The 71,593-nt window shown below is 51.3% G+C and overlaps 2 long non-coding RNA genes across 2 annotated transcripts; one reads left to right on the plus strand and one right to left on the minus strand.

Moving 5' to 3' along the window:
- The first annotated feature begins 13,785 nt into the window (after nucleotides 1-13,785).
- Nucleotides 13,786-40,206, plus strand: LOC126929470 (uncharacterized). The gene is made up of 4 exons (XR_007717186.1): nucleotides 13,786-13,823; nucleotides 16,952-17,048; nucleotides 24,295-24,398; nucleotides 39,694-40,206. It is a non-coding gene; the product is annotated as an uncharacterized LOC126929470 (long non-coding RNA).
- Nucleotides 14,485-20,009, minus strand: LOC126929469 (uncharacterized). The gene is made up of 4 exons (XR_007717185.1): nucleotides 19,565-20,009; nucleotides 18,576-18,646; nucleotides 15,655-15,770; nucleotides 14,485-14,950 (listed from the first exon to the last, which is right to left on the minus strand). It is a non-coding gene; the product is annotated as an uncharacterized LOC126929469 (long non-coding RNA).
- Nucleotides 40,207-71,593: the final 31,387 nt, after the last annotated feature.

Below are 71,593 nucleotides of genomic sequence, written 5' to 3' on the forward strand. Positions count from 1 at the left end.
AACTCTGTGTCCTCCACAAACACCCTGTCTGCTGTGGCTTACACCCTGAAACTCTGTGTCTTCCACAAACGCTCTGTCCGCTGTGACTTACACCCTGAAACTCTGTGTCTCCCACAAACACGCTGTCCGCTGTGGCTTACACCCTGAAACTCATCATCTGTGTCTCCCACAAACGCGCTGTCCGCTGTGGCTTACACCCTGAAACTCTGTGTCCTCCACAAACACGCTGTCCGTTGTGGCTTACACCCTGAAACTCGTCATCTGTGTCTCCCACAAACGTGCTGTCTGCTGTGGCTTACACCCTGAAACTCTGTGTCTTCCACAAACGCACTGTCCGCTGTGGCTTACACCCTGAAACTCATCATCTGTGTCTTCCACAAATATGCTGTCCGCTGTGTCTCATACCCTGAAACTCTATGTCTTCCACAAACACGCTGTCCGCTGTGGCTTACACCCTGAAACTCGTCATCTGTGTCTTCCACAAATATGCTGTCCGCTGTGGCTTACACCCTGAAACTGTGTCTTCCACAAACGTGCTGTCCGCTGTGGCTTACACCCTGAAACTCTGTGTCCTCCACAAACGCTCTGTCCACTGTGGCTTACACCCTGAAACTCTGTGTCTTCCACAAACGAACTGTCCACTGTGACTTACACCCTCAAACTCTTTGTCTGGCATAAAAGCTGGCCACAAGGAGTCCACAAAGGGCCCAGCAAACATCACGGATATTTCTCTGATTACAATCCTAACGCAGTCTACGGTCCTTCCAGAGTCCTCCAGGTCACTGCCTCTGCTGGAGCGGAGCTGCAGTGGACCAGCTCTTGTGGGAAACTGGCTTCTTTCCAGCGCCCTTCAGTGTCTTCTCTACTCAGGAAACCAGTGCCGTTTCTCTTCTGGTTCGTTTACATTCAGCCCTTTAGAAAGGATCTGAGGTTGCTCAGTCATTGGCTCCTGGGTTGGGTTTGGAGAAAGCGCCCCGGCCTTGGTTTCACTGCCCCTCTTGTGAGCTTTCCACCCAGCGGTCACTGCTGACTCAGTTCTCAGAGCCCAGATGGAAAAGGCACCCACGGTGGAAACATTATCAGCAGGGTAGGTGCAGTTCAGAGAAGAACAATTCCATTAAATGTACTCATCGTGTTTTGTTTGTTCGAGACGGAGTCTCACTCTGTTGCCAGGCTGGAGTGCAATGGCCTGATCTCAGCTCACTGCAGCCTCCACCTCCCAGGTTCAAGCGATTCTCCTGCCCCAGTCTCCTGAGTAGCTGGAATTACAGGCGCACACCACCACACCCAGCTGATTTTTGTATTTTTGGTAGAGACAAGGTTTCATCACGCTGACCAGGATGGCCTCGATCTCTTGACCTCGTGATCCACCTGCCTTGGCCTCCCAAAGTGCTGGGATGACAGGTGTGAGCCACCGTGCCCGGCCCTCATTGGTTTTTAAATCAAGTTCTGATCTCAGAAAGGTTAAATTGCTTTTAAAAATAGAATCTTCTCATCAAGGATATTTGGAAATGAGAGTAGCTTCCGTTTATCCCATAATTCCCATGTGTGGGACCCTGGGTGGAACGTTGTATTCACCAGCCCAGAGGTCCTTGGAGGTGAACCTTTTATCTCCCACGTGGCCCCGGAAGTCCCATTCCTCTCCCCTCCCGAGTTCTGAACCAATAGGAAACAAGACAAAGAGTGGGACTGAAATACCACCTTTCTTCAGGCAGTGAAGGGGTTGACTACGGCTTATGGAAGAACCTGGGACCTTCCTCACACACGTCACCAGAATTAGACATGCTCACCACCGTCTCCACCGCCCACAGCTCCCTCAGTTCTGACCATGGTTTCAGTGACTCTGCTACTGGCGGGCACAGGAGATTCTGCTCCCAGAAGCTCAGGAAAGGGTAAGGATCCTTGAATCCACTCTTTGCTCGCTCTGTATCCAAAGCTGACAGGCGTTCCTTTCTCTCTTTCCATTCTTAGGGTGTCAATCTCTGGAGTCCCTGCAACCCAGCAGAGCATCTGCAATGGGATTAAATGACAGCATCAGTGTGAATGCATAAATCCCTCAAATAAGAAAATGCTAACTGTGTACCAGGGTCCACGTTAATAAGCCCACTCCCATTATCAAAGTTTTTTTTTTTTTTTTTTTTTTTTTTTTGATGGAGTCTTGCTCTGTCGCTCAAGCTGGAGTGCAGTGGTACGATCTCAGCTCAGTGCAACCTCTACCTCCTGGGTTCAAGCGATTCTCCTGCCTCAATCTCCTGAGTAGCTGGGATTACAGGTGTGCACCACCACACCTGGCTAATTTTTGTATTTTTAGTAAAGACAGAGTTTCACCATGTTGGCCAGGCTGGTCTCGAACTCCTGACCTCAAGTGATCCACCTACCTTGGCCTCCCAAAGTGCTGGGATTACAAGCGTGAGTTACAGTGCCCGGCCCCATTATCAAAGTCTTGGGGAGAAACTAAAACCTTTTCAAGTTACGCTCTCAATACCACAAGAAAAATGTCCAAGGATAAATTTTATTATTAGTTATATATGTGCTAATTAAAACCCTCTCTGAGTCCTCATTCTCTGCAGGTTTCCCTAGGAGGCCCCAGGTCTGGGTGGGGGGATTCCCCGGCAGCAGCAGCTGGGGCTATCCCCTGGGGATGGAAGTGGGTCCCTCAGGACCTCAGAGGCTGGGTTTGTGCCATTCTTTAGAGCTTTGTCTCATTTTCCAAGGTGTTCTGATCTTGGCCAGGGAAGAGGGATGTCAGTTCTGGAATCAGAGACTCCAGCACTGGGACCTTATGCCAACTTTACAGATGTGGAGACAGTCTTGACGAGCTTTGCAGCATGGTGTCTGACTAAAGCCAGGCTCGAACTCCTGCCTTCCTGACTCCAAGGTCTGGTTCTTCCAGTCCTGCAGCAGCTCATGGATGGGGTGCATAGGGTCAGAGGGGCCCACATCGCCACTCAAGGGAGCCAGAGGCATGTTCAAGTCCAGGCTCTAACAGAAACCATCTTGAACCCCTGCACAGATGTACATAAGCAGGAGTCCTCGGTAACTTCCCCTACGTGCAGGATTGTGACATTGATGACTTTTTACCCAAAGAAGGACTTATTCCAATATCACTCATTTGACCAATGTGGCATTTCCCTGTTTTCCACTCACTGCCCTCGGCCAGTTCCTGAGAAATATGGAATGGAAAGAAACGGCCGTCCTCAGATGGCTCGCAGGACGCTGGCCGGCTCCCAGGATGGCCACTCTGCTTCCTGTACAAGGGAGCCCACCACCCTGTAAGCACGCATTTTTTGTTAAGGTTTTTGATATTCATGCCTTCTGTTTCTTATGCCAACTTAGAAAATCCCATCTTCAAAATCTTTCAAACATACCTGGCCGCAGGCATTTCCAGTGGCCTGAACGAGAGTGAGCCCAGGCGAGAAGCACCGGTCGTGGGCCAGGTGGGGTGAAGACCGGGAGGAGACACCCACAGAGGATGATGTTGATGAAAGATTTGACTCGAAGATGACACATTGGCCCCAAACACAGGGGCTGCGAGCCATCCGGGGCTTACTTCTTTGAGATACAAGAAGGGGAAGCAGGCTCAGAGCTCCACGTTTAAACCCCAGCTTCAGTCCATTGCAAGGGTTTCATATGCCCAACAAATGCCCTTTTTTGGTAATGAAAAAATTCTCCTTTAAAACAGGAGGTGAGGATTCAGAAATCATTTAACACTCAATCCAATTCAACTCAACAAGGAGGAAGTGAATGTCCCCTGGCAGCTGCAATCATCATCCCTGGTGCAGAAAGGAGCCTTTCCCCTGGTCCCCTGAAAGGCACCAAGTGGCCTCCTGCTGTGGAGACTTCAGAAGAGCGGCGTCTGCTCGTGGGACCTGTGTTGATCTCTCCTATTTATAGGTGGTGGTTGTTGTTGTTGTTTTTGGTTTGAGACAGAGTCTTGCTCTGTCGCCCAGGCTGGAGTGCAGTGGTGTGACCTCGGCTCACTGCAACCTCCACCTCCCGGGTTCAAGCGATTCTTCTGCCTCAGCCTACTGAGTAGCTGGGATTATAGGCACCCGCCGCCATACCTGGCTAATTTTTGTATTTTTAGAAAAGATGGGGTTTCACCATGTTGGCCAGGCTGGTCTCGAACTCCTGACCTCATGATCCACCTGCTTCAGCCTCCCAAAGTGCTGGGGTTACAGGCATGAGCCATAGCACCCGGCCTATAGGTTTCTGTTTTAAAACTTCCAAAGAGCTTCTCTGTGATCTAAAGAAATGTTGAAAGTCTCTGTGTAAAGACTGCATGTGCCAGGGCAGAGTAAGAAGAGCAAGGCTCGTGGGAAGAGAGGAATACAGACGGCTTCAGGAACAGCTGGATCCAGACACAAAGCCACCCTCAGCCTTGGTTTCCAGCAGCACCGTGCTTCCTTCACTGCACAGGACAGCATCCTCCACCGCCACAGCAAGGTGGGCTGACAGTTCGTGCATGTGCACCTTCAGTTTTGGCTGCTGGAGCAGCAACACTGACCACCAAGGCTAAACCACCTTGGAAGAAAAACTCGTCGTCCAAGATTGAGTGAAAGGCTGATCCTAGGGCCATGATGCCGTGGCCAGGGGCAGTAGCCTCCTGCTCCAGATTGTTTAGGGGGTCACTCACCCAATCCCAGGGCTGTGATGCTGTGGTCAGGGGCAGGAGCGTCCTGCTTCAGAGCACTGAGGGGCACTCACCCGATCCTAGGGCCACGATGCTGTGGTCAGGGCAGGAGCATCCTGCTCCGGAGTATTTAGGAGGGGCGCTCACCCGGCTTCTGCAGAGTGTGAGCTGTGGAGGAACCGCCCACAGCAGCCCCCTGGAGGCTGCCCCCCGGAGCACCACGCTGACCACCCTGTGTTTCTAACCTGCTGGGTCCTTGGGTTCCCCAGGAACAAGTATGCAAGAATAGGGAGCTAAGAAAGTGTATTTTATTTTATTGAGGGTCAAAAAAGTAAAGCAGTCTAGAGTCATTTTGCATGAGAGGATGGCCGTGCGCCCTCTGTGAGCTCCGCCCGCAGGGTCCAGGCTCCCAGCGTGACAGCAGACAGCACCAGGGCGCCCCAGCCCAGCACATGCAGCTGGATGACACTTCATGTCTGCAGCGTATGAAGGCCAGGAAGTGTCCAGTGTCACATTCAAAATGAAGGAAGTTTTATGCAAAGTATCGCTATGGTTATGTCAAGGCGAGAGGTGTCTTAGTTTGAGTTGCAATCACTAATTACCATAGACTGGGGGCTTAAACACTGGGCATTTATTTCTGACAGGTGTGGTGTCTGGGAAGCCCAGGATCGTCACGGTGCTGACTCAGTGTCTGCTGAGGGCCCCCTTCCTGGCTTGGAGATGGTGCCTTCTCGTTGTGTCCTCAGGGGCAGAAGGGAATCATTTATCTTGTGTCTCTTATTCCAAGGGCATTAATCCTATTCGTGAGGGTTCATGACCTCATTACCTTCCAAAGGCCCCATCCACAAACAGTGTGACATTGCGATTAGGGCTTCAACAGAAGGATCTGGGGATTCACAATCATTCAGTCCATAATAGATGGAGAGAAAGGAACAGAGGGAGGGAGGGTGGGGTGGAGGGGGCAGAAGAAGGGAGGAAGGAAGAGGGAGGAAGAGAGAGAGAGAGGAAGGAAGAGAGGGAGGGTGGGAAGGAGAGAGAGAAGGGAGGGATGGAGGGAGCGAGATGAATTTCCCATGAGTGATGCAGATGCCATCCCTGGTCCTTGTTGCGGAGGCTCCTGTAGAGGGGTCACCCCGGGTGCTAAGGAGACCGGAACCCCGTGTCCCTATGCTCAGTACAGGGGCGGGGGCACCGCTGGCCTGCAGTTGGGAGGTCCTCCTCAACCCCAGCTTCCAGGAGACAGGGCCGGGGCACTCTCATTCACCATTGTGTCCAGAGTGTCCAGATGTCTGCTGGGAACATGATGGTGCTTACTCAACATGGAGGAAACAGAGAAGGAATTTCAGAGAAGCAGGAGGCTCCTCTCCTGTCCCTGGCCCTGTCTCACTTCACGTGTCCCACGCCTTTTCTGAAAGCCATCAGCACACCCAGCTTCAGTCCTTCAACCTTTTCCAAATGTGTCACAGGGTCTCCAGGAATGACCTTCAAGCTTTCTTTTAACAAGCGTTAATTTTGTCTTATTTTTGAATTGGCTCAGCTTGAGAATGGGTGAGAATGGAGTCTTTCATTGGCCCTCCATGAAACCTCAACAGAGAAACCTTGGAAACAGGAAGGAGATTGTTGGAGTTAACATGTTGTGTGGTTTTTGCATAGCAGAGGGAGTTAACGTTACTAGGTATGTTTAGATTTTGATAGGTTTAGTGTAGATATTATGAAATTTAAGTGTAATTGCTGAAAGAATAGAAATGATATATACTACCTAAACCAGTAAAAAGCTCAAGAGAGAGACGTGTTAGAAGTATAGGTAGTACAAAGCCCTAAGTAAGGTTGCATAACTAAATTTAATACATTGTTAATTAAAAGAAATGCAAGTAAAGAAATGTATTAAAGAAAATATAGGAAATCTACCTCCCCAGGTGTCTACATATATGTGCAACATGCATGGTTGACAAGAGACATATCAAAAAGAACAAGACATGGAAAGAATGAAGATATAGAAAGTATAAGAAAAACACTAGCCCAAGCAAGGCTGGAATCACCCAGTCGTATCAGACAAATAGATATTAAATCAAACCACATTATCAAGAATAAAGAGAGCCACTACATCATGAGAAAAGAAATTATTTATCAGGGTCATAGCATAATTGTGAAACTTACTATATTAACATAATTTCAAATGGACGCAATGGATAAAATCTCAAGGAGAAAAACATGAATACAAAATCACGATGAGAGTGTTCGACACAACTCTCAATCCTAAAGGGCTACACAGACCCAAAATTAGTAGAGAAGGATTCTTGTCAAGATAATTAATAAGTTTTCTATAATAGCTGCTTCAAATTTGTGAACCTAAGAATCAAGCATTCATGAGACATTTAGAAAAATCACAACAATTACTAAAAAATAAGTATTTATGGACTACATTCTCTGAACTCCACATATCGAAATTAGAAATAATTAGAAAAACAGCCTCACAAATATGGAACTATAAAAACCTATTTCTGAAGGAATCGTAAATCAAGGAAGATTACGATCAAACTTTGAAAATATTTGAAACACAATGACCACATAAATGCTGCATATTGAGACTTCTGGGGTGAGTGCAGAGAATGCTTTGCCTAGGAAGGGTCAGCAAACTTTCTCTGTGGAGGGCAGGCAGTAGCGTGCCTGAGGCCTATTGCAAAGCAGGTGACTCTGGTTAATAATAATGTGTTGTATATTTCAAAAGAGCTAAAAGAATCAATGGATATATTAATTGGCTTGAATTAATCATTCCACGTTGTGCACATACATCCAAATACCGCATGGCATTTCACAAGTGCAGACAGTGATCATTTCTCATTTAAAATATTATTACTAAATTTTTTTGTATTTTTTTTTTTGAGACGGAGTCTCGCTCTGTCGCCCAGGCTGGAGTGCAGTGGCTGGATCTCAGCTCACTGCAAGCTCCGCCTCCCGGGTTTACACCATTCTTCTGCCTCAGCCTCCCGAGTAGCTGGGACTACAGGCGCCCACCATCACGCCCGGCTAGTTTTTTGTATTTTTTAGTAGAGACAGGGTTTCACCGTGTTAGCCAGGATGGTCTCGATCTCCTGACCTCGTGATCCGCCTCTCTTGGCCTCCCAAAGTGCTGGGATTACAGGCTTGAGCCACCTCGCCCGGCCCTAATATTTTTTACAAATAAAAATAAAAATAAATTTGGCTTTGTGGGATACTCTCCATTGCATCTCCTCATCTCTGCTGGGTTGGTCAGAAAGCAACCGTGGCAGTATGAAAATGAACACGTGTGGCTCTGTTCCCATAAGCTATGGTTAGCAGAAATGCCTCATTTAGATGAAAATATGTCACCTTTAACATATGTAGGAAGTAAGAAAAATTTTAAAATAAAACTTGACTTAAAACATCAGAGAACGACAAAATAAACCCAAATAAACTAATAAATAGAAAATCTGTAATTATGTCCTTAAATTCGTAAAAACAGACACAAAGAAATAACAGAGAGGACCACTGTCTTAGTCTATTTTTCATTGCTGTAATGAAATACCACTGGCTGGGTAATTTATAAAGAAATGAGATTTATTTGGTTCATACTTCTGGAGACTGCAAAGTCCAGGACAATGGTGCTGGCATCTGGCAAAGGTCATCCCATGGGAGAAGGATGGAGGGCAAGAGCCAGGGCCTGAGTCAGAGCAGAAGAGGCCAGGATCACTTTAGAAAGCCCACTCTTGAGGCAACTAACCCACTCCCTCAATAATGACATTAATCTGTTTATGAGGGTGGAGGCCTGATAGGGTTTGGCTGTGTCCCCACCCAAATCTCATCTTGAATTGTAGTTCCCGTAATCCCCACGTGTCATGAGAGGGACCCAGTGGGAGGTAATGGAATCATGGGGGCGGTTTTCTCCATGCTGTTCTTCTGACAGTGAGTTCTCACAAGAGCTGATGGTTTTATTAAGCACTTCCCCATTCACGTGCCTCTCATTCTCTCTCTCCTGCTGCCATGTAAAGAATAACGTGTTTGCTTTCACGACTGCCATGAGTGTAAGTTTCTTGAGGCCTCCCCAACAATGAGAGACTGTGAGTCACTTAAACCTCTTTCCTTTATAAACGACCCAGTCTTAGCGATGTGTTCATCAGCCGTGTGAGAACAGAATAATACAAGGCTCTTAATCTAATAACCTACTAAACACCTACCTCTTAATACTGTTGCAGTGACCATTAAATTCCAACATGTGTTTTGGAAGAAAAACACTGAAACCACAGCAATCATGAGGACTAAAAGCTGTTACTTTATCAAGAAAAAAAAAAGACACTGTTCTAGCCAGACTGATTAAAGAGAGGGAGAGAGGAAAGTGACAAATAAGCATTATTAAAAGAGAAAACAAATCCGTAAGTGCAAATAAAATAGAAGTTTTAAAATAAGATAATACTATGAACAATTTTAACTCAATGACTTCATAACTTTGAATCAGAGACAACAATTCAAAATATAATTTACCAAAGCTACTGCAATAGAAATAGACTAAGTACATAAATTTATAACCATGAACAAATGTAAAATGTATTTTAGGTCAGGCTTAGTGGCTCGCACCTGTAATTCCAGCACTTTGGGAGGCTGAGATAGGCAGATCAATTGAGGCCAGAAGTTCAAGACCAGTCCGGGCAACACAGCAAGACCTCATCTCTACAATAATAGTAATAATAATAATAAATAAAATTTTTTAATGTGAAAGGTATTTTAAAATCAACTGGCATTTCTGTCCACAGCCATTAAAAACTTGTTTCCTCTCCAGTAACAGATAATTTCCATTTTACATCAAATTTTCAAGAAATTAGAAAAAGATAGATAGAAATATTTTTGACTCTTTTCATGAGACCACTATATTATCTTAACATCAATATTATAGGGGAAAGAAAAAAGTTCAATTGAGTTATGAACATAACTTCAAAAATCATAAATTTATGAAGCATAAACAGACCATATCTAGAAATGTATAAAAAGTACTACGATATTCAACAAAGGTTTAATCTCAGAAATGCAAACATTTAATGTTATGTTAGAAAATATTGGTATATACCTTCCCACTTCAATAATAACACAAGCTGATATTCACACAGCACTTCCCCTGTGCCAGGCAGCTCTCTAAGTGCTTTGAGGGCACTTAGATGAACCCATCCACACCCTTAACTGCTGCACTGGGCTGCCTCTTGTTCTAAGAGATGAAATGAGTACAGCTCACCTCAGTCGATGCAGGAAAGCCTTTAATTAAATGTGACCTCCTTGAGTGATAAATAGAAAAGATTCTTGGGCCGAGGTAGGCAGATCACTTGAAGTCACGAGTTCAAGACCAGCCTGGCCAACGTGGTGAAACCCTGTCTCTACTAGAAATACAAAAAGAAAATTAGCCAGGCGTCGTGGTATATGCCTGTAATCCTAGCTACTCAGGAGACTGAGGCACGAGAATGGCTTGAACCCGGGAGGCGGAGGTTGTGGTGAGCTGAGATCAGCCTGGGTGACAGAGTAAGACTCTGTCAAAAGAAGGAAGGAAGGAAGGAAGGAAGGAAGGAAGGAAGGAAGGAAGGAAGGAAGGAAGGAAGGAAGGAAGGAAGGAAGGGAGGGAGGGAGGGAAGGAAGGGAGGGAGGGAAGGAAGGGAAGGAGAGAGAGAGAAAGAAAGCAAGAAAGAAAGAAAAAGAGAAAGAAAGAAAGAAAGGGGAAGGGAAGAAAAAGAAAAGAGAAAAGATACATGGTCGGCTTAATTTAGAAGGAACTTCCTTTACTTCACAGTGAGTGAATATCCAAATTCATGTGAAATGTTACAAATTTTTTAATTGAATAAAACAAAAGATATTAACACAAATCATTTTCGGTCAAAATAGTACTAGAAGAACCAGCCAGCACAACACCACAAGTAAAATCAACAAGTGTAAAAGATTAGGAAGGGGCCGGGCGCGGTGGCTCAAGCCTGTAATCCCAGCACTTTGGGAGGCCGAGACGGGCGGATCACGAGGTCAGGAGATCGAGACCATGCTGGTTAACACGGTGAAACCCCGTCTCTACTAAAAAATACAAAAAATTAGCCGGGTGAGGTGGCGGCGCCTGTAGTCCCAGCTACTCGGGAGGCTGAGGCAGGAGAATGGCGTGAACCCGGGAGGCGGAGCTTGCAGTGAGCTGAGATCCGGCCACTGCACTCCAGCCTGGGTGACAGCGCGAGACTCCGTCTCAAAAAAAAAAAAAAAAAAGATTAGGAAGGAATTTAAAGGCATCTTAGTTCTCTGCCCAGAGAGTTCAAAAAAATCTATGGAAAAATAATAAAAACTCGAACGTGATGATTATTCATTTATTTATTAACCTACCTCTTGCTGTGTCTCTCCACTAGGGTGTCGGCACCATGAATTTTCTTCTGTTTCCTTCATAGTGTTTCTCTACCACATTTAATCGTCCCTACCACATGGTAGCACTCAATGAGTATCTGCTGAATCAATAAATTCATTCACATTGAATGAAGAAACTTCCTGTGTTAGGATCCCTCAAACAAGAGTGCAGGGTATAGATCAATAAACAAAAATCAACGGCCTCTCTATACATAAGCCAGGACAAAGAGAAAACGTATTTTTTTTTTAATGTATCATTTACCACAGAAAATATCCACATTACTTAAATATATATCCAACTAAAAGATCATAGAAGTTGGCAAAAATATTAGAAAATAAACCTAAATAAATGCTTCATTGTTTGAAAGAATCAATATAGAAAATACTGCACTTATTCCCCCAAGTCAATGTGTAAGTAAAACCGTAATTAAAATAAACAGTAAGCGTTTTTGCAAATTTTGTGAAGCAGATGCTAGGGGTAACGGGTGCATAGAGTATGATGAAGGCACACAGCAGACAGTCGGGTCTATTAATAAGTTAATCCAATTGACAGGCAATGATGAACAAAGGAGGGGAGGGGAGAGTAAGGGTGTGGAGGGCAGCAAAAATGCAAAATACGATTTAAAGCAAATATCCAGAATACCAGCATGGGTTTATTTTATTTTGTTCCAGACAACTGGAACAAAAGACAGAACACTCAAAGTCACCTACATGGAGATGGAAACTTGTCCCTAGCAGAAGTAGCTTTGCTGTCCCAGTGAGGGGAAGGTGGGTGACTACATTTGTATGTGTAAACCAACGCGGTTACTATGGAAGGTACTCTTCTCATGCGCACACACTGGGAATAAACAATGTCAAGATGCTGCTGTGTTTGTTTTATGCTTCCATTTCACACCATACACAAATATAGACTTCTGGTAGATTAAAGCTGTAAACAGGTAAGGAAACATAATTACAATTTTAGAAAATATCTAGGAGAATATTTGCACGCCACTGCAGTAAGGAATAGTTTCTTCGACAAGGCACAGTAAGCACTAACCACAAAGAAAATATTGGATGGATTTGCATACAACAAAATTTAAAACTGAGTGGCAAAAGACAACAACATTGACACAGGGAAAATACAAACTCCAGACTGGAAGAAGGTATTTGCAATGCCTAAAACCACCCTTGAGGATAAAAAAGAACTATTTATAAAGGCTGGGGGAGGGGGAAGGCCCAGGAGCAAGGCTTCAGCCGTAATTAGAACATTCTAAAAAAGTTAAATGGGGTTGCTGCAGAAGACATTATTTCCTTCCTTTTTATGGCTGAATAGTATTCCGTGGTGTTTCTACACCACATTTTCTTATCCACTCGCTGGTTGATGGGCACTCAGGTTGGTTCCCTCTCTTTGCAATAGTCAATTGTGCTTACATGGGCTTATTCTTGTGGGTGCCTATAGGCCTTATTCAAATGTTTTCTGAATTTTATGTATGTTTAAATATTTCATAATTAATATCTTTAAAGATCGGCATTTAATAACGTGCATTTAATAACACTGACCTAGCAACTCCATGTCCCATTTCCTGCCCTAGGACACAAGAGCATTTATGGTTCTGCTAAAATGTCACCGTGAGAGCTGTCTCTCACCACGAAGGCTAGAACACCCCAGCCACTCCTTCCACGGCCAGGGTTTTCTCCACCTCTCTTATCGCTGCTGGAGATGGCAGCATTGGTATATTTATTTGTTGGTTTATTATGAGTTCCCCCTCCACAATCAAATACAAGCCTCCCAAGTAGCAGGGCCGGGTGGGTAGTGACTGTAGGTTGAGGGATGGCTGAAGGGTGGGCAGCCACAGCTTAACGAATGCCTACTCACCCAGGAAAGAAGGCAGCAGGTCCACGTGCACCACACCCTGGGATCTTCAAGACAGGTGTGGACTGAAGCGAGTCATGACCAACACGTAACAGGGATGTAAACAGGGCTATGTGTTTCTGTGGATGCACAGAAAACGGCCGGGAAAAAGGAGGCTGCACCCCCAGCTGCTTTTAATCAGAAGGAACGGAGACTGTAAAACAGGAAAATTCAGCTTCATTGTCGTCTGAACTTTTTTTTTTTTTTTTTTGATGCGGAGCCCCCAGGCTGGAGTGCAGTGGTGCGATCTCGGCTCATCACTGCAACCTCCGCCTCCCGGGTTCACGCGATTCTCCTGCCTCAGCCTCCCGCCGGGACCGGTATAGACACAAATATGCTAACATTGTGTCTGAAAACACTTCCTTGGATATAAGCTCTCACTGTTTCTCTCCTGATTATAAACCATGTCACAGCCCCCCAGCAGTTCTGAAGGCCCTGAGCCCAGGCGGGAACTCAGACTGAATCGCGACGTCATTCAGGCACTAAAAACACGCCCGGGCCCAGAGCGCTGCCCGCCTGAGGCTTCCGGTCTGCGAAACAATTTTATTTAAATTCTATGCAAAATAGCACCCTCTGCCCTTCTTCCCAGCGTCCTGCTTGCTGGGAGGCTCACTGGAGGCGCAGCAGGGAGCAGCCTGGCTTTTCCTACGGGCTCATCGAAAGCCTCGCTGGGAGAATTTCCCAAGATATTTTGCTGTTTGCTCAAACACACATTTTATATTTTAAATGCAGGCATTTGAGAGGGAAATCTGTAGCGTCTGAAGCATGGGTCTGTGGCTTTCAGCGGAGCACCCTGAAGGCCCTTCCCAAGATGGCCGGGGCTTCCGCCTGCTGCCCTCCTTCCCGTGGTGCTGAGCGCGGGCGGGGCGCGGCAGCGTCTCTCTGAGGGCGTGGGTTTGGGGGTCCCGCAGGCTGTGGTCCCGGGTGAGGGATGCGAGCAGCAGCTCTAGAGGGGAACTGGGGGAGCGTGGCTCGGTGAGGTCGTGCTCGGAACACCCTCATCCCCGAACTTGTGTGATACAGCGTCGCACAAGAAGAATTCAAAACCGCGAGAAGAGGAGGACGCGGCCAGGCTGCACCCAGCCCCGGCGCCGCTGTCGGGAGGGAGAGGCAGGCCGGGCTGAGCGGGGCCGCGGGGACGCGCGCTCCCGGGCTTCTCCGGAGTCGGCCGGGGCCAGGCCCAGGACTGAGGCCGGACCGCGCGTCCCGCCCCTCACACCCCTGGAAACACCCTCAGGGTTAGTAACACAAGCTCTGGGCCCCCCCGAGCCGGGGTTGAGTTTCTTTTTTCTTTTTTTTTGAGACGGAGTCTGGCTCTGTCGCCCAGGCTGGAGTGCAGTGGCGCGATCTCAGCTCACTGCAAGCTCCGCCCCCCGGGTTCCCGCCATTCTCCTGCCTCAGCCTCCCGAGGAGCTGGGACTACAGGCGCCGCCACCGTGCCCGGCTAATTTTTTGTATTTTTAGTAGAGACGGGGTTTCACTGTGGTCTCGATCTCCTGACCTTGTGATCCGCCCGCCTCGGCCTCCCAAAGTGCTGGGATTACAGGCGTGAGCCACCGCACCCGGCATGGGTTGAGTTTCATGAAAAGCAGCTGGTTGCATCCTGGAGCCAGGAAAAGAGGCGCACAGGGGCCGGCGGGCCAGGGCCACGGAGGAGCAAGACCCCTGGGGAGAGGCCCGGGTCTAGGCCGGGGCCAGGGGAGCGTGGTGGAGACCTCAAAAATGGCAGCACACGGAAACAGGCGAAACAATTAAACGTAGCGCTTGTGGTAGTTTAAACCACACAGGGGCAAACGCTGTGACTCTGCCCGGATTCAGAGTGGGGGTCTGTGGCTCTCCCCGCAGGCTGCAGGGACCGGGCTCTGGGGAACCAACGGAAGGTAACAGAACGAGGCTGCTTTTCCTCCAGGCTGTTCGGTGCCGACACTTGTTCGCTGACTCCTGACTTAGAGTCCCGCGTGGCCAGAGAACTCTGGGTGCTTCGGGGCCACCATGGTGAGAGGAGAGGCCGCCCCACCAACGGAAGAAGCGATGGAGACGGTCTTTACGACCTAAGAACAGAAAGAGTTTCTTATACGCAATCTGAAAAGTAAATATTTATTTATTTATTTATCCATCGAGATAGAATCCTGCTCTGTCGCCCAGGCTGGAGTGCAATGGCATGATCTCGGCTCGTTGCAACCTCCGCCTCCCGGGTTCAAGCGATTCCCCTGCCTCAGTCTCCTGAGTAGCTGGGATTATAGGCGCCCGCCACCACCACCAGCTAATTTTGTATTTTTAATAGAGACGGGGTTTCACCATGTTGACCAGGCTGGTCTTGAACCCCTGACCTCAGGTGATCCACCTGCCTCGGTCTCCCAAAGTGCTGGGATTACGGGGGTGAGCCACCGTGCCGGGCCAAAAATCATTTTTTAAATGACCACATGAAAAGTAAATGTCCTGTATCACAGAGCATTTTCTGAGGAAAATGAAAGCCACAGACCCAGAAGACATTTGTGACACATATGAAAAACAAAAACTCATTTTCGAAACATACACAGCATTGCTATGAATCATTTAAAAAAATGATTTCATCTCCTCTACAGAAGCCTGAGTGAAGGACAAGGACAGATCATTATAAACCAGGGAGCTTGAAGAGCTAGTTAACAAGCACAGAAAATAGGTTCCCCCACACTGTTAATCAAGAAAATTAAAACTGTAATGAGATGCCACATCGTATCCATGGGATTACTAAAAGTAGAAAGTTCCACAATACCCCTTGTTGACGGAGCAGGGGAGCAGCAGAAGCCTGCAGGAGATGAGACTGTAAACGTGCAAGGACATACTGGAGAACAGTTGACAGTATCTCACTCAGGTGTATCAAGCCAAGTGCTGAAAGAAGAATTGGTTGTCATAAAGAAAACAGAAACCCAGCCTGGATGTAGCTTATCCCTCCAAGGGAAAGTTACAAAGAAGTTAAAATGAATGGGCTGCATCTCTGTGTAACAATTTGGATCAATATCAAAGACACATTTGTTAAAGCAAGGTGTACAATGAAACGTGCAACATGAAACCATTTGTCTGTTTATTAAAACACAGAAAACCTAACTCCACCTGGCTTATGACCACACACGTGTTAGAATTTGAAAAAAAGGAAAGGGAAGGAGGCTGGCTACACATGCACTTTTGGAAAATTTCAGCCTCTGAAGGTCTGGGGCACCAGGCAGAGACCACGGCAGCCTTCAGGGATATGAGGCCAGTCCTTCAACTACATTTGCAAGGTTTTGTTTCTTAGGAAAATATTTAAAGCAAATATTTCAAAAATGACTAACTCTGAGTGGTAGGGAGTCGCCGTTTTATAGATGATTCACTTTTTCCTGGGCTTGGAATGTTTCATTTTTTAAAAGGCAAATGAGATGCTGCCTTTCCAACAGATAAAGGCTTAGCTGGTATCTCTGTCACTGCCCAGCAGTGCCTGAGGATGCGGGGGCAGCTGCCCAGCACAGAGGCCGGGCGGGTCTGGTCCGCGAGCTCGGGTTCTCATCCTCTGCACATGCATCTGCTCCTGTGCGTCTCTGTGCACACGCTTGTATCTGGATACAGAGTCCTGCGCCCCGTGTAGATGCACAGATATGTGCATCTGGGTAGATGTGCTGGTTCACTGTGTGAGCATGCACAGACACTTGTTCACAGTGTGCTCCCTGTCTCTGTCGCTGAGATGTTTCCTAGCTGTGCACAGAATTCACTCTCCTACTGGAGGGCTCTGACTGAAAGCCCTGATGGGGCAGGCCTTCTCTTGACGCTTGGTTAACGTATACCTGTTCCATCTGTGTGCCCACATCTGCTCTCCTCCCTCCCTCCTTCATAGCACTTACCCCTCTGATAGGTTTGCTGGTGTCCCCACCCAAATCTCATCTTGAATTGTAGTTCCCATAATCCCTACGTATTGTTCGAGGGATCCCATGGGAGGTAATTGAATCATGGGGGTGGTTGCCCAGATGCTGTGGTTCTCGTGATAGTGAGTTCTCTTGAGATCTGATGGTTTTATAAGGGGCTTTTCCTCCTTTTTCTAGGCACTTCTCCTTGCTGCTGCCACATGAAGAAGGATGTGTTTGCTTCCCCTTCTGCCATGATTTTAAGTTTCCTGAGACCTTCCAGCCATGCTGAACTGTGAGTCAATCAAACCTTTTTCCTCTATAAATTACCCAGTCTCTGGTACGTCTTTATTAGCAGTGTGAGAATGGACTAATACGTTCTCCTAATGTAGTATATATGTGTTGGCTCATTTGTCACTGCCTGTCCATCTCCAGTCTCTAGAATACGAGATCTCTAAGAATAGAGACACTGTCTATATCAGCTGTTCATGGCTCAGTCCCAGTGCCTGGAACAGCATGAGGCATCTGGCATGTGCTTGACAAACATTTGCAGGGAATATATGTGCATGAACCTGCATGTGCGGAAACAGGTGCATAGGAACATGGATTGTGGACGTGCCTGTATGTGCGTGCATATGTATACCACTATGTGTACATAGCTTATTGTGTATTTGCAGTGAGGTTTTCAAACCTCTGTCTTGTTTCCAGGATTTCCTGAAGACACTATCACAGTCAAGTGGTCTGCCTGGTACTGAGCCATCAGACCACCCAGCATGTCCTCACCCACATGGACAGGTGACAGGGGGCTCTGAGTATGCCTCAGTGCACCTTACGCGCCTGTGAAGGTTGGGAGCCTGAGTGCAGCTCCTGTGGCACTGCCCACAGGCAGGGAGATGCCTCCTCAGTGCTCCTGACCCTCGGTGGAGGAGTGGCCAGCGTGTCTGCTGGCAGTGCGTCCACACAGATGTCCTGCGCCCAAAGGGCAAGTGGGAAACAAAGGAAAATGTCTGTCTGAAGGAAAAGGCAAAGCAATTTGGATTTCTGCGAGAAAATGAGACTGCATGTGGCACTGTAAATCCCCTTGCTGTTGAATTTCTCGCGCCCCCCAAATACACCCTTCATATTGACATGTCTGGAACCTTAAACTGAACCAAGTTGAAAAGTGAGATTAATTAGGGCTGAGTTAACAGTTAACACATACAATGAAATATTGAATGAGGCTTACTGAGCAAACAAGAATATACAGAAGTGGAGGAGACAAAGAGGATATTAAAAATGCAGAGAGTGATGAGGCAGATAGCTGCGACAAATAATGAAAAACAGTAAAGGAGATAAGGCAGATACTGGAGGAGCAAAGAGTCTCTGAAATAGATGTCGGTATCGAAAGATGCTAAACACGCTTCTAAAGAGGCTTTCTAGCCGACACAGGGAGCTCACTGATGGATGAAGTAGAAACATTTTTAAATGGAATCAAACAGGGCAAAGCGGGAGAAGAAAAAGAAGCAGGTAAACCAGTAAATTAACTTTCCTTGCGTGTGCCGTATACTATTTGTGAGCGAGCAGTGAATGCTGTGGATCCCTGGAGGGGCTGGGGGCTGCGGTGGGAGGGTTTCGCTGCAATGAAGCAGAGGTGGTGCCTTTGGACCTCTTCTCCTGAACCTTCAGGGAGAGACGCAGAATATTCAAAATGTGAAGATGCAACGATTCAAATGAGTGTGCAGGTTTTCAGGGTGGTTGCTAAACCCAAAAAGACCGACAGCTTCGGGCGAAAGACTGCACAAAGACCAGCTTTAAATTTTTACTGAAGCAATGGGAAATTTACCTCGTAAGCCTTGAAAACTTCCCAAAGGGGTTCCTGTTCGTTCCTGTGGATCCTAATGGGCCAGCGTAGACCTGTTAGTCAAAAGAGGATTTACCTACATTGCACACTCGTTCGGACTGGCAGGGAAGTCAATGCCACTTCCAGATGTTTTCAGGGCATGAACCCTGTCCGTTCCCACGCCCTCCAATGGCTGTTACACAGGGATGCCCACTTCTGGACAGAAGTGATTCATGCAAAATGAGAACCATGACCACAGAAGGTTTTGTGCATTTGGTTATTTCAATATTTAAGTGTATGCATGAATGCTCAGGGTAAAAACGCTTGGAGTTTAACTCAATTAAAAATTTATACATTATTCATCTTCTATGGACTGTCCACCATGTAACCCAGAGAGCTGAGGGGGTAGAAATACATTCATTCATTCACTGTCTCCTTAAATATTTACTGAGCACTTGTTGCACGTCGAATAACTCCTTGTTGTAGGTTCCTCATGGTGGCTCTGCAGGAAGGATGCAGAGTGTCCTGAGGGGCTACTGGGAAAGTCCACTTGGGGTTGAGGGATCTGGGAGAGCTCCCTGGAGGAGGAGGTGTTGGACTACAGCGATGGGAACATGGAGGAGCTGGAGCGAGACGTGGGTGCCAGTCAGCACAAGAAAGACCCGCACAGAGAAAGTCAGGCTGGGGTGAGAGGGAGCCCCCTGAGCTGTGAGCTCAGCCTGAGACCATGGGAAGCCACCGAGGAGCTGGGGAGCCAGGCTGAGTCTGACCCCACTGATGCAGATTCCTCTGTGGGCTTGGGGAAGGCCAGAGACAGAGCCGCAGGTGGGGGCTTTGGTGAAGGGAGCGAGAGTGTGAGCCAGTGCCATGTAGAGAGGACAGATGCAGGGATGCCAGCCAGGGTGCCCTTGGCCAAGAAAGAAAGGTCCAGCAGGCGCAGTATCAGAGCAGGGTCCCAGAGGAAGGCAACAGGGATAGTTCTGGTTTCTTACCTCGGCCACTAGGAAGATGGTGATGCTCTGAGGGTGACGAGGCCACAGGGTGGGAGGGAGGAGGAGGAGCCTCCCCCTGCAAGCTCTGTTAGGGGGGCACACATCAGTGGCTCCCCACCACCCTCTGGACGAAGCCCAGAGCACAGAGCACTTGAGGCTACTGGGTGTCCCTGGTCCCCGCTCCGCCAAACAGCTCTCCTGTCGCCGGCCTAATCTCCATGGCCGGGCATTCTGAACCCACGCATCCAGCTCCCAAGTGGTTCACAGGCTCCCAGCCCAGGCCACGTGCGTGTGCTGCCTCCCTGTGGGAGAGGCTCCTGTCCTAGACCCATGCACCTGCTCCCAGCTCAGCCCTCAGCTTAAAGGCCCCTTCCAGGGTCAGGGTCCCAACTGGGAACCCCCATTCTGGGCTCTGCAAATGCCTCCCAGCACTTACTCCCCACAATGCTCTGTCCGAGGGTCTTGGCCTCTGGCTTGTGAGCTCACAGAGGGCCGCGCCCTTGCACTCACCTTCCCGTTCACCTGCAGGGCCAGGCCTTGTGCCGGCATAGAGGTGAATGGGCACACGCTTCCCATCTGCTGGGGAGATTCTCGCTCTGCTGGCTCTGCCTCACCCCTGGGGGCTCTGCCAGCTCCTCAGAACCCTGAGTCTGGGGCATGACGTGGCCTCAGGTCTGGGCCAGATGACGTAGTGCAGGCTCTAGGCCCCGGGACAGACGTGGCACTTCCTGCATCAACTCTGTTGCTGGCCTCACCAGGGCTTCCCTCCCCAAGCCTCAGGGGCTGCGGGGTACCCACCCGCTCCACAGAACACGTGCGCGGGCCTCCAGGAGATGGTTAATAGAACGGATAGGTTTTAGGGAAGTTTGTTTTTATAGCTCTTACATTTATTTATATTTATCAAATATGTACCCATCACTAAAATCTCTTCCGAGCATTTTCAAAAATTAAAGAGTTGCATCTAAAAATACTGACCTTGATGTTCAGCGTGTGTGGGTAACTCCCCAGGCCCAGAGACATCAAGATCAGATGTGACAGCAGCCATGGCTGCTCAGGGGGCCGGGGATGCGGGAAAGGGGTGGCTCTCAAATAGTCTTGACAAGCAGCTGAATATGGTTGTGTCAGATTTGGAAAGTGCAGCCTGAGAATTTGAAATCCGTTCATTCCCCACCCCCCAACCATTTTTTCATGTATTCATTCATTCAGCACACCCTGAATGAGCACTCTTTTATTTGATACCTATCCAGGGGCACTGCACAGGCTCATGACCGTCATACGCCCAGTCTGGCCCCATGGTGTGCCTGAGCAGAGGACTGTTAGCAGGTGGGTCCTTCCATCCTCCATGATAAATGCTGAGAAAAGAAAGATCAAGGGCTTCAGAGCCCGTGGGAGGGATACAGACGGGGGCTGGGCAGCTGCTAAGAAAACTGCCTGGGCCACAGGGTGGCCGTGACCATGAGGAGGGGGGAAGGACCCAGAGGAGCGGGGGAATCCTTGCTGTGGAAGGCACCACATGAGCTGCGTGAAGTCAGAGTCAAAAGCAAACCCGTCTCCTCCTGACAGCGGGACCCAGGAGGCAGGACAACCTGCCAGAGAGGCTGAAGGAGGTTCTCTCGCGCTGGATCCTCGACAAGAAAAAGGAAGAGGGTCTCCCCTGCTTCCCTCGCCCACAACAGCTGATCTTCCAGAGGTCGGCCGTTTCGTTCCTTGTCTTCAGAATCTGGTGGAGTTGGAGGCAGACACCTGAGGTCAGGAAGGGAAGGTGAGACCCGACCCAGGAAAGCTGAGTCCTCCTGAACCCTCAGGGCTGGGGTGAGGGGCCAGTGCCCGACCCAGACACCAACACAGCCCTGCAGTGAGAGGCGATCTCAGCAGATGGACGGGCACTGCCCGGATGATGAACTGGTCAGCACTGCAGTGGCCCTCTTGGCCTAATTTGCCCACCTGAAGAGCTGCCAGGTCTCCAGTGACCCTAGTATCATGGCCAGGAGAGGAGCAGGGTGACCTGAGGGTGCAGAGAAGGTTCTGCTGTGATCAAGTCCCCCTGCCAGGTCAGAGGCTCAGAGGTTTGGGAGGGGAGGGATTTCCTGTTAAAGCAGCAGGATCCCTGTGGGCCCAGAGGGAAACACAGACATGGCGGGCGTCCCATGGAGTGGGAGTGAACAGGAGCAGGAAGGAGGTGGGTGCAGCCCCCACACAGGCCTCAGGTCACACTGGACGTTTCCTCAGCAAGTGTCACCTGGGTGGTGACGAATGGGGGAGGAGAACAAGTGGAGTGCAGAGAGTAGCAGTGTGAAGCTGCACCGCCTGGTCCCCACTCGAGGTAAACAGGGTTTGCTCTGCTGGAGGAGCCCACCCTGGCTGCAGACACGGGGCAACCATGTGAGAAAGGTCGGACCCAGGCCCACTCGCCTTCCACATGCGTCTTAGGGATGGGGATGCCTGCGCCAGCAGCAGCCTTGCTGCCCCTTCGTCCCCCAGTGCACCTGCCAGGGCAAAGCCAACAGGGAGTGCCAAGGACCTGAAGGGGGAGGCGGGCTTGACTCTGAGGCAGGGCACGGACACCAGACCATGTGGAGGAGCAGCTGAAACAGGGCCGGTGGCAGCAACCACCTGTGAGATGTGCCAACCAGTGAGCCTTGTTTAGTTTACCATTGCCATGGCAAGACCCAGAAGTTACTGCCACTTTCCATGGTAAAAACCCAATGACCCTGAGGTTTCTGCCCCTTTTCTAGAAACTTCTGCATAAACCAACCCTTAGTTAGCATGTAGTTAAAAGTGGATATAAATATGATTCGGGGCTGCCTCTGAGCTGCTGTGCTGGGTGCACTGCCCACGGGGAGTCCTGCTCTTCTGGGACCAGCCCCCTCGGCTACCGCAGCAATAAAAGCTGCTACAGCACCCGCTCACCTTGGAATTCTTTCAGGGGCAAAACCAGTAACAGACCTGGGCTAAGCCCCCATTTTGGGGTCTGCCTGCCCCACATCAGACCTGCCCAGGGTTGCCCCACCACTCCTAAAGGAAGATAAGACGCGGGTGGGGGCAGCCACCAGGCCAACTGTTCAGATTGCCCGATGCCAGCTCCTTTGCATCCTGGAACCCAGAGACGCAGGGCAAGCCCCAGCACCTGGGTGCTCAATGGGGGAGGCCCCTGAGAGGTGGCCACAGGCAGGTCTGGTGGCCGCCGGGAACCTGGGGGAGGCCCCCGAGAGGTGGCCACAGGCAGGTCTGGTGGCCGCCGGGAACCTGGGGGAGGCCCCCGAGAGGTGGCCACAGGCAGGTCTGGTGGCCGCCGGGAACCTGGGGGAGGCCCCCGAGAGGTGGCCACAGGCAGGTCTGGTGGCCGCCGGGAACCTGGGGGAGGCCCCTGAGAGGTGGCCACAGGCAGGTCTGGTGGCCGCCGGGAACCTGGGGGAGGCCCCTGAGAGGTGGCCACAGGCAGACGCTTGGGTTTAGGCACCTTACCCCATTGCCTGGTCGGGCCCCAGCCCCTGCTCACCTGGAAAGCAACAGGAAGGGACGTCAGGCTTCAAGTGTGGAAACCATGTGTGCGGGGACCTGGAGTGGGAAGCAGCTCCCAGGCCTGGCCTGAGGCCCCTGGCATCTCCCTCAGAGGGGAGCAGAGGGAAGCCTCTCCTGGGACGCCACTAGCTTTGCTTCTGGGCCCTGCACTGTTGCATGAGTCTGTGTGATTCTGCCGGATTCCGCCTTGCTCTGCATTGGTCTCCCCGCCGCCTCAGCCCCGCTAGCCTCTGGAATCCAGCCCTCCAGCAGCCACCCTTCCGCCTGGCATCTTTCTTATCCTACCTTTGGTTTCCACCCAATGACTGTTCTTTCCCTCCTGGAAGTTACCACCAGGACACCTCCAAGCCCAGCCCCTCTCTGGACATCACATCATTCCTGCTGTGGTCTGAAGGTTTCTGTCCCCTCAAAATGTATTTGTCAAATTCTCGCCCCCAAGGTGATGGTATTAGGAGGTGGGGCCTCCGGGGGGTGATGAGGCCATGGGGCCGAGCCCTCCTGGAAAGGATTGGTGCCCTTAAGAAAGAGGCCCAGAGAGCTCCCTCGCCCCTTTCACTGCAGGAGGACACACACAGCACCAGCTTCTATGGGGCACTGGCCTCGGCCGATGCTGACTCTGCTGGCACCTCGACTTCCTGGCCTCCAGGACCGTGAGAAATGAATTTCCATGGTATTTTGTTACAGAGCCCAGGCCGACTAAAACAATTCCCGTGCTCGCTGGAGAATCAGCAGGTGCATTTGCGTCTTAAAAACACCTTCAGTGGCACCAGCTTCCCCCCACGGCACCGGTTCTCGTCACTCTCCGAGGCTGCCCTCACCTTCGCAGGCCGTGAATTGTTAAGAGAATTTAGCCACAAACCAGGCAAGAATCTTTCCTACGTGTCAGCAGCCAGAAGGCTTTGTAGATAATATTCTTCTTTAAAATTCAGTAATTATGTATCTAGTTGCTACCAACCAGAGAGAAAAATATGCATATTAAAAAGTCCATAATTACATAATAAGCACTTACTGTCAATTGCATTCTGCTGCCGTGTACTCTCTGTCCCCTTTATCTTAAAAAAATTCAAAAACAATTACCACAAACACTAAAATAAATCAAGCACCAAGTGTCAGGTTAATGCAAAATTAGGGGTTTACTTTGAGCACATAGATAAGTTTTAATTCAGATGCCATCAGTCCTAACCACATGGGATCTGTGGCCCTGCCAGGATCACTGGAGAGCTGGAAGTACCTTGGAAGGGCTGAATGGCAAAGGACTCAGGAGGACACCCGAGGAATCACTTGCTTGGATTGGAAGCTGCCAGAGTGTCAGGTAATTTGGGGAAGGTGGGCAGCCTCCCTGAGACTCAGTGTCTTCACAGGGAAGATGCAGTATTTACTTCATAGAGGTTGCTGTGGAAACCATATGCCCAGATTTCACCACAAAATCAAGCAAAATAAAAGAAATGGGGTGAAAAACGGTGCCTCATCCCAGTTCTCTTATAGCTTCGTGGTCATATGACCCAGTCCTTGCCAGGGGGTGCCAGTGAAAGTGCCTGTGTGAATCCTGAGAAAGGCCCTTTCACAGGAACACGTTTGGCCGGCTCCTGCCTTTGCCCTTTCCTGTGCTCTGTGGAGAATGCGGATGCGATGCTGGAGGTGTGGCTGCCGTCTTGTGTCTTTGAGGCAGCCTAGGATTGGCTGAGCAGAAAGATTTAAGGAGGCCATGTCCCTGATGGCACCCAGGAGCCAATGGGCCACCCTGGACTGCTTCCCCCTTGACCATTTTAGTAGCTGAGAAAGCAACCTGACATTGTGCTTCTCTCTTGGGAATTGCTCTTACTTGCATGTTAATGGAAGGTCGGTACCCAGTGGGTGTGCAATGTCGAAGCTCTTATTTCAAGGTAGGAATGATGTCATCTTGAGTCTTTCACATCCTAAGCCTGTGACCCAGGCGTGGGGAGAAAATCAAGTCAGGCTGCGCGTTCTGGGCTTCTTTCTGCTGAAAAGCCCTAAGGAGTCGCCCTGCTTCCACTGATGGTGGACAGAAGCCCCGCTGCTGGCTCCAGAGATATCTCCTCATTCTTAGCTGAGAGCGTACCCCTTCCTCCCTGACCAAACCTTCCGAGGAGCCCACTGGCTCAGAGGTGAGATTTGCATCTGGTTTTGAAGACGCTGAGCATCAGCTCCTTTGCACGCCTTGCCTGCGTGCTTCAATGCACAGGTGGGCTGGCTGCTCATCCCTCCCATCCTCGCCAGGGCTGATCTGCCCTGAGTCGGGGGTAGTGCTCAGATGGCAGCTCTTTCTGTCTTCGGCGTGTGTCCTCCCCTGGGTGTTCCTCCAGCATCATACTGTCTCTCAGAGCCCTGTTCAGGACACCAAGCGCCTCCCTGCAGCCCTCTGGGCAGCGGAATTGGGCCAGGGCTCAGCTCTGGGTACTGGAAGCTTTCACCTGTCCACCTTTCCTTCCAGCATGCTACCCCAGCATGACCGTGTTTCACGTCTGCCATGGCATAGGAACAGTGGAGGATCCCTGTTGGACTTGATCCAGGGAGCACCCTGGGGAAGGGACCTAGGAGCATAGAGGGCAGAACAACCTCCACCGGCCTTCAGCCTCTGCTCCTCCAGGTGTCCATCGAGCAGCCTTAGGCAGCAGAGCACCTGTGAGGGCTTCTCCATCTGCCCCCAGCGCTCCCCAGACACCCACAACTTTCACTATTGATTTGGACCTCAATCCAATGCCCTACTCAAACGACCTCCCCCAGGACCCTTTCTACCACAGCACCTCATGCATCCTCTTCCAGGACTTGGCTCTATTTTTTTAACGACCATCGGTCACCCCGACTTGCATTTATTGGCTCCATTTGTTCAATACCGCAGCCCACCACCAGAAGAGAAGCCACCCAAGCAGGGATCTGGTCTCTGGTCTGTCCCTGAGCTTGGAAGGTCACATGGCTCTCAGTTGTTTCCTGAAGAATGCTTGTAGAGTAAGTGGAGAAATGAATGAACGTGTGAACAAATGAATGAGTGTATAAAAAGTACTTCATCCAACTTGCTGGTCTCTCTCTACCGTCTTTCCCTGGCCCTTGCTCCCCAGCTGTCCTGGGTCTATAGCTCCCCTTTAGTTCCCTGTGCCTCTGCAGAATATTCCACTGCCCAGGGCTCCACTGTCTCCAGCCTGCCAAGGCGTGTGTGAGGCTTTCCAGTGGCTCTGGGGCTGCTGGCTCTGTACCCACTCCCAGCACGCTCTGTCTCTCCCTCTGCACCGGTTGACTTTAAGCTCCGAGTCCCTCACCGTGACCAGCACTTGGCCAGGATTCCTGTTGAATGGATTGATGAGTCAATGATCAACAGATGAAAAAAATACAATAGAATTTTAATAATGGCTTAAAATCCAAGAATAGAATGATTTTTTTTTTTAAAGAATCCCACAGCCAAGTTCTGTGTATGGGAATTGAAGCCAGGGCCAGAAAAATAACAAATAAACAAACAAATCTGTCTTTTGATTCCTCTGCCCTGGAGGCAGCTTGCTAAGTCCCTGGACCCTGCAGTCGTCTGCTAATTTGTTTCCCTAAAGCTGCCAAGCACGGCCTGGCTGCAGTGACACGGCTGGGTCTGCTGTCACCTGGGTACCAGAGATGCAGGCTCCAGAAGTTCTTTCCCTCCCCAAACCAAATGTGGTCCATGATGCTCTGACTGTGCCAGCACCAGGAGCAGAGGTTGCTTCCAGCCATGGACTTCGGCCTCTCGCTAGGGGAAAGACTGGCTCCTGGAATGCAGTGCCTGCCAGAAGAGAGTCTACACAGCTTTGCACTGGAGTGGTTGTGGCAATGATGGGTTTGGGAGAGAAACCTTGTACCACCCTGTACAGCTCTTGCCCTCAACACACCAAGGGCAGCTATCTTCCAGCCTGAAGCCTTTTCAAAGATGCAGTGTGTGTGTATGTGTGCGCGAGCACACACATACACCACTGCATAAAAATGAATCGTTATGGAATTCAGATCAAGAAGCTCTCCCAGACCACAACTGCCCTTTTGTCTGGTCTGCAGAGCTGAGGGTTGCTATCCTGAGGAGGCCAGGACCTCAAGTGAAGATGATAAAGGAAGCGGGAGAGGAGGAGGAGCTGGGTGTGAGAAAGCGGAGACCCGTGGGAGGGACAATGGAGTCCCAAACTGGACGGAGACCTGGAGAGCAGCGGGGAGCCCCCCATGGCCACCATCAATACAGAAATACAGACAGCAACCAGGTGGGATGAACAGGTCTTAAATTCCACTGGGGCCTCCACTCGGAACCCTGGGTCTGCTGGCTGGATGAGCGAGATCACAGCATGGGGACTGGGCTCCCCCAGGGGCAGTGTGCAGGTGATATTTCCATTGCTGGCCTGGTGACCACACGGAGCTTCTGCGACATGGCGCTGGGCTGGAGAGTCCAGGTGGCTACAGGGCTCAGGGGTGAGACCACACAACCCAGTTGTCTCATCTCCTTCCAAACTTAGTCTCAGATTTGGGGTCCTGCACGTCTTCACCTGGTATCAAATGCTTGTTAACGTCACAGCCACCATGCAGCAATCACGCGTGTGTTTTCATCCTCCCGATGGCCTGTGAGTCCAGCAGCAGCCCGTTTTATTTTTCATTCAGAAACCTGAGAGGTGAAAGCTGAGTCACTTTTCCAAAGTCACCGAGTGGCTCAGTTGCAGGGCCAGAACGAAAACCAGGGCTCGGGCCAGTCCCTCCACCTCCGCCTTCCACCCAGAGTGTCCAGGGACAGGAGGAGCAGCTGTGTGGGGAAATTGCAGTGACACATGCGCAAAGCAAAACATGATCAAATTAAAGAAATGCAATTCCCAAATAAAGATTCTCCGCAAAGTAACACAAGGAGAGAAAACCAAACACCGCATGTTCTCACTCATAATTGGGAGCCGAAGAATGAGAACACTTGGACACACGGAGGGGAACATCACATACCGGGGCCTGTCGGGGGCTGGGGGGCTGGGGGAAGGAGAGCATTAGGACAAATACCTAATGTAAATGACAAGTTGATGGGTGCAACAACCAACATGGCACATGTATACCTGTGTATCCAGTCTGCAGTGGTGCACATGTACCCCAGAACTTAGAGTATAATAATAGAAAATAAATAAAGGGAAATTAAATAAGAAAAAAAAAGAAACTCCAGTACGTTAAAAGAAAATACCTTAAAATATCCTCCAGACAGCCCAGTGCCCGTGGGTTTCTCTGGTGTCCGACCTCACAGGATAATTTTTGTGCCTTACATGTCACAGAAGCAGTCATAATCAGAGACGGAGGGCCCGTCTCATCTTTGGGAGATGCTGAAAGGCCAGTGTCCACCGGCCCTGACATTTCATTTCTGCCCCCGTTTTCCTGTAAAGAGACAGAGGAAACGGGACAGCGGCCTTCGGGGTCAGCATTCGGGAGCTGCCTGGTGGCAGGCGAGGACCCGAGGCATTAGCGGCGTCTTCAGCTCCTGGGCCTGCTGAGCTCTGACCCACCCTCGGGTGGCTCAGAGGTGGCCGGTTCACTTCGAGAAGCCCAGGGAACAGATTCTTCCTGAATGAGTTTCAGAGAACAATCTGCACTCTGGCAGCTTCCCAGCAGCTGCAAGTGGAGGTGGGAGGAGACCCGAGGTCGGGAGTCTCTAAAGTGTTTGCCTTTTTCACTCTTGATGGAGAAAAGCCCAGATGTGACTGTGGTTGGACAAGGTCCTGTCACATGGCATGTGTAGGTTCTGGGCTCACATGGCTATCCTGGGGGCATCCAGGGTACTTAGGGGTCGCCCTTTAGCCTTCAGAGAGCTGCCTGGGAAGTGCTCACCTTGCGCATAGCTGTGGCCCCTCCAGCTGCAGGATTCCCCTCCTCCTGCTCCCCAATCCTTCCCACCCAGAACCCCTCTTCTCCCTCTCCTTGCCCCCTCCCATCCCCGGCCCCTCCCACTCCCAGCATCCTCTCTCCCACTCCCAGACCCTCCCACTCCCAGCATCCTCTCTCCCACTCCCAGACCCTCCCACTCCCAGCATCCTCTCTCCCACTCCCAGCCCCTCCCACTCCCAGCATCCTCTCTCCCACTCCCAGCATCCTCTCTCCCACTCCCAGCATCCTCTCTCCCACCCCCGGCCCCTCCCACTCCCAGCATCCTCTCTCCCACCCCCGGCCCCTCCCACTCCCAGCATCCTCTCTCCCACTCCCAGCCCCTCCCACTCCCAGCATCCTCTCTCCCACTCCCTGACCCCTCCCACTCCCAGCATCCTCTCTCCCACTCCCAGACCCTCCCACTCTCAGCATCCTCTCTCCCACTCCCTGACCCCTCCCACTCCCGGCATCCTCTCTCCCACACCCGGCCCCTCCCACTCCCAGCATCCTCTCTCCCACTCCCAGCATCCTCTCTCCCACTCCCAGACCCTCCCACTCCCAGCATCCTCTCTCCCACCCCCGGCCCCTCCCACTCCCAGCATCCTCTCTCCCAGCCCATCCTTCCTGGCTCCAGTCTTGCAGACTTTCCTGCCCCAGGCACCACCCAACTCCCGCGGCGCCCTCTTCCACAGCCTCTGAACTGGCTTCGTCTCAGTCATGTTCACAGGTCAAGATCATTCTTTTTTGTTTCGGTTTTTTTTTTTTTTTTTTTTTGGGTGAGACAAAGTCTCACTCTATCGCCAAGGCTTGAGTGCAATGGTATAATCGCAGTTCACTGCACCCTCTGCCTCCCGGGTTCAAGCGATTCTCCTGCCTCAGCCTCCAGAGTAGCTGGGATTACAGGTGCATGCCCCCACACCCGGCTAATTTTTGTATTTTTACTAGAGATGGGGTTTTTCCATGTTGGCCAGGCTATTCTCAAACTCCTGACCTCAGGGGACCCACCCGCCTCGTCCTCCCGAAGTGCTGAGATTACAGCTGTGAGCCACTATGCCTGGCCCGGTTCATCCTCTGTGATGGACAAGGTCTTTCCACCGTGTGCTGCGCCACTGGGGCAGGGCCTGCTCCGCATCTCCTCCAGGCCTGCCTCCGCGCGTCCCATCACCTCCCTGCGGCCGGCGTCCCAGCAGCCAGCGGCTCCCTTCCCACTGGCCGTGTGAGGCCAGCAGTGACAGGAGCGAAGTTTATCTCTTTTGCTTAAAAGGAATCTTAATGATTAACTTCCTGCTCTTTCTGGGTCCTGATAGCGGGACTGGGAGCTGCCTGGGCTGCACTCCGCTGATTACAGGCTGCCGGGAGGAGCTGTGGGCAGGGAGAGAGCTCAACGCCCTGGCCGTCCTCTCTCAGGAGGATGCTACACAGCGTGAGGGAAACCTCTGGGGTTTTGCACAGAAGCCTGGCTGGGCTGGCCAGCTAAACTCTGCTATGCCTGTGTCCCATTCAGAAGAATATTTGGCTTCTCCCCGTTCTGTCTGTGCTGAAGCCGGCTCAGTGCCTCTCCTTGGGCATAGGTGGGAGGTGTTGCAGATTTGGACTTGCTGGCTGGTGGAGTGCACGCTTGGCATTTGATGGGCGCTGCCTGGGGTCTGGCTCTGTGCTGTCCATGAGGCCCCCCACTGGTTGCCCTCCCAACACTCAGTGTGACTGGATTTCAGGATGTCACGTGACTTCCTGAGTGTTTCTCTCATTACTAAGGAGCTGGGTCACCTTTTCTGTGTGTGCTGCCACGGGCCCGAGGCGTTAGCGGCGTCCTCAGCTCCTGGGCCTGCTGAGCTCTGACCCACTCTCGGGTGTCTCAGAGGTGGCTGGTTCACTTCGAGAAGCCCAGGGAACAGATTCTTCCTGAATGAGTTTCGGAGAACAACCTGCACTCTGGCAGCTTCCCAGCAGCTGGAAGTGGAGGCGGGAGGAGACCCGAGGTCGGGAGTCTCCTCCAGGGACTGAGCGTTTATGGTCTGAGCCTCCTTTTCCGTGGGATTATTTCTTTATTGTTTATTTGTATGCATTCTTTCTATTTTTTGGATGTACCCTTTTGTTTGCATTGGTTATAAATAACTTAATTGAAATTGCTTCTTTCATAGATGGGATGTGACGCGTATGGTCAGAGGTGAGTCTTCCTCTGTTTCTTAAGGGGTCTATATTTCTTAACAGAAAAAAAACTATCCACTTCTTTGTTGATGACTCAAGTTTTTGTCTTATTGATACTCTTTATTTCTTGTTCTTAATATTATTTCTCATTTTTCCTGTTATGTATTTATTTTTTATACTATTCCAGTTTTCTTTGCGTCTTTTCGTGGTGTGACAGTTGTACCTCCCACGGCTGATCTCCTCTGGATACTCACGTTGTGTATCTATAGCACACACACACACACACGCACACATCCACACACGCACAGGTATTTGACCTTTATTTTTTGGTATTGATTTCCGTGACGGAACAATGTCTGTGGAGTCCGTGTTGGGTCCGAGGAGAGACGGAGTGTGCCTTTATCTCCCACCTCTGCTTCACTTCTCGCTTTTGTCAAAATAGCCTGGGATTGTAGAGGCATTGTTTACGTTTCAAAAGGGCCATTCTCTAGAGTGTGGAAAATCAGTCCCTCCCAGCCAGGGCCAATAACTTTACACATAAACAGCGACGCCTCCTGCAAGAAACCCGAGGGCATTTATTTAGCTTGATCGCATACAGGTGTCTGGCAGGAGGAAGATGTATTGAATTTTTAACTGTCAGTTAAAATAGAGAGTATTGAACTTTCTATTTTGGTAGCCTTTCTGAGCAAGGTCAATACCATGTTATTTCAGTCTGGAGCTGAAGGTTGGTGACGTCTGTCACCTGTCACCTCCGAGCTGATATTCATAATCCAGGCAATTCTCTGTCTGGCAGGAGAGCACAGGAAATGCATCCCCTCGGCCTGCCTGATAGTGGGAGCCACGGGATAGAGGCCCTGGGTGGGCGGTGAAATCAGAGAGGACACTGGACCTTACTGATGGGGTCTGTGCCCTGGTCCTGGAGCCTGCGGGACCCAGCTCTCCAACCCTGGGGCCTCGCCCGCAGCAGCGGCCTCCGCCTGGTTACTGTCCAGCAGGGGCACCATGACCCGCAGGCCTGTGAGGCAGGCAGGACTGTAGGGGAGGGCCAGACTTCAGGCCATCAGGAAACTCCACGCGTCTTGGTTCCCTTGTTTGTGACACGGCAACCTCGATGGGACACCCTGTACCCCAAAGATCTGGCCCTTGCCGCTCAGTCTGCACACGCCGGGCCTGGCTGCGGCTCCAGGAAGGCTTCAAGGAGGAGATGGGTCCGAGCCTGAGCCTGGCCCTGTGTGAGGACTGGGACGGAGCCCCCCAGAGTGCAGAGACCCTGAGCCCAGGAAGGCTGGCAGGCGGAGGGGGCTCCATGCTGGCCTGTGGGGATGGGTGTGAAGGTCTCACTTATATGGGGCAACCGAGGGGAGGGGACAGAATTTGCATAGACTAAAACCCAGGAAGGACGGGCAGGGATGTCATACACGGAGGTGGCATTTTAGCCTGGAGACAAGGGCTGTCCCTGGAGGTCTCTGAGCTGCAGACCGAGGGATGACAGTGGTCCTGCGCCCACAGTGAGACTCTCCCAGGATCCCAAAGAAAGCGTCCTGTCTGTGAGGTCACTGCCTCCCACCCACACCCAGGAGCAAGGCCCCCAAGCAGCAGTCCCCAAAGAATGGCCTCTGTGTCACTGTTGCCCCTCGGCAAGCCTCACCCAGGAAGCCAGGAGGAGGCCTTCGAGGAAGCCGGGTGGGCAGAATGTCAGGGCTGTGGGCCCCGTCCTCGCTGCAGGCCGCCTTCTCTGTCTGACGTTAGAAGTCACCGTCCAGGCAGAACCACCCTGGAGAGGGCGTGGCGTCCGCTCAGGAGCAGGGAAAGGCCGTGGGGCAGCGGGCTGCTGAGGAGGGCAGGCGTGGGGAGGAGAAGCCCCCGATCCGGCCAGCCCAGGCCCCCTGTGACTCGGAAGGAGTTGAACTAGGGTCCTGCCTGCTGGGACACAGCCCTTGTGCCTGCCACAAGGTGAGTCCCATAGCTGGGTCCATGCCAGGAGCCTCCCAGGGGCCAGGGCTTCTTCCGGAAGATTGGGAGAAGTGAACCTTTTGATTAGTCATGGAGGTGTAGGGGGCTGAGTGGGGTGCTGATCTCTGTCTGCACCATTTCCACCCAAGTTGCCCAAAGCCTCTACATCCGACGTATTCAGGCTTGACTCAGGGCCCTGCCACTGCCACTCCTAATCCTCCTGCTTCTTCCACAGCAGGTGAACATCACCCGTATTCCCCAACGCCGAAGTCCAAGTTACAAATCCTGGGACATCGAGTCCTCCCCGCCCAAGCTTGCTCTGGATCTGGAGGGGCTAGCTCTGAACTGGAGAAGGGCCTGCCACGCTCTCCCCGTCCTGTTCCTCTACGCACAGAGCATGTTTCACTCTTCAGGTGCCTTGGTCAAAAGCAGGGCCCATCTCAGGACTGTCCAGCAACCCTGAGGTCTGCAGGTCCCACCCTCCTCCAAGCTGCCAGTGTCTGCCTGGGGCCAGGTCACCACCGCCTGCCCGAGAGGGACCCAGAAGGGGGAGCTTGGCCGGGTCCACCACCCACCCTGTGGGCCTCAGAAGCTCCAGAGCCCCAAGTCAGACAGTCTCCTGGGAGCGTGCTGAACCGGGGTTTGTAATTGTTTTTTTGTTTGTTTTGTTTTTTGTTTTTTTTCAGATGGAGTCTCGCTCTGTCTCCCAGGCTGGAGTACAGTGGCGTGATCTCAGCTCACTACAACCTCTGCCTCCCGGGTTCAGGCGATTCTCCTGCCTCAGCCTCCCGAGTAGCTGGGACTACAGGTGCATGTCACCATGCCCAGCTAAGTTTTGTATTTTTAGTAGAGATGGGGTTTCATCATGTTGGCCAGGATGGTCTCGATCTCTTGACCTCGTGATCTGCCTGCCTCTGCCTCCCAAAGTGCTGAGATTACAGGCATGAGCCACCGCACCAGCCCGTACTTGTTTTCATTGTGACTTAAATTAAACTTCAAGCTCTTAATCCCATGGTCCCTGTAACAGGATGTCTGTGGCAAGTATGCTGCCCTCTGCCCCCTACAAACTCTAGAGCACCGTGAGGCCTCCACCTGCTTCCATGTGAGAGGAGCCGCAGGTGGAGGAGGCCAGCTGAGAAATGTCCCATTTTAGGATTTTATGCACCTTTTGAAGTTAAGTACAGAATTGAGCAGAAATGACACCCAGACGGGGAAGCCACTCGTGGGCAGAAGGAAGCTGCAGCCTGGAAATGGAGAACATTCCAGAAACTGGCAAGGCTGCCCTGGAGCAGGGCTGGGGGCATCTCACTCATGAATCTCACATCCACGACAGAAAGAAGTTCACGAATCGGCACACCCGAGGCCATTTCCCAACCCCCGTGTGTCAGGAGCCCAGGCCCCATCCGGCTGTGACCTCAGAGAGCCACCAGCACTCAGGGCCCCAGGGCAAGGGCTGGGGGCGGACAGACTCCACCTGGCACGGTGGGTTCAGGGCAACAGCATCTCAAGCGAGGTGTGTGCAGCTTGGAGCTGGAGGTCTTCCACGCCGCCACTGACCTGGTGTTGGAGCTGGAGGTCTTCCACGCCGCCACTGACCTGGAGCCGGGCGGCTGCTGTCACGTGCAACCTCAAAATGCCTGCATGATGGGGAGACAGGAAGCATCACTCCCATCTTTAGCAGCAAGGGAAGGTGCTCAGGGTGGGCACACGACCCACCCAGCATCTTGGAGCCTATGAGTGTCCTCTGAGACTGAAGATTTCAAAGCTGGCCACAATGTTTCTGGGTCGTCTGTGGGCTCCTGTCTGTGAGATCCAGCATCTTACACTTCACGCCCCAAGTCTCAGGGGAAAAGGGCGGAAAGAGATGCCTCTCTTAGGGAAACCAGGGAGAGAGGGGTGAAGATGGTCCCATCACCAAGTGTGCTGCGTGTCCAGCTATCCACATATGTCGCCTCTAATTACCCCCAACTAAATACGAATTATTGCTTCTGTTCCACAGAAGATAAAACTAAGGACCAAAGAGGCTCCCAAAAGTCCCACAGCCCCCCAGAGGGTGCGGCCGGGTGGGAATTTAAACTGGTCTTTCTGTCTCCAGGGCTGGAGCCAGGCTCTGAAGCTGCTTTGCCCCCTCCAACCTTATTGTTCCTTCTGGGAGTCGGTCTCCCTCCGAGCACGCTGATCTCTCTCCTCCTTTCAGGAGGCCAATCCTACCAGCCCCCTGCACACGGCGGATCGGTCCCGCCAGCCCCCTGCACACAGACTCTCCAGGAATGCCTTTCCCAGGCCCAGATGCTTGATTTCATCCACGTGGCCCTCAGCGGAGGCTGCGTTCCTGCTCAGCGCTCTGCCTTTTGGCTGCAGGGCAGCCTGGCGAGGGTGGTCTGCACCAACCACTTCCCTGCCCCTCAGCAGCCGACAGTGGCATTTGGGGATCTTGTTTCTGGGGAGCCTGTGGCAATGCATCTCTCCTGTTTCAGGGACACACCAGCCGTCTTCCTCTGCGGCGCCTGGGGCAGGTCACACCGCCCAGGGGGTCCGCCTGGCAGTGGCAAGTCTGTGTCCTCTGCCAGCCCAGGGTGTCTGATGTCCAGGAGAGGATTTGGGAGGAGTCTTTTGTTAGCAAAAGGTCACAGGGACACTCACCTTTGCAGTGCACCAAGAAGACAAAGGCTGTCCTCAGCGTCCGGAGGATCCGTTTAATTCATGCCCACAGCAGGGATGGAGCCTTCTGAAAAATGCAAACTCACGGCTCTAGACTGCTGGCTGAAGATCACGGGACGAGGAGGCAGGGAGAATTTACTGAGATTCCAGGCATTTTCTAGACTCCCTGCTCTGCAGTGCTGGGGGGCGACACAGGATTCTCCTGCTCTGCTGGCAGGGGTGGCCTGGCCGTACGTGCCAGGAGCCCGGCAGCCTGCTCCGTCTGCCTGCTCACTTGCTACGGGGCGTCCCGGGCCTCCCTGCTCCTGCTAACACGCTGCCGGTGGTCACAGCCTCCTCTGGCCTGGATTCACTCTCCTCCATGCCCAGCTGTCCAGGGGTTCCTACGCACCCTCCCTGGCTCGGGTCCAGGCCAGAGACCCCAGGGAAGTCTCCAAGGTGGCCCTGCTTTCCCTACTCCTTCAGAACTGCTCCCCCCCACCTGCAGGCCCCAGGCATCTTCTCCCATGGAGGCTCCTGCTCTGCTTCACACCCACCCCGGCTCCCACGTGCAAGCCCAGGGAAGAATCTGCCTCGGGATCAAACCGAATCCACTGCCCATGTGTGGCATGGAGGCCCATGTGCCTGTCCCTCTGACGGGCACTTCCAAAGGGCCCACTGAGAAGGAGCAGAGTCCCTGCCCAGGGCCCCAAGCGTTCGCTGAGGAGGCATCAGGCATCAAGGCAGCAGGCAGACCCACTCCCTTGGACAGCTGCATGGACACCAGGGCAGGGGGTGACCAGGGCCTCGAGGTCTGGAGCAGGGAAAGCTTCATGGAGGAGGGGGTGTTTGGACATACCTTGGTGAATGGGAAGGAGTTGATGGGAGATGGGTAGAGGGAAGGCAGGAAGGAAGGAGAGGTGGAGGGCATGATGGTGGGAACGGCTAGGCATTCATGCTGACAGCTGGAGGGGGAAGGAGAAACGCGGCTTTAGAATTGGGCGAGGGGCACCCTGACCCCACTCATCCCCCAGATGGCCACCCCTCTGGGGCTTCTGAGTCCAAGGGAATGCATCTGTTTAATATTAATAGACATTTTCCATTTACTTCCAAAGAAAGGCTGCAAATCTAATTGTCACCATCAATGTCAGGAGCTCTTGTTGCCTTGTATTTCCCCTGACAATTATTTTAAGCATTGCCAATCAAATATGTGAAAGACAGCAAGTCAATCAGACACATAATTATTCATAAAAATGAGTTTGAACTTCTATCAACAGTTCCTCTTCTTTAAATTGCCGATTTACACCCTTCATTAATTTTGCATTTTGCTGTTAGAACGTGTCCTGTTTGTTCTGCGCACGCCTTGCCCATGGTGAACATTTGACTTTGGGGTTTCTGAACTTGCTCCCAGGCCCTTCCTTCAGCGAGAGCCAGACCAGCCTCACTTTCAACACCTGTGAAGTTGTGGGGTGCCCGGACCTCGATCGCCTGTCTACTGCCTGTGATGACTGTATTCCTTGGGGTGTGTGTGACGTTCACACACATCACTGCTGAGGCGTCGATGCCTTGATGTCTGTGATGCAGATTTCGGAGAGCCTGGGCCAGCATTTCTTGGAAGAGTCGGCATCTGTGAAGATCACAGTTACAAACACACTGGAGAGGTCTCTTCTCAGCTGGCTTCAGAGTTTTCGTCTTCTCGTGCCATTAGTAACCGACAGAATAAGCATATTACACTAGCAAAATGTGGCTTTTAGGATGACTGGATATAAAATAACAAAAAAAAAACCCACATTTTTTTCTACACTAGCAGCAAACAGACATGGAACTGGATAATAATCTCCCATTCAAAAATGGCAGCGTAAGCTGTACACGCTGCAGAGAACTAAATGAAAAAGGCACAGATCTCATAAGAAGAAAAATCTAAAATGGTGCCGATAGCCTCAGAGAAAGACCTGAATGAATAGAAAGAAACTTGGGATTACTAGGAAAATCTGACACTATAAAAATATGATTTCTTCTTCAGTATTTTATTTTATTTTCGTTTTTATTTATTTATTTATTTTTGAGACGGGGTCTCGCTCTGTCGCCCGGGCTGGAGTGCAGTGGCCGGATCTCAGCTCACTGCAAGCTCCACCTCTCGGGTTCACACCATGCTCCTGCCTCAGCCTCCTGAGTAGCTGGGACTACAGGCGCCCACCACGTCGCCCGGCTAGTTTTTTGTATTTTTTAGTAGAGACGGGGTTTCACCGTGTTAGACAGGATGGTCTCGATCTCCTGACCTCGTGATCCGCCCGTCTCGGCCTCCCAAAGTGCTGGGATTACAGGCTTGAGCCACCGCGCCCGGCCAGTATTTTATTAATTAATCTAACTATGAAAAGAAAACAATCCCAAATAGAATCGGAGTTTTCTTTGATATGGCACAGATAATGTTAAAATTCACCTAAAGGAACAGCCAGCTCTCTCTTTATCTGAGAATATTTTTTTAAAGAGCTAACAATGAGGGGTCACTCACCTTGTCAGATAAAAAGCTCGATACAGAGCAGCTTTGGCTCAGGGATCAATGACTAGATGAGTGGAACAAGTCACAGCAATATCTAGCTGGGTGTGGTGACTCACACCTGTGATCCCAGCATTTTGGGAGGCCAAGGCAGGAGGATTGCTTGAGCCCAGGAGTTTCAGACCAGCCTGGGCAACATGGAGAAATCCCATCTCCACAAAAAAATTAAATCATCTGGGTGTGGTGGTGTGCACCTGTAGTCCCAGCTACTCAGGAGGCTGAGCTGAGAGGATCTCTGGAGCCTGGGAGGTCCAGGCTCCAGTGAGCCATCACTGCCCCATTCTGCTCCAGCCTGAGCAACAAAGCAAGACCTTGTCTAAAAGAAAATCTAGGTCCATTTTGTTATGGAAACTCGGCTAATTGTGGTTTCTTAATCTTATGGAGAAAGGATAATTTATTTTATTGGTATTAACATAACTGACCACTTGGAATTAAAAACATTTCTTCCTCATACCTGATTATAATGAGTTCAACACTGATCACCTATCTGTAAAAGTAAAATATTTAAATGTCTTAGAAGAAAATGTAGACGGAGCTCAGCCTTGGTAACTTGGTGAAATCCTGTCTCCACAAAGAAACAAACAAAAATAAAGAATTCGCTGGGCACAGTAGTGCATGTCTATGTTCCCAGCTACACAGAAGGCTGAGGCAGGAAGATCCCTTGAACCCAGGAGTTCCCGGCTAAAGTGAGTATGATCACACCACTGCTCCCCAGCCTGGTAACAGAGCAAGACTCACAAGACTCTGTCTCAAAAAAAAGAAAAGAAAAGAAAATTTAGAATAACATTTGTCTAGCTTTTGAGCAAGGAATTTTCTTATAACAAAATCAAGAAGCCATATTTGAGAATATAGATACATTTGACTACACAAAGCTTTAAAAAAGAGTGGATGTCAAAAATTCTATAGGCATTCTAAAACATAGCATACATCTGTAATATATATTCTTATAACCACGAAAAGTTAGTCTTCATAATGGACAAGGCATTTCTACCATTGAACACGAAACATCCTAACGCCAAAATATAAAATTAATAAAGGGTTTGAATAGGCAATTTAAAGAAGAGGAAATGTTAATATATATTCAAACTCATGTTACTTTTATTAATAATTATATTACAGATGGCCTTACTATCTTTCATCCATTTGGCTGGCAACACAAAGAATTGTCAGAAGGTGACCACAGGGTGACAGGCGCTCCTGACTTGGTGAAACTTAGAGTTGCAGCAGTTTTCTTTGGAAGTCGTCTGGCAGTCCCTATGGAAAATGCACTTTAGTCATAATTCTTGCATTTCAAAGTTGCTCCTTTCTACACAAGAGCCCGCAGTGAGGATGTCTGCATGCGTTTCTGGACAGTCTCTGCCTTGTCCAGTGCAGGAGCCATGAGCCACGTGTGGTTACTGAACACCCGACATGTGGCTAGTGCAGAGTTTTTATTTCCCTTCATTTCAATTATTTTAAACAGCCACATGTCATGCATGACCACCACATGGGACAGTGCAGCTCTGAGCAGTCGTGAAGCCAATGACCTGGATCTCAGCTAATGCTGCAGAAGGAGAATAAGAAAAAGAAAAAGAAAAGAAAGAACACAAGTTCCTCCACCATTGCCAGCTGGCTGAGCTTCAATCTTAATGGACCAAGTGCGTATTGAGTAACATGTCTGGAAACATAAGGCGTGTGCTCTCAGGGAGCTTACACTCTAGCAGGGAGGACCCAGGTGTGAAAATGGAAGGTCTCACAAACAGGATGCAGTGAGCCAGGTGCCTGCCCAGCAGACAGCCCGGTCACACAGGGTCTTGCGAGGAGACCCCACACCACATGCGCTTGATGCTTCCCTTCTCACACCTGCTCTGTCCTCCGTGAAGTTCTAGATCTGCACCTTCTGGGGCGGAGAACGGTGACTTCCCCTGAACGCTGCTCTGACCACCACAAGCCCTGCCTTGATGGGTCCCAACCCAGGCAGTGCTGGGACACAGAGTCCATCCAGCCATGAGCAGACCCAGCACTGACCGGGGGAGCTGATGCTGCTTTCGAGAAATTTGCTTCCCTGACAGTGTGGCCTTGTTCACTCTGACTGTGCCGGCTCTGTCCCTCTGGGCTCCTCCCGACAGGGTGAGGACACAAAAGGTAGGGCGAGGGTGGGCAGCAGGGTGAGGATATGTGAGGTAGGGCGAGGGTAGACACACCCTTCCTGCTCCTGCTCGGCAGCGTCCAGACCACAAAGGCCTCCCTCCCTTCCTCCCTCTGCCCTCCCTCCTTCCTTCTGTACCTCTATGAATTGAGGGGAAGGAGACTGCGGCACAGCACTGGATTCCACTCTGGGCCCTATGACCCACCAAGGGTTCTGCCAACTCGGGCAATAGGAAAGCTATTGATTCATTTCTACTTCTGTAAAACAGGAGAGGACCTGTCTTATAGGGTGACCAGGAGGTTTAAATAGTAGAAGAAATGGAAACCACGCAGAACAGGGCCAGCGACAGCAGGTGCTGTGTCACTATCAGCGGCTGTCAGGATGACGTCTCCGCGTCTCTGGTTCTTCATCTAGAACATGGGATCTTACGGGGGGTTGCTCTGCATGTTACAGGAGGGTGTGCGTTGGTGGCTGCGGCAGGATCGTGGTCAATACGCGTGCTCTCGTCACCCTCGGAGCCATCTTGCCTTCGTGGTCTGCGTCTTCCACCCACCACACAGTGCAGCGGAAGCGAGGGGAGCCCTGGACGGATGGTGGAGGTGCTGGTGGTGCAGCCACTGTTCCAGGACATGGGCCACTGGAGTGCCAGGGCAGAGGAAGAGGAGACACCCGCCAGGACAGTGAAGGGACAGTGAGTAGGGAGGAGCAGTCCTGAGGAAGCAAGGGGGCAAGAGTGCAGCAGCCAGTGAGGTCAGGGGATGCAGGGGATGGGAGACGGGGCCTGGAGCGTGGCTCTCTGTCGCCCGGGATGGTCAGTGGCTGGAGAGTTTTACTGGCAATGTGGATGCCGAGACCGGGCTGTGAGGGCTGCAGAGGAGTGGAAGCAAGAAGCACAGGATGGCTTTCCAGGCACTGGGGAATTGGGGAAGGGAGGAGGACAGAGGGAGGCAGATGGCAGAGTGTCTGTCGCCTAAAGAGGGGTGCAGAGAAGGAGAGCGGTGCGGTCTTACTCTGATTTGGTTTTGAGGTTTTCACATTGATGTCTCTCAAAACGGGAAGAGCTTTGCGGCAGGACATTTGATTGACATTCAGAGGCGGAGCCCATAGAGCCTGGGGGCTCAGACGCAAATGTCTGCAGCTCATGTCTGTGTGCAGGAGACATCTAGGCTGGTGCCCAGATCCATCGGCCCTTGTCTCCAGCCCCGCAAGCCACTGGCAAGCCAGGCCGACCTCTAGGGGCTGGAAGCACGCCACTGGCTGGAGTACTCAGCAGACGTTTGCCCTGGAGATGAGGTGGGTGCATGAGGTGCCCTGTGGACCTCACAGAGTCCTCCGCTTCAGGCAGGCTGGGCTGCTCCTGCCAGAGGTGAGCCTGGAGTCAGGAGGATGTGCCCCATGGGGTCCCTTCCCAGGAAACCTCAGCGGCATGAGAGTCTTCTTAGCTGTGAACACAAAGACAGGGCGTCCAGCGTGCTCCCCAAGAACCACCACCGGTAATCCCCACCCAGGAGAAGAGCTGCCCTCAGAGAACCCCTAACTGAGCTGCAGTTGGCTCCTCTGTCAGATGGGAGGGGGCAGCAGCTGCCTGGCTGGTCTTCAGTTCACAGCTCAAGCGGGGGCAGCACGGAAGCTGCGGTGTCGCTGTCGGGGGTTGTTCCTCCCCTGGACCTGCCCAAGCCTCTTCTACTGCCGAGCACTTTGCACTTTGCTGTAAACCAGCAGCCAACGGGTGCTGGGAATTTAAAAGGTAAATAAAATGTGTATTTCTTACACTTGCTGAGAAAAAAAATCAATATCACACAGATACTGATGCTACACAGGCAACGAGATGCTGAGGAACACCATGGGCCTGCGTGCCAGGCACGGGCGTTCCGAATACATTAGAGAAAGAACCTTTGCTTTCTTTATGGACTTATTTTTATTGAAGACTTCCTTCTGTGCCAGAGCAACACCACCCTCACTTAGCAACACAGACCAAGTCCTCGTCCTTCACAAAATATGTACAAACCAGTGAAAGTAGCATTAAGAGAGCCCTTTCCAGCCAGGAGGAAGAGGGCGGGTGCCTGCAGCTAATGCCAGGGTGGGGGAACATAGCACCTTCCAGAGACTTCCCTGCCACAGGCCCCACCCAGGTGACCCCATCCAGGAGCTCCACTCAGGTATCTCTGTATGTGTCCTCCCCAGGTATCCCCACCTGCCCCAGGTACCCCCCTGAGGTGTTCCACCCCAAGTATCCCCACTCAGGTGTCCCTGCCCGGGTATCCCACTCACCCCGGCAGGTATCCCCTAGAGGTGTCCCCACCCAAGTATCCCCTCCCAGCTCCCCCGCACCGTGGCTCTACCTCCAGCGGCCCCACCCAGGTAGGTGTCCTCACCCCAGGGACCTCCCCGCAAGATGAGCTCCCCTGTTCTCCAGGGTGGAGCGGGCACCTGAGAGCTTCATCCCAGGAAGATGGGAGCAGGGGGCGTTCCCGCCTCAGTCCCACCAGGCTCCCCACCCACATCCATCCCCCGGGGAAGGGCCAGCCTGTGTCTTTGTGATGATGTCGCTTATCTTTGCCAAGAGGCCTGTCCTGCTCTGCAGTTCCAGCCCCAGAAAGGCAGCCCCCCTTCTCCTGTGTGGCCCCAGCCCCTCACGTGTGTTGAACGTGGGCCTCTTGTCCCGTGTAACTCCAGAGTATCTCCCAGCCCCTCACGTGTGTTGAACGTGGGCCTCTTGTCCCGTGTAACTCCAGAGTATCTCCAGGACAGTGGGTGTGTTTTCCACCCTGGCGCTGACGGTGAAGGGACTGCAGCCACGTGTCTGCCCATCACTTTCCTCTTGCCCTGGCCTGGGCCTGGCCTCTTGGAGGATGAGACACACACAGCGCCGAGGTGAAACCAGCGGGCCTCGGGGTTTCGGGGAGACGGGCCCCGCCAAGATCCGAAGAGCAGCCTTGCTTCTCCCACTGCCCCTACGGGCTGCCCAACCCTCCCCACTCCCGGGCTGCCCCCCACTGGCCCAGCGGTGTCCGTGTTCTGCCGTGGGCTACTGAGTTCCGAGCTTGCCTGTCACCCATGTCACCGCAACAGCAGGGAGGCGCCCCACCGGCACCACCTCTGGGGAACCCCCGAGCTGCTCCTCCCTGCTGAGGAGGCTGAATTCCAGCGAGGTGCAACCCGATGCCTTTCTCTGCAGAAGAGCCAGGGCTCAACCAGGGAGGGAGAGGTCTCTCGGGGAGTGGGGCCTCCCTGCACCCTGTGCAGGGTGACTCACCACCCTGCTTGCCAGGACTGAAGGGTCCCCAGGATGTGGGGAAGGCCCCAGGCACACCTGGATGTGGTGGTCACCTGAGCCCAGGACGCAGGAGCTTCGGCTCCTCTGCTCTACACGGGTCCCCTCGGGGTCTAGGCTCCTAAGGTGCCTGGGCCTCAGCCCCAGAGTAGGCTCCACACATCTGTGCTGTGCCCCGACCTGGCGCCCCACCCATAGCAGCAGGTTTCTCGCACGCCACCAGCTCCAATGCTGCACGCACGGGCATGCACCCTGGTGCCCTGCCTCCCTGGAAAAGCACCTTGGCCACTGGAAGAAGCCTGCACTGCAGGCAAGAGCCATGGGACCTTGGGGGCTGATCCAACTGGCTGCAAGGGTCCGGCCAGGAGATGCTGGCATGAAGCCCACTGCAGGGCACCTGAGGGTACCGTCTCTGCCCGGGCTCCCCTTTGCTCTTGGCTTGCTGGGAAGGAGAAGTGGGAAGTCCCCTGCCCTGACCACAGAGCAACTGCACACTGCAGTGGACACGGCCAGGGCGCCTTCCAGCTGTCCTGGTGCAAAAGCCCCACAGGCAGCCTCTGACCCACACTCTGAGCACAGGGCAGAACACAGGTCCCACAGGGCATATGGAACCATCACAAAACCTGTTACCTGGTTCACATGCATAAACAGTCAAGATTCGTGGTGGCATGGTGATGGTGATGGTGATGGTGATGGAGATGGTGATGGTGATGGAGATGGAGATGGTGGTGGTGATGGTGATGGTGGTGATGGTGATGGTGATGGTGATGGTGATGGAGGTGGTGGTGGTGGTAATGGAGATGGTAGTGATGGAGATGGAGATGGTGATGATGGTGATGGTGATGGAGATGGTGATGGTGATGGAGGTGGTGGTGGTGGTGATGGTGATGATGGTGATGGTGATGGTGATGGAGGTGGTGGTGGTGATGGTGATGGTGGTGATGGTGATGGAGATGGTGGTGATGGTGATAGTGATGATGGTGGTGGTGGTGGTGATGGTGATGGTGGTGATGGTGATGGTGATGGAGATGGTGATGGTGATGGTGATGGTGATGGAGGTGGTGGTGGTGGTGGTGATGGTGATGGTGATGATGGTGATGGTGATGGTGATGGTGATGGTGATGATGGTGATGGTGATGGTGGTGGTGGTGGTGGTGGTGGTGATGGTGCAGCCATGCTTTCTGCTTTCTGCGAGCTTCCTGAACCCCACCAGAGCAATGCATCAGGAGTCTGTTTCAGTTGTGCTATTTCGAGTAATTTGAACTCTGATATCACTAACGGGCAGGAACAGACTCCCAAATTTACCTGCATGCATTGAAGCCTGGAGTGTGTGGCTGGCCACAGATGCAGGCCACATGCAGGTGATCTGTTGGCCAGAAAGGCCTGCCCAACTGCCTGAGCCCCAAGACAGGGCTGCCTGCTGGAACCCACATGTCTAGGAAGCTGGCTCTAGCCAGCCCTAGTGGGATTCTTTAACTAGGACTTGAGGAGACAATCAAAGGACACCTAGGCCCACACTCGGAGACGTGCTCAGACACTGCTCCTCAGTTAAGGTCGGCCCTGAGGGTGATGACCAGCTGAGATTCACACACACCAGCTGGGGTGCTGGGTCCGGCTTTGAGCTCATCTGGAATCAGGCAGAGGAGCAACTTCCGGCTCAGACCCGGGATCCAGGATTCCTCTCCTTGGCTGTTGCCAAGGTAGTGCCTGGAGTCTCCTCGGTCGTTCTGGTTCCGTTTCCACCCCGTGTTTCCCGGTGTCACAGCCCTCCTCACCACCACATTGCCTCCAGGCTCCTGCAAAAGAATTTGGTGGACTTTTCAGTGAGAACCTGAGCTGAGCTCCGGGAGGCTGCTCACCTGCTGTCCTCTCCTGGGTGCTGCCTCCTGTCCCTTGAGAGGGCTCCACTCGGGTCGGCTGCCTCTCCTTCTGGCACATGGCACATGGCACATGGCAAACCCAGCCCATGGCAGAGGGGACTGTGGCCGAAGGTAGAGCTGGAGGATGCTCCCCTAACAACTGGGGGCATAAAATCCTGGACCCTCACACAGCAGAGACTCACCAGGAGAGCTGGCAGCTGGCCGGGCCCCTTTCCTTCCAAACGTCTCCCTTAATGTGTCTACCCCGTCCTCACACTTCTCTGCAGCACCCGCCTACCAAGCAGGAAAGCTGCACCCACCTGGAGCCTTCCACAGTGATTCAGAGGCTGCTTCAGCCCTCATGGCCAGCTCTCCTCACCTGCCTTTCCACACTGACGGCTGGGGAGGGTAGGAAACAAGGGCTGCCCAGGCTTGGGGTGCAGTGGGGTCTGTGTGTGAGCTTCTGGAAAGCAGCAGTCCTCAGGGGCCGCCTCCCCACTCATCAGTAACATTAGAGGGTCCCATCGCCTACTGATGGGGAGAGGCTGACCTGCAGGTGGAACCACGAGAGAAGCACCCAAAGGTGGATACGGCCCGGGGGGGCAATTCTGTCCTCTTCTCTTCCTCTTGGAGAGTCCAACAAGGGCTTGTGGCAGCCACCACTGCAGCCACCCCAGGACCCTTTCACCTGGGACCTAGCTCAGCTCTTCCCCAGCCACCCTGCAGCAGAACCCTTACCAGGACGGAGCCCACGGTGCCCACTCTGCCTGGCACAGACTCTGGCCCTCAGGGGCTCCTCTCCTCCCCTCCTCTGTCTCCACACCAAGGCTGTGGCTGCAGGGAACCAGGCCAAGGCCCTTCCCTGTGTTTCCCTCTATGCCTTGCACCATCCAGTGGCCACGCTCAGGAGGGTTTGCCAGATCTGTAATGCAGGAACAGAGAGTGGCAGAGCCAGGGCCCGGCCGAGGGCAGTGGAGTCCGGCTCCCTGCAAGGATTCCAAGAGCACCTGCACAGCCTCCCCACTCCAGGCTGGTTCACGTCAGCATGTTTGAACCCTTCTCAGCTATGCAGCGTAAGTGTGGGGTAGGGCGGGGCCTCTGCTGCTATGCCGTGGGGGTCGGGAGCAGGGGCTTCTTCCTCTGGCCTGAATGTTCTGCCACCCCGTGGTGCTCAGGAACCGTGCGGGGCCCTGCCGACAGAGAGAGAGTCTTTGGGAGGCCCCTCCCAGCTTCCACTGTCTGCGCTCCCTACAGCCTGGACAGGCTCAGAGCCTGGGAGACCACAGGCTGCCAAATGAGGTGCCAAGCAGGGCATCTGTTCTCCTGAGCCGTCTGCCCGCCTGGCCTTCTTGCTGTTTGCACACACAGAAAGAAGAGGATGTCTCCATTCTGCGCCTCCGGGGAGGTGCCAGTCACTCGGAGGGAGTTGGTGTAGGTCTCTTCAAGCACAGGCCGCGGTAAATATTTGGTTGGCACCACAACTTCCGCCATCAGCGCGCCTCCTTGCACCACTGAGGAAGGACCTCGGAGGCAGGATGCCCTGTGAGTCTTCCTTGCTCACAGATGCCCTGATGGGGTCCAGCCGACCTCCCCCAAGGGGTTGATGATTCTCTAAGGATCCAAGGAACTGGGCCCCCCACCTCACCCACTGACAGGAGGACACACCGAGTCCCAGGCAGGGGCTGTCACCAGGTGGCTGAAGCCAGGAGGACCAAGATGCCACATGTACCCCAGGTCTTCTCCCCAACACTCTGGCAGTCAGGCCAGCGTGCCCGGCTGCACCTGTCCCGTGCCGTGGAAGGTCATGCCCCTGGTCGCCCTGGAAATGGATCCCACAGAGCAGAGGGACCCACCTTCCCTGGGTGGAGATTAGAGCCAATGGATTAGTGGGTGAGCCCAGGGCTGCCAGCGGAGACAACGGGGTGGTGGAGTTCTCCGGAGACCGGAGGAAGATGAGCTTGTCTCTGTGGATGTGTTTGCTCTGCCACTGACCAGAGGGCACAGCCCAACATAGCAGAACCCCGTTCTCACCAGCGTGACCTGCCTCATCACCGAGCGACGTGCCCAGTCTCACCTCCTGAAGGGCCAGAGGGAGCTCCTGGGGTGTACGGCTCTTCAGGCCACACCATGCAGACAGCAGAGGCCACGGGGGTCCTTCCAGCAGGAGAAGGTCAACTGGCAGCTGTGGGGACAGAGTTTCCATTTCTCGCAGGAGAAGCCCTGTCCTCCTCAAGTCCAAGCTCCAGCCGACGTTCGTTGTGTGGCTGCTGGGGACCTGCAACGCAGGGACCATCTTCACAGAGACCTCGTATCCATGGTGGCCCTGCAGAGCGGGCAGAGAACAGCGGGCTGTGGGGGACCCTGTGCCCCATGCTAGCTGTGGGAAGTGGGAAGGAGAAGGTTCCTTGTGGCTGCTGCTGAGCACAAGGGATGTGCTTGTTCTGTGCCCCTGGCCAGGCAGAGCAGGGAGCTTGGAGTAGAGAGAGTCTCCCAATGATAAAAATGACAAAACAATGATAAGCATTTAAAGCGATGGCTATGTTAATTAGCTTGATTTAATTATTCCACATTTTATTCATAAATCATAACATCATTTTATAACCCATAAATGCAGACAACTATGATTTGTCAATTTCGTTTTTTATATATATTATATATAATATATTGTATATATAATATATATTATATATATTATACAATATATAATACTATACATTATACAATATATTATATGTGCAATATGTAATATATATTACATACAATATATAATATATAATATATTATATATGATATATATTATATATTGTATATATTATATATTATATATAACGTATTATATATATACTTGTATATACAATATATATTTTATATATACACACTTTTTTTTTTTTTAGATGGAGTCTCGCCAGAGTCTCGCTGCAAACTTTGCCTCCTGGATTCAAGCAAGTCTCATGCCTCAGCCTCCAGGTAGCTGGGATTACAGGCACACGCCGGTTCGCTGTGTTGGCCAGGCTGGTCTCAAACTCCCGACCTCAAGTGATCCACCCAAAATGCTGGAATTACAGGTGGGAACCACTGCACCCAGCCAATTTACAGTAATTTTTTAAAGCACCTAGGGTACATGCACGTTGTAGTGAACACCGAACCAGCCACTGCAGTGCAAAGTGCTGGGTGTAGCAGACGCGCTTGTGCTGTGCAACATTGTAACAAATCCTAAACATGGGAAGCAAAAGGAAACACAGGGATCGCAATATGCCTGATTCTGGTAGTTTAACTTCACACAGAGGAACAATTTTAAGTGAATTTTAAACAATAACTTGTGCATGTTTAGTGGTTATACCCTCACTCTGAAAATACCGTGACCCCTTAACTGCTCGAAGCTCGGTATTGTCTGGGACGTGTCAGGCAGCTCTTGTTTAATGGGTGTGAGCTGCACGTCCTGCCTGGAGGGTACATCTGCTGGGTTTTGTTCCATGAACATCTCAAGGCCCAGAGCCATGCACAGAGCCTGGTGTCCTCTGTGAAGGTAGGGTGGTCCCAGGGGCATGAGTGTGGGTGAGGCTAGTGCACCCCCGTTCCTTCCTAACCTTAGGGTTTGCTCCAAGAAGGGAACCTAAGAAGAGGTCACACAATTGCGTGACAATACGCAGCTGTTGTGTTTTAGCCATAAAGAAAAAGAGAACAACTAGTGAAGCCGGAGCGAGGCCCAGCATGGGGCCCGACAGGCACTTGTACTGGACCCGCCCTGTCCCTGCTCCACACCTGTGGCTTGAGGTTCCCGTCTGTCCCCAGGGACCTGCTGCCTGAGGGGGTGGGTGGATGGGGGCCCCGTTTTGTGGTCAAGAATACTTCCAGGCTTTCCTCCTGAACCGCAGCGTGACAGGAAGGCAGAACGCTTTCGTGATGATAAGACTGATCTGTGACCTCAATTTCAAAACTTTCTGTAAAGTAACGGGAGTTGGGGCAACCCAGTATTGGTTTAAACTCAGATAAATAGTTAGCATTATTTTCAAGTTTATAGAATATATAAATATATCAACACTATATATTATATTATTACATATGCACATGCACATTTCATAACCCATATGGGAGGAATATGAATAAAGACGTTGGTCAGCGGCTCACCAGAGTCTTCTATCTGAAGCACCCTCTTAGTGTTGGTCACGGCCTGGGTCTATTTGCTTTTTCATTAGGGATTGGAAGTGCTGACATTCTGGTCTGCCATCTTGATTCGTTAGCTATCGTTATCCTATGAAGAAGACATTCCCTTCACCAGCCATCTGGGTGCCCTGGCGCCTTCTGCACAGGAAACACTGGTACCCGTGAGATCCTTTCCTCTTCCCAGTTTTCTGAAAAATCAGTTGATTCTTCAGTTTATCTTAAACTGACCTATGTTTTAGGAAGGCCATTATGAACTCCCATTCTTAACGTATGTAATGTGCTTTAATTAATTATAGTTATTCTCTTTGATTCTTAAATTGCCGCATCTTTACATGTATGTACATAAATACCAATGCATGTCTGTACACATGCAGCCCGAATGGCCACGCGAAGCGTGTTACCATCGACACACGCACATTTAATGGCACATCTCAGCCTCTCCCCGTGCAGCAGACACTGGCTCATCTAATCATCAAGGTCAAACCATGGAGCAGGTTCCAGGATTACCACACAGGGGAAACTGAGGCACAGAGCGTTTCGGCTTGCCCAGGGCAGTGGGCCTTTGGGGTCTGTGATCTCACCCTGGGTTCTGCTTTCATGCATAACTGCATGGGTGTCATCCGGGAAGGGAGCGGCATGGCTGTGCACGTCCACCACCGAACATCACTCTATGGCTGACACCACCTTGAGGCTCAGGGATAAAGCCAACCCCACTGAGGAAGGCTCCGAGTCCATCAGCACAGGGAGGGAGGCTCCCTCACGCCTCAACACACATGTCCGCAGGGCAGCCCTGGGCCGGCCTTTCCCCATCCTGATAAAAGTCACGACCTCTAAACCCCATTGACAGCCTCCCTCGGAACCCCACACACGAATCAGCTCCTAAATTGCAGCTGTTGCTGCCTCTCAGGCCTCTGGGCCTTGAATGAGAGCTACACCTTGAGGCTGTGGACATCAAGGATGCCGGTCAGTGGTCAGTGTGTCCCTCCCCTGCCCTGAGATCCCCATCCTAGTGCTCCAGAAAGGTGACCCTTGACAGCTCCTCCTTCCACAGACTAGATTTCCACAGACTGATAGATTTTTCAGCAGCTCTGGCTTTTTACCCACAAAACGAAAAAGTTTTCATGCAATTGACAGATTATAGAAATAGGTCTATCAAAGTAATTTTTCTTCTCAAGGGAAAAGATGTTTCCACCTTCAACAAGTGCCCAGCTGTGTTCACCATGCACGGGATGGGGGTTGGGTTATCCTTTTCCAGGACAGAGTGAACGTTCCCCCTCCCCCAAAGCCAGGCTTCAAATCCAGGAACTCAAGTTGTAGTTAATTGTCCCAAGGCACCTGGGGGCAGGACTCCAACCAAGGCTGTCCAGGGGCTGGAGGGAGGCCTGAGGCACTGGGGTGGGGCATGTTCTTCTTGCAGACACTGACTTCTCCCTGCCCCTGACACCCTACTCCGGTGGGTGGGGCTTGGGCCGGCCCAGGGCCTGTGCTTCCCATGGGGAGCTAGAGGGCGGTCCCAAAGCACTGCAGTTGGGCACAGCTGAGCACACATCCAGGGTCCAGGCTCAGGGACTTAGAGGTCTGAGGGGTCTCCTTCCAGGATGACCCTGGGACAATTCTGAGGCCCTTGCACACCCTGCTTTCTCTCCGAAGATCCTGTAGCTCTGAACAGCACGTCCTCATTAAAAACAAATGCATCCCAGGGCCTGTGGACGTGGTGTCACTGGGAGGAGGGTCTGGGTGTGCCGGGGACATAGTGAGACAGAAGTGCTGGGAAGGGAAGGGCCTGGTCCCTTTCTGTAATATGGAAGGGGGAAGGTCATGGTCCCTGGCTAGGGCTCCACCCCAGGGCCTGTGCCCAGGGACCTAGATGAGGACACACATTTTTGTTTTCCTGCCCAAATACTGCATTACCCAATACCACCCTGGCCTGCTACACCCCCATCCTGTGCCTATAAAAGCCTGGAGACCTTCGTAGGCAGACACACAGGTGACCAGACATCAAGAGGAGCACCGACAAGCACCGGGAGGTCACCAACTGGCAGAAGGAGGCAGAGTTTGGCCAGGGCAGTCAGAGGAGAGCCCGGGGTGCCCAGCAGCCTGATTCCAGGGGAAAACCTTCCCACTCCATCCCCTTCTGGCTCCCCCATCTGTTGAGAGCTCCTTCCACTCAATCGAACCTTGTACCCATTCTCCAAGCCCAGGTGTGATCAGATTCTTCCGATACACCAAGGCAAGAACCCGGGAGATAGAAAGGCCTCTGTCCTTGAGACAAGGTGGAGGGGTTAACACAAGCCTTTAGACGGCAAAACTAACAGAGCACCCTGGAACACAGGCTCACAGGGGCTTCAGGAGCTGGAAACATCCACCCCAGACACGGTGGTGGGGTCGGGAGCCCCACAGCCTGCCTGTCTGTCTGCTCCCCTAGAGGTTTGAGCAGCGGGGCATGAAGAATCGAGCCACTCCCCATTGCACATCCTGTGAAGGGGACAAAGGAACTTTCCCCATTTCCATCGGGTGACCGCGCTTTGACCCAGAGCCCACAGCGGCACTCCCTTAACCAAGGGCTTTCGCCAGGATATGGGCTCCTATTCTTGTCGCTCCTGCCCTGGAGATGTGGGCCCGAGCCCAGGGCTTTCCCCCTACCCCTGCTTCCCACCCCCCACACCAACAGGCAACAGTGGGGTGTCTGGAAAGAGGGAAAGTGGCCGAGCAGGACTGGCAGGAAGTGTTTTGGGAGAATCCCCCGTGTGTGAAAACCGGGGCGCTGAGGTCATTTGCCCAGGGCGCACCTCCAGGCCTGGGTGGAAGCAGGAATGGTCTCACTGAGGCTGGCCCAGCCCTCTTGGCTACAGAAACTTCCTGAAGCAATAAGGCCAAGAAAAGTGAGCCAAGGGCGGCTTCGTTTCCTGGATCCTCCGAGCACATTCTAGATAGAAATCTCTCGCTGTGAACACCGAGCCGGGAGCAAAGTTGCCTTCATGATTAGATAAATTATAAACCATTCCATGTATCGGTTCATCTCTCTAATTAGACTTCCCTGAGACCTGGTATCTGCCACGACACGCGGATCTCGCACCTTTAATAAATGGGAAAGGAATGATGCTGCCTTAATCTCCCGGAGCCTGAGATAAAGGAATTACTCTGTTTACTTTGGATTAGAGAAGAGCTTTGACCTTGAGTTGCGAGTCATTGTTTTCTGAGTCAACTTTCAATTGGAAACACTGTTGTCTTTCAAAGAAAGCCAGAGCCCTGAAAATGCAGCAAAGTGCAAACAATGCCTGGCCCACTGTGGACCTGGGCGAATCAGGGGCCGCTTTATTAAACGAAAATAACTGATTTCAAAATGTTATTGCAGCAGAGACCCAGGCCAGAGGCAACATGTTTGCTCATCTCCGGCAGCTGCCTGGGGCTGATCTCCGTAATGCATGCCTTAGCAATAATTAGATCCTTAGTAGGCTAATTATTCTGTGAATAAAATCAAACAAAATCAAATAATTAAACAACAGAGATGTCGGAGTCCCATCCTGAATGTTCCTGAAAGTCCAATTCAAAGAGGTGTTTAAAAATAAATAAGGGTGTGGCAGGATTCCCTGCCCCCAGGCCAAGAATCGAGGCTCCTGGTGGCAGATGGGGACCAAGTGTTGGGAGCCCTGGTGTCACTGAGAGACTCGCTGGGTGCATGTGAGGCCCGCACAGGTCATCTGGGAGTGCCGGTCATTTTCCGCTTTGAACCCGGGTCCCAGCTGGCAGAGCAGGGCCCCAGGCCCACCTATCAAAAGCAAAGCCAGGTTGGTGGTGAGGGCTGGCCAGGGCCTGGAGACAGATGGTCTCTGTGCTGAGCTGGCACCTTGGCAGTGAACCCAGGGTCCTCAGGAGCCTCTTTGGTGAAGTCTTGCCTCTGTCCCGTGCACGGGGTAGCTACTGGGTGCTGAGCGCACTGCCGGCACCATCCGGGTGGTCTCCCTCTCCCTGCTGGCCTCTGATTTGTTTTGTTTTTTTTGTTTTGTTTTGAGAGATGGAGTCTTGCTCTGTCACCCAAGCTGGAGTCCAGTGGCGTGATCTTGGCTCACTACAACCTCTGCCTCCCGGGTTCAAGTGATTCTGCTGCCTCAGCTGCCCAAGTAGCTGGGACTACAGGCTACCACGCCCAGCTAATTTTTGCGTTTTTTAGTATTTTAGTACATACAGGGTTTCACTATACGTTGGCCAGACTGGTCTCAAACTCCTGACCTCAGGTGATCTGCCGGCCTTGGCCTCCCACAGTGTTGGGATTCCAGGAATGAGCCACTGTGCCCAGCCCAGGCTCTGACTTGTGTGACCACCTGCTCACAGGTGAGGCTGCTCGGGGGGTGGACCTGTGTTCACCGAGGCCCCACATTCCTTCACCCCGCAGCCTCGGGACGGGTGTTCAGCGCCAGCTCTTTGCTTCAGGAGTGGGGAAGTGCATGCCGTGAGGGCAGTAGATGGTGGAAACTGGCCCGACCGTCCATGAGGAGAGGATGGCCGGGGCTGGCCTCAGATGGCGACCCTGGCACTGGCCCGGGCCCTGGAGTTGGCTCTGGAGGTGCTGAACCCGACGGGGCTCCCTCCTTCTGGCTGCCTGGCTGGGTGTCTTCCGAACACACCCCCGGGGCAGCCCCTGCACCTTCTGTGCTGGGAGCTCTGGGAGGAGCATGGTGGGGTGGGGAGGTGCCAGAGGGCAGCTGCCCCTCAGAGGGGGCAGACGGGCCTTCCTGGCAGGCTCAGAAGCCAGGCTCTGTGCTTATCTTGACTCAGTGGAGAGGGGCGCACTGCCCTACGCCTGCTGGGGTCAGCAGCATTGCCTGGGGCCCGATAGAACCTTCTAGAAGTGTGTTCTTGCTTCTGGTGCAAGGGAAACAGGCCGTTTCCCACATAAAAATGTGTTCTACTCTTTAGCTTCTTAACTCATGTGGTCATCTCGACTTCCACTCAGTGACTTCCGGCCAGGGGCAGCCTCCGCAGCTGAGGACCCAAGAAAGGCCAATGTGGAATTCCTGGAGTTTCCGTGGAAACCAGGAGTCAGCGAACTTGTTTTATAGCGGGGTAAATGGTAGGGGAGAGTCACGGATATTCTGTAAAGGTCAGACCTGTCTATAGCCGGGGAAAGATTGGAAATAATTTAGGCGATAGGGACACACGGCCTCTGTTATTCCCCAGCTGCTGCTGTGCTGCGTGCAAAGCCCCAATCATTGAACACATGGGCATGGCTGTGTTCCAATGAAACGGTATTTCCTCTGTCTGAAGGAGACCCAGATTTAGCATTAGGGCCGCTGCTGGAGGTGATGCATCCCGTGAGCGTCCATGCTCATACTCACCTTCCTCTGTGGCAGCCGTGGCTCCGGCCTCCTCAGCACAGTCGCCGTCCACTCCCAGCACCGCCGGTCTGTCCCTTCTGAGCACCCTGAGCGGCCTGTGCAGCAGGAGCTGACGCCGTCACCTGCACATGGTCGTTCTTCTGCAAACCACCCGTGGCTCTTCACAGCAGCGATAGCAGAAGGGAACCCTCAGGATGGCTGACAACCTCACAGCTCACTGTGTGCATCAATTAATAATTATTATTGGTCAAGGGCGGTGGCTCACACCTTGACCAAGCACTTTGGGAGGCCGAGTTGGATGGATCACTGGGTCAAGAGATCAAGACCTGGCCAACATGGTGAAACCCTATCTCTACTAAAAATACAAAACTTAGCTGGGTGTGGTGGTGCACACCTGTAGTCCCAGCTACTTGGGAGGCTGAGGCTGGGGAATCGCTTGAACCTGGGAGGCGGAAGTTGCCATGAGCCGAGATTGCACCGCTGCACTCCAGTCTGGGCCACGGAGTGAGACTCCGTCTCAAAATAATAATAATAATTATTATTGATTATCATATTCAGAAATAGGCAAGCAAGGCATCACTTAAACAGAATTGCAAACCAGACGTGCAGTAGAGAGCCCACATCTGCTTCTCGGAGACAATGTAGCTAAATGGGTGAGACTTGAGTCCTGTGGAAACAGAGGAGGCAGACTGAAATTCCGTTTCACAGCCATTTCCATGTGGGCCATTTGCTTCACTGAAACTGCAGTGTTTACATCTGCTTTTTAAAAAGTTACTTCTCAAGGTTCTGGCAAACATTAGTGAGTCAACAAGTACAGACATTCGTTCCAGGCCTCCTGAAATGATAGCTCTCCTCCGTGAGGCCACAGTTCCCAGCAACCAATCCCACCTAGAAAATAGGTCATACGATGCCAGGCACATGGGGCGGGTACCCAGCCCAGCCGGGCAGCATTTTTAAGCATCCTTCTCTCCAAAGAAATCAAGCTTTAAATAATAGCATCATAGGAGAGAGGCAAGTACTAACTATAGAATTAACTGCACGCAGAAAGATCTGGCACTTGGGATTTGGGGATGGAAGAAAAGTCTGGCCAGGCACCCTCAAAATAGTCTATTTATGTTCGATCCCTGCCCAAAATACAGACGCCACATTGGCGCAGGTACAAGCTGTCTGTTTCCATACAGTCTAGCAAGTCTGGAAAGTAAACACACCACCCTGGGTTGCCTGCCTGGGAGGAACAGAGGAATCCGATTAAGCCATTTCCATGGAGTGGAGCTGTTCAAACCAGAATAAAACGGATTTGGAAGGTGCAGTGTCAGTGGCTGTTAAATGTGTGGCGGGAGGGGTGGGGGGGGTGAACATTCATGGACATCAAATTGGTTTTCAGTGTTGTCTGCTCTTTCATAAGATTCAGCTCAATGAAGCTACCCCTGGGTATCCAGGGACTGCTCCCTGTGCTGACCCCTCCCAGGCACTGGGCTGAGAGAGATGCTCAGGTCTCTGCATGTGTCTGCCCCAGGCCAGGCTGGGCTTTGTGTCAGGGAAGGCCAAGGCCGAGGCTACAGTCGCAAGACCCAGAGGCACTGGTACCGAGCACCCGCGCTGTCAACAGGCAGCCAGCCTCTGGGGCACCGGCGTCTGAGCACCAGCACGTCGCGTCCCCTTGCTCCCTCCCTCCTTGCAGGGCAGACACCAGACCATCCTGACGGTGGCTGCCTCCTGGGAATGCAGCAGGGGACACAGACATGAGCCTTGCCCCAGCGGCTTGCATTGGACAGACATAAACAAGGTTCACGTCAAAATGAGCATCCGCTGACTATGAGTGGGGAAGGCAAGGAGAGAAACAAAAAACCAGGCGGGGTGGGAAGTAAGGGAGGAGTGAGGTTGAACTATGGATGAGGAGTCCAGGGGTCTCCGAGGAAAGCAGCATTCCACAAGACGTGGGGAAGAAGGAGGGAGCCCTAGAGCCAAGCGGAGAAGAATCCCGGGAAAGAACAGCAAGCGCAAAGGTCAGAAGGCACATTGAGGACCAGAGATGCCTGGGGCTGCGGGAGGACGGGAGGGACGGGGAGAGGAGGCTGCCTGGGTGGGAACAGGTGGGTTTCTCCTGGGAGGAAGGCGCTAGGCCTTGAGTAGCAGGAAGATAATGGGTCTGGCTTCTTTCTTCCAGGACCGCTCACTAAGTTGTTGGGGACTCTGGGGTCAAGTGTGGAAAGGACGCACCCAGGCCTAAGGTCCACATTAACCCAGGTGAGGTCAAGGAGAAGCCAGCAGAGGCCAGCATGCTGACCAGTTCACCCTCCTCCCCACCTGCGTGCTGTGCTGAGCCACAGGCTCCCCGGGCCGGCACCCGCCCTCTCTTAGGCAATTAGGGCCCGGCATGTCTGGGGCTGCATGTTTGCTCTTCCATGAACATCCACCCGCATTCCGGACAACCTGCTGTGGACCCTTTCCCTCTTGACTCGTGTGCAAGTGTGCGTGTGCACGTTTGTGTGCACACCCTACATGCTCTGGGTCCGCAGTGTGCACAGCTAATAGGCTGGCAGTTCCATAGCAAAGGGCTTCTCTGTGACTGTCCAGTGAGAGGCAGTGGGAGCACCTTTTTGTGCTCCAGCGTGGCAGGCCCCGGGGGAGGAAGGGCGCCCCGAGAAAGCCAACGCCCCCAGCTGTGTCTGGGTCTCTGAGCCCCGTGTACTTCCCCGTCCTCTGTGGAGCTCAGAGAAGGACACAAGTAAGAGCCTCAGCGACCCGGCAGGACACAGCCGAGTGGGTGCCGACAATCAGCCAGGATTGGCACAACACGTCCCCCTGTGCCGAGTCCCTGCAGAGCATCCTCCTCATTGTAGAACATGCCCATTGTTCAGCCCTCGGGGCAAGGTGGAAGACAGCAGCAGCCCCACCAGCCTCTCCCTATCTGGGCAACTCCAGCCTGACTAACTCAGGCTGTCCTCTGGGAGGGCTCGGCTGTCCCCTGCGCACCGCCTGCACCCCACCGTCTGCCAGCAGAGGCCCTCATGCTGAAGGCTGCCCTTCAGAGCCTGCAGAATTCACTGGGAGATTCTAAGAAGCCTCCCTAACAATTTCTGAGCTCAGTTGCAGACGCAGCCACAGGAAGATGACATTCGCCAAAGCCTTTGGAATCCGGAAGCTCCTCCACAAGGGTAAAGACTCCCAAAGGCTGGGAAAAGCAGCCCAGCCTCAGGGTCCCAGGACCTCAGGTGAGGGAGCAACTCCCAACCGGTCAACTCCCACTGCCTCCTGCCCTGGTGGCAGGCCTGGACTCCTGACTGCAGACTCTGATGGGGACCTGCCAAGCTGGTTATGCCCGGGTATGACTGGACTCCAGACTCCGATGGGGACGTGCCAAGCCAGTTATGCCAGGGTGTGCACCCAGGTGAGTACGGTCTCCTTTGGGTCTTTGAGGAGAGACTGAAAATGATCTCCCATTCCCCCGACTTCGTGCTAACCCAGTTTATGAGATGCTGATCTGAGCATTCGGGGAGGGAGAGCCTTTCTAAGTCCACACTCCAACAAGGAGGTCCCCGTGCACAGAGCACTGAGGCCCACGCCAGGCAGAGGTCTTGAGCTCTGGCCCCCTCTCTACCCTGAGCCACTAGGTCCTCCTCAGCCTGGGCTGGGAGCTCTCAAACCTCCAGACTACCCCAGTCAGTAAAGAGCGATAAGCTTACCGGTGCAGAAACGACATTCTTAGTACATAATGCAATTGTAGGAATCCCAGGACAGCAGCCAGAGCAAGAAGCAATAAAACGTTCTGCAGCCAGAGTCGGCCAGCCGCGCTTGGGACGCTTTCAGACAGTAAATTAGAGACGCGCTTGAAATCGTTCTTTGAAAACAAGATTGTAAAATATGCAAAGCATCTTATGCTAATGTTGCATACTTAGTTTGAGTAATTTCTTCCTTCCTTCTTTCCAACCTAACTCACGGTGTGGACAGGCAGCGGACCTGGGTCACGGGGGTGACTATTCTTTTCAGGAAAGGCCTGAACGGGCCTCACTCTGGGTCCTGGGAGGGAGGAGCCATTTCGGTACCTCAACTTAGGCAAGTCTCGGGGCACACGCACTTGTTCAAAGCCCCCCTTCCAGGTGCCAGGACCAGCTGACTCTCTGTAGTGGGGAACGAGGGGCCCAGCTGACTCTTTGTGGCGGGGAACAAGGTTTCCCAGCTGATTGTCTGTGGCGGGGAGCAAGGCGGCCCAGCTGGCTCTCTGTAGCGGGGAACAAGGTGGCCCAGCTGACTCTGTGTAGCGGGGAACAAGGTGGCCCAGCTGGCTCTCTGTAGCGGGGAACAAGACGGCCCAGCTGACTCTGTAGTGGGGAACAAGGTGGCCCAGCTGACTGTGGCGGGGAACAAGGGGGCCTAGCTGGCAGTGCTCTCCTTTTTATGTCCAGGAGCCTATCCTGAGGAGCCAGCAACACTCCTAGCACAAATGTCCCTCCTAACTGAACCCCAAATCTTGCTGGGGACAAGGGACATTCCAAGCAGGACGGGGTACACAGGATGGAGTACCAAAGCGTCTGGAAATGACCCACAGGTCAGGAATTCACCAGTCCCTTTTGCTGGGGGCTGCTGGCAACCAGAGGCGAATCTACCCGCCCTCCCTGCAAGCCTGCAAGCTGGCCTGGCACACAGTTCGTGCCCGTTTCCAGAGAAGGAAGCAGGGGTGACTGGGAAGGCAGACCTGACTCACTCCTAGCACAGCCCACAAGCTGTGTAATGGGCTGAATGGGGGCCTCTAGAACAGGCTCACTGCGAACCTGGGACTGTGCCTTCCTTGGAACAAGGGTCTCTGCAGATGTAATCAAGTTATGGATCTTGAGATGAGATCATCCTGGATTATTCAGATGTCCCCTAAATCCAACGACTGGTGTCTTTAGAAGAGGTGTGCACACAGAGAAGACACGGGGAAGGCAGGTGAGGGACAGTGAAGATGGAGGTAGAGACGTTGGTGCCATGGGTCACAGCCAACGCCAGAAGAGTGAGGGGGCAGGAAGGGTCCTCCCTGGAGCCCCTGCAGGGAGCGCAGCTCCCCCTGGTCTCAGGCTTCAGGCCCCAGGACAGGGAGAGAATGGATTTCACACCTGCCTGTGCCCACCCCAGTCTGTTGTACTTGGTCGTGGCATCCCTGGGAAACTCATGGGCACAGCATAACCTGGGTCCTGTCCCAGGGTCATCCATCTCTGCCAGGCGCATCCTACAGCCCAGAAGGGGCTGATCGCTGCAGACACAGGGCCTGGCAGCCTGTCCCCCAACTCAGGTCCCAGGTCATCTGCCCAGGGCTGAAGCTTCCTTTTCCTGGGAGCCTCCCTTCTCCTGGATCCTACAAACCAGGGGTTCCCAACCCCCGGGCCACGGTCAGTACCAGCCGTATCGTGGGAGGTGAGTAGCAGGCAACTATTACTGCCTGAGCTCTGCCTCCTGTCAGATGAGCCTCGGCATTAGATTCTCACAGGAGCAGGAACCCTACAGTGAATTACACATGCGAAGGACCCGGCCGGGTGCAGTGGCTCTCGCCTGTCATCCCAGCACTCTGGGAGGCCGAAGCAGGCAGATGACCTGAGGTCAGGAGTTCGAGACCAGCCTGGCCCACATGGCAAAACCCCATCCCTACTAAAAATACAAAAATTAGCCAGGCGTGATGGCGCGTGCCTGTAATCCCAGCTACTCAGGGGACTGAGGCAGGAGAATCGCTTGAGCCCGGAAGGCAGAGTTTGCAGTGGGCCGAGATCGCACCATCGCACTCCAGCCTGGACCAGAAAAGCAAAACTACATCTCAAAAAGAATGAAGAAAATAAAAAGGATCTAAGTTGTGTGCTCCTTATGAGAATGTAATGTCTGATGACGGAAAAGCTTCATCCGGGAACCATCATCCCTCCTACTTCCGTCCGTGGAAAAATTGTCTTCCAGGAAACTGATCCCTGGAGCCAAAAAGGTTGGGGACGCTGCCATAAAAGCACCAGAGAGGACCACAGCCCCAGAAGGAGGAGGCATTTCCGGATGACAGGAGGCATTTGTTTAAACTTGCAGCCACCATTTGCGGGGTTTATGCCAGGCACAAGGCAAGTGGCACCTGCTGGCAGAAAGGGGTTCTTGATCCAGGCCCCAAGAGAGGGTCTTGGATCTTGCATAGGAAGAAATTCAAGGCAAGTTGCAGAGCGCAGTGAGAGGACAGCGTTTCCTGAAAGCTGCTCCACTTCAGAGGAGGGTGTGCTAAGACAGCCGGCGGAAGAATGCCCCTTCTCTGTTTTAAGTTTTTTGGTTTTTTTTTCCTAGGGGTCTTGTCTATGTAAAGACTAAACTAAGCTGTGCCTATGGGCACATGGGCAGACAGCGTGACAAAAGGTATTATTGTATTGATTTAAAGAAAACTTTCCTTGACATTCTAGTGTGTAAGTACATCAAAGCATAACTGTATCTTGAAAGCGGATATTGTTACGGGTGTTGGACATCTGGACTTTCTGTTGTTAGAGTAGTTTGTCCTTATAGCCATCAGCAAGCTGCTTCCTTCGCCGTAGACACCTTAGGACCATGGGTGGTGACCGGCAAGGAATGTGCCTTGCTAATTTAAAGGTGGAGCTGATTTTAAAATGGTGTCACTCTGGCTCTCCCGGGCTCCTGCTTCCCCAGCACATCTGCTGGCCTCTCACATCCAGGAATGTGGGAGCTCTGCAGAAATCCAGACCCTGAAGACAGTTGCCACAACCACCCAGAGCAGCAGAGAGGACACTGTGTCCTGAGGCTGAGGTCGGCCGGGCCACAGGGGCCCCGAGGAAGGAGCGGCTGTCCTCTGGGCTGCAAGGCCTCTCTCCCCTTTTGGGGAAGGCTGGCTCCCCTCCCAGCCCTCCTTACTGAGACGCAGGAGTCAGAGGGGATGCATTGGCCAGAGGTCCTCTGTGGTTTTGCTGGGGGACTCCTAAGAGAAGGATGAGAGCTGCCCATACCCCATCTGCTCTATCTAGGGTTCTAGGATTTGAGGACATTCATGCTGCACTCACAGACCCCTCATGGTTGATGTACAGGGGTCATTCCTGCCCCACTGCTGTCTGCTTTGCAGATGACGGAAGTGGACAGGAAGGGCCTGCCTGGCTCCCCACGCTGCCCAGTGGCCAAGCTGCCCTTGACCCCAGTGTGGCCCCCTGGGCTGCTGGGCTCCTGGAACCTCACCTGCCTGGTCTGGCTTCTCCACTGCAGGGATGGTGCTGAATGACTTCCTGCCGTGGCCAAGTCCCTTCCAACCACGACGGAAACAGCCAGGACCCTACAGGCAGCTGTGGGCCATTTTCACAGAAAGGCAGCTCTCTGTCCCTCCCGCACAACTGGGAACTTGAACAGAGGCCAGCAAGTGACTGGAGGGCGTGGCGGCCGGGGCTGGTTGTGTTTGCACTTGGACCTTCTCCTAGCAAGAGAATAGCCTCCCAGAGGAGCAGGCACCATGCAGCCAGCGCCGCTCCCCAGCCCTGGAGCAGGGGCGACATGGGCACCGGGGTCGTGGGTCCTTCTCTGTTATGACTCAGGTGGGTGAGCACAGCCCCCAGCTCAGGCAGCACAGAGGACACCTGCCTGTGGGACTTCAAATCCGACTGGTGGGTCTGCACAGGATTCATAGGCCAGGATGTGCACCTCGCTGAGACAAAACGAAAACGTGGCAGGCCTCTCTCTCTCTCTCCTGCACACACACACTCTCACAGAATCACACACACACACACGCACACACACACACACGCGCACACACACACACACACACACGCACACACACACACATGCACACACACACGCACACACGCACACACACACTCACACACAATCATATGCACACACACGCACACCCATGCACATAATCACATGCACACATGAACGCACACACACACATGCACACATTCATGCAAACACACACACACACGCACACGCACACACACTTGCTTCCAGCATGGAAACTGCACTACCTCTGCTGGAAGTTGTTCCAGGACAGGCGTCTGCTGCTCTCCTCCCACCTGCACTTCTGGTCTGGCATTTCCAGTTGCAGACATGCTCTGCTGTTAGCTGCAGCCAGGATATCCTGGGACAGGGAGATGCAGCTACACTCAGCAAATGCCCCTCATTTCTTCCCATTTCTTTCCAAAGAGTTCCAGATTCCATTACGCCCATTAAAGATGCTGTTGGCTCATCCTCCCCAGAGTATTCCATAGGCTGGAGAGCTTCTTCTGAGCTGATCTTCATTTTCTAACAATGAGAAGTGACATTTCTGAGTTTTGACATCAGGTAAAGTGCCTGACGAGGCCACATCAGAACCGCAGCAGACGCACAGGGGGCCTGGTGGATACACATGGGCTGAGCGGGCTTCCGGGGCCGAGGGAGAGCCAGGTCTCAGATCCCATCACCTCTCAGCTTAAAGACATCAAAAGAATGCTCTGTCCGTCCCCACCCACATAGCACCATAACTACACAAACCTGCACAAGCGTGCACACGTGTACAGGCGCACACACACACGCACCTGCAACACACATGCATGAGCACACATGCACAAGCAGGCATGAGCACACATGCACACTGCCCACTCCCACAAGCACACACACACACAAGCAGGCATGAACACACATGCACACTGCCATTCACACACACACACACAAGCAGGCATGAGCACACATGTACACTGCCCACTCCCACAAGCACACACGCACAAGCAGGCATGAGCACACATGCACACTGCCGTTCACACAAACACACACACACAAGCAGGCATGAGCACACATGCACACTGCCATTCACACAAACACACACACACAAGCAGGCATGAGCACACATGCACACTGCCCACTCACACGAGCACACACACACACATGCAGGCACGAACACACTTGCACACTGCCCACTCACACACATCTCACAGCCTTCTTGAGTCTCAAATGTCAGAGTTCCCAGATGGTGTCAAACAGGGCTGGAGGCTGGTTGATCGACAGCTTTCAACAGAGCCAGCGGGGGCGTCTTTAAGGACCTCTCCTCTGCAAGGGTTCTGGTCTTCTCGTATCTGTTCATTGAATTTTCCCAACTCAAGGACTTGGGCTATGATTGACCTTTGGCCTTTTTCTTAACTAGGACATGGGCTGTGAGGTCTGGTCATTTGCAGGGAAGGAGTGGAGCTGGCACCCAATCCCAGGCCCACAGGGTGGCAGAGCCACTGCCTTCCCCAAGGGCTACAGCGCCCTCCATGGTGGATAAGGGAGCAGAAGAGCTGCCTGAGGTGGCAGGTGTCTGTGCTCCTATCCCAAGGCGCACCTGCCTGATGCAAGTCCAAATGCATCTCTCCATATTTTGGCTGAAATGTTGATGAAGCATCCCTATTTCAAAGCAATTATTACATCTCCAATGTTTATGCATATGTGACTATTCACAGAATGCCTCAAAGAGCTTTCATGGAGAGAAGCCGGGAGTTCATCTCAGCCAGATGCTCTGCCAGACATCGAAGGCCAGGAGGGCAAAGCCAGAGGGGCCAAGGCTCCGCTGTCTGCCACCCTCTCCACCGTGTCTGCCAGAGCGTCCTACCTCCGCCGAGCTCCTGCGGACCAACACCCAATGGCGTGGCCCTTGTCCTCTGTCATCAGGTGCATGGGGTACTGGTGTCCTGCCCCTCCTCAGGTCTGCACGAGGACTGGGACAAGGTGCCCCTGTAGATGTTTGTCGGCGATGAGTCAATGGGTGTGGAAGACGGATCAAGCACAACCCAGCACTCGTGTTGGTCTGAACGGCAGAGCTGGCCCTGAGGCCCATGTGTCAGCTGTTTAATGAGGCCCTCCTCACACTCACAGACTCGCCTCACCCCGCCCACTCCCCCAGGCGAGCCCCCGGGAGCCCTCACAAGGCGTTATCATCTCCGCTCACAGATCTGCTGTGAACACCTGTGAAGGTGACCGTCTTAAACACAGCCGAACCTGAATGCTGGGCACAGGCGCCCTGGCCTGCATGGCCTCCCACAAATGTGTGCAGCTAACACATGACACAATGAAAGAATAACAAGTGAATGATTGAAAAAAAATAACAGACGAGTGACCCAGCCACGTGGTTATGAAACAGCTCTGTCTTAACTACCAAAATGTGAGCCTCCAGAGGCCAGCAGGAAGACTCTGCATTCACTTTAAGACAAGGACCCCGTCCCCTGCACCTGGCCCAGGAATATATGCCATGCTGCCGATTGATAGATACTCACCGAATGAAAATGTACAGGGTTTTCCATTAAGTTATTGTTAATGAAAATATTTTAAAAGTATTCTAAATAAAGCCCAGAATTATTTCGGTACTTTTCCATTCTGAACTGCATGTAGGGGAGCCATCTGGGAATGAACAGATGGAAATGACAGGAGAAATAGGTTGTAATATCTTTCTGGGCCATACTTTGGTGAAGTCATTACTGGAAATACTGGGAAAGGAAAGTGTTTATTAATGGTAAGCAAACCTCAAAAGTTTTGGAAGCTTCCTTTTCCTCCAGATAAGAATCCAATTATGTAAATGCATGCACTTTCTCCTTCAGAAATAAGCCTCTAAATAATAGAACATCAAATTCCAACTTAAAATTGTGTCTGTTCTTTCTAACGTTTGTTATGGAGGTAGAATAAATTTTCTGCTGTGAAGGAAAAGAACTCCATCTCTTGACTGTTCTTCCCAAAATGTGTATCTGCTTTGAAAATGGAAGTTTAAAAGGCTCACGACTGGAGCATGACAATGAAAACATGAGGCATGTGAGCCCCACTCTCTGGATGGGGCCTCGGGGCACAGAGAGCTTAAGAAACTTGCCCAGAGCAGCACAGCTGGTGGGCAGCAAACCAGAGATTCAAAAAAGGTCTGTGTGACAGCAGGTCCATGTTTTGTGCCACTTCTCTGCTAAGAGCAAGAAGTATCTCACCAGGGGCTGGGCTATCTTGTTTCTCCAGCCACTGCCACTGTAAGCTAGACTAAATCAGTTCGTTTAATATGAATTATACTTTTAAAATAATGTTAAAATCCCCCAAATAAACTAAAATAAGAGATATATTATCTTGGGATTAAAAAAAAATCTCAATTACATATATACCAGTTTTTTCTTAAGTTCCCATAAAATTGTCTCTGTTTTTGGTCTTTTGTATTCTTATTGTTGTTATTTATAGAGGCAGGCAAACTGATGACAAAGTTCATTAGAAAAACAAGCAAGGTAACTAGAGAAAAGCTTTAAATAAAGGTGCAGTGAGTGGAGGGCTAACTCGTCACATATTTAAAAAATCACATAAGTCCTCTATAATTATAACAGTAAGGTGTCAGTACATGAAAAGAGAGACTAATGGCAGAAAATAGAGAATCCAGAAATAGACACAATTACATACAAAAGATTAGTATGCAATAAAGGACAACATTTCTAATAGCAGAAGAAATATTTTATGAACAGTACTCAGTAACTTGGTAATCATATGAAAAGATAATATTAGGGCCACTTCCCACACCATATATAAGGATAAATTCCAATTTGATAAATGTAAAAAACAACCCCAAACAATAAGTACTGGAAAAACATGATGAGTTTGGCTGAAACGTGGAGGATTATCTAAAAAATGAAAACACCTTTTGCAGGGCAAAAATACCATAAGTAAAGTAAAATGATGCATAACGAACTGGGCATATATATGACTTATTACAGATTATGATTAATTGTCCTTAATATGCTGAAAATCTTTGTAAATAATGAAGAAAAAGATTGAATGCACTTAGAAAAATGATCTGGAGCTATGAACACAGAAGATAAATGCAAATAACCACCAAAAATGAGAAATAATGTTCAACCATTCTCATGAGAACAGAAATGGAAATTCAAACTGCACCTCTCTGGACAGGGTTCCAGGCAAGATGGAGAGAACGTGCTGCACCCTGTGTCTCACACAACGGCACATCTTGAGTGCTCAGAATAGTATCAGAGAGTCTGAAAAGTAGACGGTAGTACGTGGACTGGTGAAAAAGGCCAGAATTCAATGTTCTACCAAACTACTAGAGAGTTTATCTTTTTTTTCTTCTAGTATCACCTGGCTTCAAGGCAAAGGGGGTCCATGACTGTAAATGCACACTGATTACAAAGAGAAGAAACTCCAAAAGGAGCTGTCACCTTCTGCTCCGAGGAGTGGGAAAGGGGACATCTGAGTATCAGACAGTGTGGGAGGAAACCCCACTCTTTGTCTTTCTTCCTCATCTTAATGCGCAGCCATTGGGCCATGCAGTGGCGGAGACTGTGGCAGCATGGAGATGGAAGGCAGTCCATCAGTCACCTGTGACCCCGAGAGAGGGCTTTGGGCTTTTCTCTCTGGTTGGAGGAGCTGAGTCCCTCAACCAAGAGCACTTGCTGACTCCCCACTGTTTTTTTCCTTTTCCATCCTCCTGGTGCTTTGGCACAGATGAAGAAGTAGTCACAGCAAGTGCATGGTGCAGCCAGGGTGCTGAAGTCCTGACTTTATGTCCGGGACCAGGAAGGGAAGCTGCAGAGAGTTAGAAGGTGTTAGTGAGATGATGGAGAGAAGGCAGAGTGAGAGGGTGAGCACATGAAGTTGGTTGTGCATAAAATCAGAACCTCACCTCTAAGCTGTGCATGTCTGACCTGAAAAGCAAACCACAGCCTTTGAGAACAGAGTGATGAGTGAGGCAAACCACTGCCCAGGCCCCATACTGGGCATGCGTGTGGGACTGATCTGAACAGCATACAAAAACTCAAAGCTAAACTGATGTTAGAACTACAATCCATGGAAGGCAGATTGAAACTTAAGGCTTGAACATAATCTCATTGGTTTCTCATTAAAAACAAATGAAAAAAAAAAAATCACCATTCTTTTTAGGCCGTAAAATGTCCAGAGTCTCATAAGGTAATGTTGAAAATGTCCGTAATACAATCCAAAAATCCTGTAGCACACAAAGCACCAGGAAAACAAAACAAACCAACTTACCTAACAAGGAAAAAATTGAGCAGAAACTAAGCACAAGAACCAGTTGTTGGAATTGTAAGACAAAGACTTCAAAGCAGCCTTTATAATCATGCTTTAAGAAGTAAGGTGAACACTCTTGAAACAAATAGAAAGTTCCTGTATCAGCAAAGAAATAGAATATCTAAAGAAGAATCAAGCATAAATTTTAGAACTAAGGTCTTCAATAACCGATTTTTAGAAAAAGTTCACAGCATGGAGTCCATACTACAATAGAGGTGAGAGTAGAAAGAGAAATTGACTCAAAAATATATCAATGGAAATTATTTATTCTGAACATCGGAAAGATAAAAAGATTGGAAAATATAGGCAAATCCCAAGAACTTGTGGGATAATATGACAAGACCAAAAATATCTTGTATGTAGGCAGAGAAAAATAATGCATTTTATAAAGAGGAATAATGATTTAAATGACTGTGGTTTTCTATTTTGTTGTTGTTGTTGTTATTGTTGCTAGAGTTAAAAGAGTTGAATATAAAGTTAATCTGGATAACCAGCAATAAAATATTATGGAGGTAAAGGGAAGTTGAATGACATTTTAAATTGAAATTTTTATTTGAAATAATTGTAGATTCACATGCAGTTGTGTGAAATAATAGAGCCCCCATTTAGTCCTTAGGAAGTTTCCCCCTGTGGTAACATTTTGCAAAGCAAGAGTATGTTATCACCACCTGGATACTGACTTTGATACGGGCCAGATACTGAATATTTCCATCATTATAAAGATTCCTTGTATTGGCCTGTTATCAGAATGCCCACTTCCCTCTCTCCCCAACTCTCTCTCTAGCTATTGGCAACCATGAATGGGCTCTTCACTTTTTCCCTCTGTCTTTTCAAAACTGATATGTAAATGCAACCACACAATGTGCAATCTTGTGTGATTAGACTTTTTTTCACTCTGGATAATTTTCTGGTGATTTGTTCAGGTTGTTACATGTATCAATAGTTGTTCATTTTTAATTACTGAGCAGACTTCATGGTATGAGATGTACTACAGTTTGCTTAAACATTCATGTATTGAAGAAATCTGGGCTTTTTCTGGATTTGGCTATCATAGATAAAGTTGCTACGAACTTTTGCGTATGTGTCTTTAGACATATGCTTTAGTTTATTTGCGGTAAGTACTTATGAGTGGTGTATTCATCCATTTAGTGTCGCTATAAGAGAATACCTGAGACTGGGTAGTTTATAAAGAAAAGAGGTTTATTTGGTTCAAGATTCTAGTGGCTGTAAAGTTCAAGGTTGGGCATCTGCATCTGGGGAGGGGCTCAGGCTGCTTCTACTCTGGCAGAAAGCAGAAGGAGAGTCAACATGTGCAAAGAGACCCCACGCAAGACAGGAAGCAAGAGAGCAAAACCAGGGAATCTGGCCAGACTCCTCTTAACAGCCCACTCTCTCAGGAACCAATCCAGACTCCTCGTAACAGCCCACTCTCTCAGGAACCAATCCAGACTCCTCGTAACAGCCCACTCTCTCAGGAACCAATTCAGTCCAGAGAGAGCAGAGCTCACTCGCCCTCACAGGAGGGCATTATCTATCTGTGAGGGATGCACTTTAGGACTCAAACACCTTCTGCTAAGTTCTGCCTCCCAACAGCGCCACATTGATAAATAAATTTCAGTGTGAGTTCTGGTGGGGACAAACCAAACCGTAGTCAGCGAAATACACAACTTACATGGTATCTTGGGTTCTTGGAAAATTTCAGTAAAACTCTTGTTTCCAGCCAGACTACCAAACAAAGAAAAATATATAAATTACCAGTATCAGAAGGAGAAAATGGCTACACACACACACACTCATATTTTTAAAATGGAAAGGAAAACCAGGTGATATGGTTTGACTGTGTCCCCACCCGAACGTAGCTCCCATAATTCCCACGTGTTGTAGGAGGGACCCTGTGGGAGATAAGTTTTATAAGGGGGTTTGCCTTTTTGCCTGGTTCTCATTGTCTCTCTTGCCTGCTGCCATGTAAGATGTGCCTTTCACCTTCTGCCATGACCGTGAGGCCTCCCTGGCCACGTGAAACTGTGAGTCCATTAAACCTGTTTTTCTTTATGAAACTACCCAGTCTCAGGTATGCCTTTATCGTGTGTGTGTGTGTGTGTGTGTGTGTGTGTGTGTGTGACATTTTCTTATGGGGAAGTAAGAAATACAGTTGAGAGAGCAGAGAAAGAAAAACCCACAACTTTAGTAGAACTTATCTCAAAGACTACAAGATTGCCTCAACATTTGAAAAGCAATCACTATAGTTCATCATATGAGCTGGCTAAAAAATAAAGGAAAATATGATCTTTTCAGAAGATGCAGTAAATTCACTTAACAAAATCCAACATTCATTCACAAAAAAAGACTCTAAACAAACTAGAAAGAGTATGAAACTTCTCCAAATTTATAAAGAGCATGCACAGTAAAAGCCAGCTAACATCACATTTAATGATGAAATACCACAATGTTTTTTCCTTGTGACTGGGAGCAAGCAAAGACATCTGGTTTCACCACGTCTTTTTAACGTTGTGCTTGAAGTTCTAGCCAGTTCAATCTGGCAAGAAAAGGAAAAAAAGGCATGTAGATTGGAAAAGAGTAAGTAAATGATGTTATTCTCAGGCTACATGATAACCTACATGGGAAATTCCTAAAGAATCTATAAAAACATGAGAATTACTAAGTGGATTTAACAAATTGCTGGATCGAATGCCAATGTATTGCATTTCTATACGTTAACAATTACATTATTGTATATTGTATCAAATGTGTTTCTATATGTTAACAATGGGGACTCAGAAATTAACATGGAAAAACAATAACATTTAAAATAGCATTAAACATATTAAGTACTAAGGACACATTTGATAAACGATGCACAAAAATACGTGGAAATGACAAAGTGTGCTGAACTTTCGGAAGTTACAAATAGAGAGATACATTGTGTCCAAGCCTCAGAAGACTCATTATTGTTAAGACAGCTGTTTACCAAAAGGATCTACCCAGTCTACACCCTCTCAGTAAACATCACCATAGTTTGAGAAATTGCCTGGCTGATTCTGAAGTTTACATGGAAATGCAAGGAAACAGTCAAGATAATTTTGGAAAAGAAACAAAGTTAGAGGATTTACACTACCTAATTTCAGGATTGACCATGAAGCTGCAGCATTCCAGAGAAGGGTCTACCGGAACAAAGTTCAGAATAAAAATCAAAGGTACACGAGAGTCCAGAAACAGACCCGCTTGGGCCCACCTCATTTTTCGGCATAGGTGCCAAGGTAGGCCTTTAGAGTAAGAAGAGTCATCAAAAATTGATGCTGGAACAACTGGCCATACACGTGCAAGAAATAGGCACCCACCTTATCTCCCATAATAGATCTAAGTGTGAAGGTATAAAAACTATATAACTTTTTGAAGACAAATCTTAATAACTTTGAGTTAGTCAAATATTTATTAAATGCAATACCATAAGACATATTATTAAATAAAATAGCAGTAAATTTGACTCCATCAAAAGTTTAGTTTGCTCTTTGAATAACAATACTATGAAAAGGAAAAGGCGAGCCACAGACTGAGAAAAAATATTTCAAATTTATGTAGGTAACAAAGGACTTGAATTA

This window comes from Macaca thibetana, chromosome 10, assembly GCF_024542745.1.
Source record: "Macaca thibetana thibetana isolate TM-01 chromosome 10, ASM2454274v1, whole genome shotgun sequence".
In the NCBI taxonomy this organism is placed as follows: domain Eukaryota; kingdom Metazoa; phylum Chordata; class Mammalia; order Primates; family Cercopithecidae; genus Macaca; species Macaca thibetana.